At 42.6% G+C, this 59,366-nt stretch overlaps 3 protein-coding genes and 1 long non-coding RNA gene across 6 annotated transcripts; 3 read left to right on the top strand and 1 right to left on the bottom strand.

Annotated features, from left to right (window-relative positions):
• Positions 1-8,471: 8,471 nt before the first annotated feature.
• Positions 8,472-19,233, top strand: MED6 (mediator complex subunit 6). The gene is made up of 8 exons (XM_080595440.1): positions 8,472-8,611; positions 11,404-11,563; positions 12,598-12,689; positions 15,203-15,285; positions 15,959-16,067; positions 16,551-16,666; positions 17,448-17,475; positions 18,112-19,233. Exons 1-8 carry the CDS (start codon positions 8,590-8,592, stop codon positions 18,240-18,242), a joined length of 741 nt encoding a protein of 246 aa, XP_080451566.1. The 5' UTR covers positions 8,472-8,589; the 3' UTR covers positions 18,243-19,233.
• A 148-nt stretch (positions 19,234-19,381) lies between these two features.
• ADAM20 (ADAM metallopeptidase domain 20) lies at positions 19,382-28,521 on the top strand. 3 transcript variants are annotated; one of them, XM_080595425.1, is made up of 3 exons: positions 19,382-22,180; positions 22,255-22,327; positions 24,080-28,506. In XM_080595425.1, exon 3 carries the CDS (start codon positions 24,487-24,489, stop codon positions 26,632-26,634), a length of 2,148 nt encoding a protein of 715 aa, XP_080451551.1. In that variant the 5' UTR covers positions 19,382-22,180; positions 22,255-22,327; positions 24,080-24,486; the 3' UTR covers positions 26,635-28,506. The 3 variants fall into 3 exon arrangements, 2 of the variants coding, with proteins under 2 accessions (XP_080451551.1, XP_080451550.1); XR_013952222.1 differs by having other exon boundaries at positions 19,382-28,323; positions 28,428-28,521; XM_080595424.1 differs by lacking the exon at positions 22,255-22,327 and having other exon boundaries at positions 22,398-28,506.
• A 196-nt stretch (positions 28,522-28,717) lies between these two features.
• Positions 28,718-37,243, top strand: SYNJ2BP (synaptojanin 2 binding protein). The gene is made up of 4 exons (XM_080595465.1): positions 28,718-28,851; positions 33,064-33,200; positions 34,763-34,858; positions 35,732-37,243. The coding sequence occupies exons 1-4, from the start codon at positions 28,782-28,784 to the stop codon at positions 35,870-35,872; spliced, it is 444 nt and encodes a 147-aa protein (XP_080451591.1). The 5' UTR covers positions 28,718-28,781; the 3' UTR covers positions 35,873-37,243.
• Positions 36,645-56,994, bottom strand: LOC308196464. The gene is made up of 2 exons (XR_013952226.1): positions 56,877-56,994; positions 36,645-54,376 (listed from the first exon to the last, which is right to left on the bottom strand). It is a non-coding gene; the product is annotated as an uncharacterized lncRNA (long non-coding RNA).
• Positions 56,995-59,366: the final 2,372 nt, after the last annotated feature.

Here is a 59,366-nt window from a genome sequence, read left to right as displayed (position 1 = left end):
ACATACGAAGCTACCTTATAAATGTATAATGTGTTTTTAGCATTTTACTAGTGAGCGATGGAATAAAGAGATGACAGGCACAGACAAAGTACTTAGAAACTTGCCTCTAACTATTTACCGTATGCATTAAGAGTGCTTTATAGTTACGATGGATGCTGAAATGAGATATTTGATCTGCATTAAGGGTATAGGAATTGATACAATCACTTAGTGTCATGCTCACGTTACAAATCAGATCATTGTGAAACACAGTCTTCTACAGATAGAAAGCGAGCAGGCCACTTTTATATCGCAGCAAATATTTTATGAAATAGTTGATTTGTGTAGACTGGATAAGCAGCAATGACTGTGTAGCTTTGTAGATGATTTTTTTTTCTTTTATTTGATGGGTGATATTCTGACATGCCCTTGTACTAACAAATACGGTGCTTATCTTCCCACCTGACTGAGTTCTCAGGGTTATAGAAAAGAGAAACACAGCTCCCAGAAACGACTAGATTCTGGTTGTCACCGAGACAAAAGACAAACATTGAAAATCGTTATGGGAGATGATACAGTTATTGTCTGGAAAACAAGTGCCCTATGTAGTCACTTCCACTGAAGGTAGTCAGGCTTCAGAAAAGTAGTACTCACAAATGCGAAAGTCAACATTTCCTAGCTTGAAAAATCTGATATCTTTGGGGTGAAAAACAAGAATTTACATAATTTAACATATTCTCTATTTTTCCTGTAGACAAACTGAAAGAGGTTTTAAAATATGTTGATAAATCTGACAAACAATGACCATGAAGGATAGATAGACATGACTTTTAACAAGTAAGACTCACAGAGAGAGAGAAATGTGTGATGAATACAGCTTTCCATGTCTACTTTTGTAAATGTTCAAAGACAGAGGAGACATTTGATCTGCCATAAAAGCCACTGTGGATGAGAAAGTAAAAAACCCATGAGCAATACAAAAATTCAGTCTACAGCTTCTGTATCCTTGATTCTCGCCTGAGATACAGTTTGAAAATATTGGTTAGTCTACTGAGAACAGAGTCCAAAGTTTCATCTCAGAGGCTAGTAAGTCTTAAGCCACAAAATGTTTCTCTCTTCCCACAAAATGTTTCGCCCTTCCCTTTTAGGAAAGAACAACCATATTGAGTTGCATAGGTGGATAATGCACATAGAAAAGATACTCCAGTCAACCTGGAGCTTAAGTCCGATATTGCTTTCACCACAACTCTGATATGGATTTAAAAAGGGAAAGAAACTCATTTAGCTCAACCTTAAATCCAAATCCTGTTATAACATAGAATCAAAAAAGCCATATAACACAATTGAGAGATATGATAAAGAGGTGGAGAGCGGACAAGGATTAATTATATATTTTGGGAATGGGTGGAGAAGACAGTATGGCTTGGTAAGGTTCATAGTGCCATTTTTCAGAGCCCAGGTTGATTATGCTCAATATGTGAATGAAACACTTTGCTGCAGATTTATCCTATAATGGGGAAAGCTGTCCTGGAGAAACAGCCGTATTGATGGAGGGTGCTCATTGCCCTGCTCTACCATCTGTTCCCTCAGACAACAGTCTGCACTTCATGGCACTGAATCAAGCTATGAAGGTCAGTCATGTGCTGTATTTCTGATGGTAAATGTTAATTTTGGACAGATTTGTAGGATGTATAACATGTCTGCATTCGTCTCCTGATGTTCCTATTATTATTTATCACTGGATCATGATAGCTTTAGAGTCCCAGTGGAGCCCCACTGTGCTAAGTACTATAGAAACACATGCCCAGCTTTCTCGTTTTGGCTTCACTCCAGTAGATCAGCTCTATTTGTGTATCTCCTGCCTTGCTATCTTGTTTTTTTTTTTTTTTCTTCTTCAACAAAGAGGATATTTAAAACACTGGGGAGAGGGGAGCATGGGGAAACGATCACTTAAGATCTTTTTCTTGTTAATCTGTAAGCGCCCTAGCTCTATTCTCCGTTGCACTGACAGAAAAATGAGACTAGTTCTTTGCTAGATGTGCAAGTCTCACAGCATATTCTGTAAGTTGCCACATACCTACTGACGCTAATACGATGTGCAAGGCAGGGAGGTGCTGTGGTGCTTTCAATTATACAGGTGAAGCTCTGGTATAAAACAGGTTTGTCATTTGCTTGGAGCACATGGTGAATCTCTACAATGTGAGCTTAATTAATTTAACCCACTCTTTCCTATCAAAGTCTTATACAAAATACTCACAACTGGACCACTCTTGGCTGACCTGGTCAAGAAAATATCCCCAGATGGAGGTTTCTCTTATGTGCAGAATGTACTGGAAAGTGTCCTCTTGGCAAGCTAGATGATTTCCATCACTGAATATTGTGGGGGCAGGGTCACACCTACAGCCTCCTAAGGTGCTGTGACGTGGCAGAGCAAGGCTAATATCTCGTTCTCTGGTGATGGGGAGTGCAGCACCAGTATTTGATATTTTTCTGATTTTGAGGTTTGATATTTTTCTGATACCCAAGGGACCAACCTTGCTTCCGTGGGAACATACTGAAGCCAAGATGAAATTATCTGTATTTGAGAAGGAAAACCCATCATTTTTTAAACACAGCTGATGATAGGAAGTATGTTACTCGTGCAGGAGAAGGGATGGATGCTCCTGAGAATGCAATTCCTCTGCAAATTGCAGTGCAGAACATTTGAACTGACTTCTTGAGCATCTGTAATAGTTCCAAGAGCCCACGCTGAGCACTGATTCATCAGTAGTTCCCCACCACATCGAGGACTTCTAACTTAGAGCTCAGAGGGCAATAAGGCGAGTCTGACAGCGATGCTCTCTGCAGCACCTTCTGAATGGAAAGGACGAGGAATCCGCACTTTCTCAGACACACCTGTAGCAACCAGGTGAATCCCCTCTCTGAAACCACCTTGTACAAACTAAGCAGCCAAAGGTCCTGTTTTGCTGTCAAGCTGAAAGGCTCCCATAAACTCGTGCCCTGTTGTGCCACCTGTATACTGACCTGGAACTTTCCTCTGTGCAGAGCAGTATCCAGTTAGCTGACAAACAAATCTTTGATGATCCAGTATTACCTGACTGAGGGGAACACTTTGCTGTAGTGCCCTTGTGCAGAGACCTGCGGCCCGGGAGTTGGAGCTGACTGGGCGGTAGTGACCAGGTCAAGTCATCTGCTCAACCTGCTGTGCCAACCTTTGTTCATCCTCACAGAAAAGATCGTGGGCAAGGATCCTAATCCAACTCGGGCACTACAAAATTAGCCTGGGACCAACGTCTGGGCGACTTGTCCGTCTTCGGTATTGTGTGGTGTGAAAGCACCGATGAAGGAGCAACATACCGGTCAGGACAGAAATAATGTTTTTTATCGCTACCTGCAGGGGGAAATGTGTAAAAATACTGGGAAGGAAGCACAGGTGTTAGGGTTTCCAGGCAACCAACACCAGTAAAAAATAACGTGAAAGGAGAGCGGGGAAGAAGCGATCCAATCAAAGACCTGCCCGGCCAATTAGCTGCCCGAGACAGTGATGAAGTGAGCACATTAAGATTTCATAGCAGGTGAAGAAATCTGCTCTAGGTGGACAGAAGGTGCAGAAAAAATTGTATGTGACTAAACAGACACAGCGGAGATGAAAACCATATCGCTGGAATAAAATCCTTTATTTTAATTATTATAAAACCTGGAGTTGTTCAAGCAGATAGATTATTAGCGGTTTCATTTATATTCTGCCCCCGATGTTGCTTGTTTGCTTTTGCAGCTCTTTTGGAACAATGAAATTAAGCTTTTCTTTTTCGCTTCCTGATCTGGTCAGCCCCTCCGTGTTTTGCTTCCTCCCACCGGGCTGCAATAAGCGTTGCCACTGTGCAACCCAGGGCTCACTGCCAAACCAGAGCCCTGTTTTTAGCAGAAAATACAGTTAACCAGGAAAGCAAATCCTGATTTTGTTCATCAGACGAGAGAGACTCTATTTTTCTAAAAACCTTCTTTCAGATCAGCCAAATGCCTAAGGGCATAAAAATCGAGGACTTCACAATTTGGCCATATTATGTTTATAAACCACTGCAAAACATTGCTATTCAAGCCTCCTGAATGATATTCTGTGTCTGTGTCTGTCTCCAAACCCGTGCGTTTCTCAGGACGTGGGGCAACTTCTGTTTTGTACACCTGTCCCGTCTGCCCCGCGAGGTGACCCCACACCTGCAGATCGTGTCTGTTGCTTTCTTCTGTCATAGGCTCCCGTGCAGACAATCTCAGTGCAGCAGCAGAGACATACTGACATTCTAGATGTCTGCAGAAACAAGAGGGCCAGCATCCTGAGATTCAGTGATGCTTTAATAGGAGATCATGAGCTAGAGGACATTGCTGGTGCTTCTTTGCTTAGGATCTCATTTCCTCTCCTGCCTGCAGTTGTCGGCAGCCATGTGACATCCTGACATTTCTTCTTTATTAACTTCTTGACAGATAGCCTTCTGGGGTTTATTATGAGACTAATTGTTTTCAAGAAGCCTTCAGGATGTTAGCAAGGTTTTATCTTTATTTTTTTTTCCTGTGCCTTTGAACACGTGACTCTATAAAGCACTATGAGATGTGTTAAAATGCTCTGAGGATGCCAGCAGTAGTACTCGTACCATCCCTCCACTTCCATGCTGTTTGCAGCAAAGAGCTGATAGCGATGAGGGGGACCCAGTTTTGAAGAGGGCACCAGCTGCACCCATCATTGCAGACACTTCAATTAGATCTTCCCTGTGGCATTTTTCCAGTAGAAAAAAAAAAAAAGAGCACACAAGCCTGGCTATTTTTTTCTACAGTCAATGCATGTGATTAGCAGTATTTATAAAAACTGTTCATAAAACAGTAGCTCAGGAAAAGGAAAAGTACAGGCAGATGTGCTGAACAAAAGGAGAAATTAACAGACTTTGAAGTCAGCAGAAGTGCCTGATTAAGGATGTAAAGAACAGATTTTGCAGTTTGCCCATGTTATGTGTTTCTAAAGCATCATTCCACAATGCATTTTGAGGCCTGTGGAAAGCTATGCCATAAAGGACTACACGAGTAGTACCATCTAAAGATACTGTGGACATTGTCACTGTTTTCAGGGCGGAAGCAAGGAAGTCTCACCAGCAAAAACGTTAAAGCAAAATAAGGGGAACAAATTCAGTCACTTAAACCTTCCCCTTCTCCCTTTAAAATTTTGTGTTTTCAGCATTTTCTTTGCATTACCCATAATTTTCTAGTACAGTTTTTTTTTTTTCCCAAAACAAAGATAAAAGCATTTAAAATAATGTTTTCCTATTCCTATTTACTGTAAAATCGGTAGCAACTCACTCATTTCATATGTAATTCAAGCCCTGCAATTTTGCATTAGCATAGGAATTTAAATTTCCCTTGCAATTCACATGAGAGCTAGGTTTGCACAGAACAGTTAATGGGACTTGGAGCTTGTTACTATCAAACTGTGAATTCAAACATAGGCTGGCAGAATCCAAAATGCTGTGATGATCTCGCTGTTCAGCAGCCTCTAATATGTTTTGGAAACTACCCAGAGTATAATGACAAGGATACAGAGACAGTGCTTTTTACCTGATGGCATATAGCTAGTTTGTTTTTTCTGCCACTGCGGTCTGCTAGAGATGTGCAGAGAGACAGCTTTCCTTCCATTTGTAGATGCAGTTCTCTCAATTTAGCTGCGTTTATTTGTGACAATAAAGGGAGTCCTTGCTAGTGTCCCTGCTGTACCCATAATGTGATCGGAGCGTTCAGCACTACCAATCCTGCATCCACTGGAGATACAGCAAATTGTAAATTAGGAGCAGTCTCTTTTGTTGTATGTATTCTATGTATAGATATGCCTAGCAGAGAGGGTCACATTAGGACATGATTCCTCATTAGCTCTGATGGGAGAAGTACATAGAAATAATTCTGCTGGGGGGAGGATGATATTAAATGACATCCAAACAGTGGGGCATGAAAGGATGCCAATTTTTATCCAAGTATTTTATGCATTTTTAAAACACACAGATAAATCCCTTGTGATTACGTCTAGATATCCATTCCTTAAGGTGCCTTTCTTTGACATTAAAAGCAGCGTGCATAAATTCCTCATTTTACCCACAGCATTCATCAGATCTCCATCCGTAATCCACACCTCCTGCTAACAAAGACAGAACAGAAATACTCATTAGGAGTCCCGCTTCAAAGAAAGCTGAGAGAAAAAAAAATCCTAGACTTTTATCCTGCGGTAGAAGGTGAAAATGTTACCAGATGAACAATTCTTTCCAGCAGTGCTTCAGCTAGTCTCACCATGTAATGGAAGATTTATTGTAAGCCATCAAACACCATTATTTCCAATACAGGAGTCTTTGCTTTTCAGCCCCTCATGCATCCGAAGACATACTTGCTCAGGAGAGGTGCAGAGTCAGCAGGAAAGATGGACAACGTGAATAATTTAAGTGGAAGTCAAGTTCCCATTTTCTACTTCAGAGAAATGGTTTGCACAAAAATGTAACGAGTCAGGGCGCCACACACACTCCAGAAAGTTGGCTATTATTTGGCATTTATACTCTCAAGGAGGATTGGTCACAACAGGGATATTTAAGTATGCGGTTTAGAATGGCAACCTATCATAATATTGTTTGGAAACACTCTGCTGTGGATAACTTTGGAGGGAAGTGTTTGACCAAGACAAGAAACTGCTAACAATTAGCAGTTGACTGAGGAATGGGGGTCTGCAGTGCATGTGCACATGTGAATTACATGGTGGGAAAATATGTCTACAAAATATTATCTCAGTAACAAGGACTCAGAAATGACAAAGCTGAAAAGATTAGCTTTGATTTTTAATGCAATTAAAGACTATCATGTGCCATTAAAGACTGTATCATGTGCCAGGTTTTCATGGTTTCCTTCTGCATTCAGAGTTCAGGATAGATGGTGCTTTTCTGTTCAATACTTTGTTTTCTGCCACTGTTTAATCATGTTTATTTATGCACATTATTTTTTGCACATTAAGCAAATCCTGCTTTGAAGAGGGAATTATTAATTTCCTCGTGACGCTCGCCACCCCAGCATCATTATGTTTTTTTGAGACGTTAATACATTTATTTTCACAAACCACTCCGAGTTAAGGGACCTGATATCACCCCCCCATTTCAGACATGCAGCCTCGAGGCACAGAGATTACAAATATCTCATTTGGGGATTTAAAATGAGATGGATTTCAGAGAACTCAACTTCTCAGAGTACAGAGAATTATAAAACATGCAAAGTATGACAACTATAACTTTATTTGCAGTGGGTGCTCAGCACGTCTATAAGTCAGTTCCCTGGTGTGTGTCTCCAACAGATGATGAATGCGATTACTGGACAACTGTAAAAGTTAGAGCTTTGTTAATAGAAGGTAAGACTATATCACTGGTAAGAATAGAGTCTAGCTCTCTAAGGCAGCATTATTTTGCCTTACCTATTTATCTTGTCACTTTCTGTAATGTTCACTTAGTACTTTGACATCTTGCAACTTTGGAAATTGGTAAAACAAATGATCTGCAGGCAGCTCTCCTTCACAGAAAAGAATTTCAGTATATTTGCAAGTCATACATCAACTCCAACATATTGAACAAGACAGAAATCTTGAGGGGGGGAGGAATGTTTGTGTGATTCAGTCCATCTCATAATGCATCTGTACAAGAGGATCAGATAAAGAGCAAATAGGCAGCCTCAGTTCTGGTTTGTCCTAACTGTGTTCAGTTTTGGGCCCCTCAGTACAAAAAGGACATCGAGGCCCTGGAGCGTGGGCTACGAAGGGCTACAAAGCTGGTGAAGGGCCTGAAACACAAGTCCTGTGAGGAATGGCTGAGGGAACTGGCGGTGTTTAGTCTGGAGAAGAGGAGGCTCAGGGGAGACCTCATTGCTCTCTACAGCTACCAGAAAGGAAGCTGTGGGGAGCTGGGGGTCGGCCTCTTCTCGCAGATAACTACTGATAGGACTAGAGGGAATGGCCTCAAGCTGTGCCAGGGGAGGTTCAGGTTGGAAATGAGGAGACATTTCTTCTCAGAAGGAGCAGTCAGGCATTGGGATGGGTTGCCCAGGGAGGCGGTAGAGTCACCGTCCCTGGGGGTGTTCAAGGAAAGGTTGGACGTGGTGCTTAGGAACATGGTTTAGTGGGTGACATTGGGAGTAGGGGATGGTTGATGACCAGAGGATCTTGAAGGTCTTTTCCAACCTTTTCTATGATTCTATGATATTCTTCCACCCGCTGAATTTCGCTCTTCGCCCTGTAACCCCTCAGTAACAGCCCTTAGGGTGGAAATGCCAGGCACCAGAACGCAAGGCAGGAGCTATTCCAGTGCGGTCACCTCCAGACAACATCACCCTGACACCCTCAGCAGCGAACCCCGCCGGCAGTGCCGCGACACCCCTTGGGCAGCCGCGGGCCGCGTCCCCTCCCCGTGGCGGCCTCCAGCCCCACCCGGGGCCACGGCCGGGCCGCCCGCCGCCACCACCGCCATCACCGCCCGGCCTGGCGGGGCGCTCGTCCCGCGGCCGCTGCCCGGCGCCGCTCTGCGCCGCTTCCGGGCCTCGCTGGGGGGCGGCGCCATGGCGGCCGTGGATGTGCGAGGTGCGGAGGGGACGGGGGGATCGGGGGGAGGCCGGGGGGATCGGGGGGGAAAGCCGCGGAACCCTTGCGGAACGGGAAGGGTGTGGGTGGGGGTTCCGGCATGGGGACACAAAGAGAGCGCTCTGGAGAAGGGGAGGTTGAAATGTAAAAGAAGGGTTTCGTCCTAGGCAAAGCGCGGGTAAATTGCTGAGGAGTTGGGAATTTGGGGGGGGAAAAGGGGTGCGAGGGCATCGGAAAGGTGAAACGGGCTTCTCCGTAAGACCGTCACGTTCACCGCCACCATCTCCGTGAGACCATTTTGGAGTCACTCCAAAAGCCTGCGCGTGGTGAAGTTTGGAGAAGGACCAGGAGCAGACATCTAGGGAAAGCTTGTGAGAGGTTAAATTTGATAATGCTGCGGAGGTTTCCTGCTTTTTTTTTTTTTTTCCTTCAAATTCCTACTTAATAACTTGTGCGGACCTGTTTGCTGCTCTGACTGCCGCGTGTGAGAGCTGCTGGCAGCCGTGTAGGCAGTCAGCGGCTGGAGCTCTGCAGTGAGCCCCTGGCTGGTTTGAGGACCTGCTCTCACAGTTCCTGTGTTTTAAGGTCCCCCAAAGTCGTTTATTTTATATAAGTCAGTACATTTAATAGAGCCTGCAGCATACTTTTTCAAACTAGCAAGCTATTTTACCGTTCCTGTCAATTTGTCAAAGCCAATTGGTGGGCAGCCCAACCAAGACTGGTCTTGCTGGGTCTGAGAGCAGGTATGAGTTTTGGCATCGAGCAGGTGTGGTGTCGGAGCCTTAGAGCCCACCTGTATGTTCAGTTTTACAACACGTTGATTGGTCTGTATCTGTCATTGTGAGCTCAACTGAGATCCCCTTTGAGAGCAATCCACACAAGCAAGAAAAGTATTTGAAATGTAGTATGAGAATTTATCATGGCAGGAATGTAAGTGCTTAAGGTTTTGATTTTGTTCGGAAGGAGAGTTTGCCGTCTCGTTTTAAATTGTATTTAGGATAATCAGCACTACTGTGACTTAAGTGCTTAATAAAGGGCCTTAATGCTATGTACTGAGATTCCTTTTTTTTTTTTTTTTAAATAGTGAGGAGAGGTAATGGTGTACGTGAAAAAAAAAACATAAATGCCCCCTGTTCAATGAAGTAGTTAGACTGGCAGTTCAGAGATTGGCAAGGCAAAATGATGTATTAGTGATTATTTATATTGCGTTTTTTCCTGGTTCGCGGGGCAGGTAATGTTACTTTAATAGCTGCTCCTCAGAGGAGCTGCCAGTAGTATATGAGCTGACATTTTGGAACTGATCTGGCCGTCCTTGAATGTGCAGAGCTCTTGCAGAAGTAAAATATTCACAGTGGAGGGTTGAGTAGGGTGTTAGGATTGGCAGATAATGCATGAAAGTGAAGGAGTGGTTCCTGTGAGAAGGGGGTTTCCATTCGTTATTCAGTCTGTGGTGGCCTCTCATCGCCTCTCATCACTTGTTTTGTTGTTTTTTAATTCTAAGCAATGCATGCCATTGTTGCCTGCTTTCTCATGTCTTGTGAATTGCTTGCTGTTACCAGAATTTAAATAGCTGAATTTCAGGGTGTCTCTCAGGGTGCCTTTCAGGGTGCCTCGTGGATCTTCAGTGTTAGCAAATTTGTTGACTATAGAACCAGTTGTTGACTCTGGTTTCTTTGGTCTGTCTTTAACTTTGCCAATTCAAGTGCTGAGGAACATAACTCTGCTGCAGTGTGATCGTAAAATTCAAGGACTTAAATTCAGATGTCCCCGCATGTGTAGAAACTTACCTGGCATGTAACGATTTCCATGTTACAGAGTATATTTCATTTATAAAGCTTGCTTTTTCTAAATGATTGTGAATACCTGCATAGTTAGATTTCTGTAAACCCCACTGAGATATGGAGTAAGTAATTTGACACGGCGTATTTGGCAAATTACTGTAGAATCTGTTGTTTGTGAATGCTGGGAAACATGGGACCAAAGTTAGCATCTTTTTTTCTGTTGCGTTGTTTCTTTGGTTTATTATAGATTCCACCAGCATCAAATATAATCATTCTTGAAACATAATGGTATCAGATGCTGTGATATCGCAGAGATTTATTTTAATAGCATAACATTGTAGAAATGTTAACAACACCACTATTTTGTTTCATTATATAGATCTCTGTAATGTTTTACTTTTCGGTACCATGGTTTAGGGCTTGGAAACTATTTTTTCTCAGAAATAAACTGTTTTAAATGTTACCAGGCTCAGATTTAGTGTAATGTTTCTCACTTTTTTCCCACAGTAACAGATTCTAGCTGAGTTCAGTAAATTCAGCTTACCAAAGATTTAGGTTTCATCACTGCCTTTATTATTCTCTTTACTCAGCAAATGCTGTGGTTCCTAAAATAAACTTATGTGACACTACTAAGTAGGTTTAGTGTGATATTATATGCAATATATGTTAACCAACTCCTACCAACATATGCATGCACGTGTTCACATGGATGTGTGCACACACCTTGCTCCCATTTTTGAGACATCAAAGGCATACCAGCAGCTAGTAGTGAAGGAAAGCAAAATGCAATAATTAAACGACTATATTTCTGTTGTATACGTAGAGCAGAACTGCAGAAGGCATAAAGGATACCAGTTGTGATTTGAACTCTGAAATGTATTTTTAATTAGAAGTGGCTTGTGTGGGGCTGTGTTCCACCTGCTGTAATCATCAGCTGGTGGCAATTTACTCTTGGAGATGTTTGCTGTGTTCCTGGCTGCTTTGGTACTCATTGTAGGTTTCTCTTTCCAGATAACCTCTTGGGAATTTCCTGGGTGGACAGTTCCTGGATTCCAATCCTAAACAATGGGAGCGTGTTGGACTACTTCTCGGAGCGAAGTAACCCATTCTACGACCGAACGTGTAATAATGAAGTTGTCAAAATGCAGCGAATGACCTTGGACCATCTGAAGTAAGTTGCAGTTTGGAACTGCTTCCCACTAGTGTCCTTTGTCCCTCCATCCAGAGGCTTTGATAGTTGAATGGAAGCATGCTGGAAACCTCCTGTTCTGTGCTTTGTAGTCCCACTGCTTGCCAGGGAGCCCAGCTTCTTTTTTAATTAGAGTACTTAGATGCCTTCTACTTCCTCTCATGCCATCATGCCATTTCAAGGAGTATTGGGTGTGAAGGATTCTAGCTATATCCTGAGATTCTAGTAAATCACCTTTTAGAAATTTCTAATTAGGAAAGCTGTCTTCTTTCATTGTCCCAGCTCAACAGAAACTGGGCAATGGTAATGTCTTTAAGCGTTTTTTCTACGGTCAATAGGGTTTATGTTAGGGGATACTTTGCATTCATAAGTAGTTTGTGATTCCATGTCCCACTGGCTCCGTGCCATACTTAGTACAGAATTCCTCCAAGGAGCTGGCTTTTTAGTACGGATAATAAAAGTATTGAGCGTTGTAAATAAACTGATCACAGATGGTTGTGTAATGGGATTGCAGCATGTGCAAGTTAACTTTCTTTGCAGTTTCCCATCTGCTACGCTGAGCACAAGTGAGATATTTGCGAACTATTTAAAGACTACAATGTGATAAGGAGTGTGCAAGCTGAGCTAAAAGTTCATTGGTAAAGCTACTTGTGTTTGGATGTGCTTGCAGAGAGGCTTTCAAGTGAGAGACACAGATGGTCACATCAAACACTGGTCCTTCGTTTCTGTGTTTTAAATGACATCTTTGTGTTAATAGATTGTGTCATCTTTCTTGCTCGTTATTTGTCTGCTAATGTGTTCAGCTCGGATGTGTCAGGTGTTGCAATTCCCTTTTTATATGCAGGTAGGTTTTAATAGCTAGCTCAGGAAATCCTGTGCCTTTATTTACCGAGCATTATCAATAAGCTTCCAAAGCATGACAGCTTTATCCCTGTACTGCCAGGCCCTTGATAGCTCTTCACATCCCACAGATTTTGCTTTGAGAAAGATTTTTATTCTGGTTGTTTCTATTTCAGCCAGATGGTTGGAGTGGAGTACATTCTTCTTCATGCTCAAGAGCCTATTCTCTTCATTATCCGAAAGCAGCAAAGGCAATCTCCAACGCAAGGTAAGGTCACTCGCTTCTTGCCACCCTTGAGAAGGCCAGTCAGTTAATCCCTTTTATCTGTTTCTAATTTGTTTGAGCACTTCTGGCTCCTCTTTTCTGTCGTTATCTTAAATCTAAGTAGAAGGTTAGGAAGCTTTGTATCGGAGGTGGGGTAGAGGTATTGTGTCTGGCAGGGTGACCTCTGGTGTGTTCAGAGCAGGGATTGCCATCTTGTGGTGAAATCTGAAGAGTGCACTGAGAAGGGCTGCCCTGCGGTGTATGTGTTCATACCATGTCTTATTTACATATTTGGCTAGCCAGGATTTTTTTGTTTTATTTAAATATAAGGCTAATTATATTATTAGTTTAATTAGAGCTAATCATCTGAAGTGGCTAGTATGTGGTTTTTTAATTTATTTTTTATTTTTGCGGGGGAAGAGCTGTGATTTCCATTGGTTAGGAAGAGGGATCATTAATGCTTCTGTTTGTGTCATTTTTTCATTCTGCACTATTTCCGCCTTCAGCTGTAGTTTGGGCAGGCTGCCGAGTAGGATCTTGTCAGTGGAAGATGACCTTTCTGAAAAATGACCATGAGATGCTCCAGATACTTGTTGTTGTGATTGTGCTTCTGAGGCCTGAGTATTTTTGAAATCATTAGACCTTCCCAAGTTCTGAATGAAATACCTTTGGTTTTTCTCCCCTTTGCAGGCAGCTGGATTCAGTATTTCTTTTTAACCTTAAATTTGTTAGTTGTGCATGTGCAATTAATTAAAGAAGCAAACACATTTCAATGGTTTTTGAAATGTCTTCTCTGTTTACTCCATATACATGTGAAATACTTCAGGTTATTTCAGAGTAAACCTTACAGAAAAGAAGAGCAGGGTTAATGCTAGTTATTTTCTAACTTTCTTTTTAGTGACTAAACTTGCATTTTGTTCTTGTATAGGACTTTGAGTTATCTAGCAATGCTTCTTATTTGCGTGTATCAGATAACGACTTCTTAACATTGTAATTCTGTACTGAAAAAGAACATACGTGTCCTCCTGCAGTGGATTTTCCCGTTGTTTCTTTAATAAAGGTTTTGAATCTAGCTTTCAAAAGGTGCATATGGAAATGTCACGCACCGCTTAATTTCCTGTTTAGACACTTCTTAAATCGAGAGTAGATTTGTGGCTTCCACAACAGGGGTGTTCAGACTTCTGCTGTAGTACTAATGTGCATATGGTGGAACTTAACTGGGACTTCAGTAATGTTTTTCCCATTGTGATTGTACAGTTTGTGCTAGACACCTTGTTTGAATCGCATAGTTCCCTGGCTCAAATGTTACCCATATGTTTTATCGTGGTAGAAATAGTAGTGGATTTGAGACATGGGAAACTAAATTGTAATGAGTTCACAGCTAGTGTTGAGTAATCAGGGAGGACTAGTGCAGGTCTGTCTTAGGATTTCTCCGTGTTTAAATAAAATACTTTTTTCAAATTCTTTGAGCCAAGACTTTGCCCATTTGAAGTGGTTAAAGTTTTTTGGAAAAAAAATTTTAGACCCAGTGATTAGGGAGAGTTGTCTGTCCAGGAAAGTAGGCTGTTTGGGTACAGAGCTGTGAGATGGAAAAGCTGCTGTTGTGTGTCTTTCACCACTTCTAAGGAAACGCTGAGAAGGAACTCCTCTTTCTTTTTAGAAGTGGGTACTGGCTGAAATATGCACCCAGTTGTCTCGGTCTGTTAATTAGGGCAGGTGTCCAAGTTTCGTAAAATGCAAGTACTGGAGGAATTGGGTCCTGTCAGTAAAAAGGTTGCAACAGAATGAGTGAAAGCAGATGGAGGGACCAGAACAGACATGTGCACAGGCAAGAGTCTTGGGAATGGGAAGCGGGCAGCATCATGATAGCTTCTCAACTAAAGAATGCTTGGCAGAACGTTATGGAGACAATTGAGATGTTTCTCTGCACTGCAGCTGTAATGAACAAGAGTTTTTGGTCCGTTAATAGAGGTTGTCCCAAGCCTGATTTAGCAAATGTCTGCTTTGGAAGGTTGTGGGTTTCTTTTTTTTTTTTTTTTTTTGGCAGAATGCTACTAACTTAGAAAGGCGTACTGTGTACATGCTTAGCTGCCACTGGGCTTGGGAAATTTAGCTAACAAGATTGCATAGGTTGTAGAAAGCTGACCCCAGAAGAATGAGATTTTTCGTTGTTGTGGGTTTCTGCCAGTAGCAGAGACTGATGGAACTACTTCCAGTGCAATTCCAGTGCATTAGCTCTGAAAATCCCAATTCTTGCAAGATTAATTATTTGCTTGCAATAGGAGAGGACTTAAATCTGATGCTTTTCTCTCTGTAAAGCAGACTTTGGGTTTTTCCCCTTAGCCCCTTTGGGAAGGGTTCAAATAAAGCACCTTTGAGGAAAGACTTAGAAGACGAAACTTGTTGGTGAAATGGATATTGCAATTTCAACTGTTACTACTGAAATCCAACAAATACACGGTCTTCAGCCAGAGCTTTAAACTGATCCTGCGTATCTTTTTTTTTTCTCCCCACAGTTATTCCATTGGCTGACTACTACATTATTGCTGGAGTGATTTATCAGGCACCTGATCTAGGGTCTGTCATTAATTCCAGAGTTGTAAGTGTTCTGTACATTTGATATATCAGTTTTTATCTGCTTTTATTTTTGATCATTCCTTAGGCTTTTTCAATCCTTCCTTCACTGTACTACAGTATTCTCTCCCCCCTCTCCTCCCCCCTAAATAGTATGCAATAAGTTAAAGCAAATGCCACTGGGTAATATAGTGTGTATTCTGCGCGGAAATGTAAGATCTTGGAATAGTGCAGTGTGGTCCAGAAGGCAGGATACATCCCTTAAGGACTAAGGGATTAGAATAACTGAAGGTAGACAATTGGCAGAACATGAGGTTCAAACAATCAAAAGAAAAATTAAGTGACAAATAAATTTGAAACAGTAATTAAACATGTTGAACTTCAGATATTCATGTTAAAGTAATGTGAAATTTCTCTTTAAATTTCACTCAAGTTTGTTTTAAGTTCTTCTTTTGTCCTGGTAAACTGCTGGTTTTGCCAGTTTTTATCTGTAAGTTAAGAAAAAAAGACACCAACCTCAGTCGTACAAGATCCTGTTACAAGGATTACATTCTTGGTCCGAAACTAGCTGTCCCAAGTTTCTTTCTCAGAACAGAAATGAATATAGAATACTGATTTTAAAATCTATACATAAAAAAATCATGCTGTATTTTCTTCCTAAATTTTGAAGACTGCCTTATATTGTCTTGTTCTGAAAGCTCACTGCAGTGCATGGAATTCAGTCTGCTTTTGAAGAAGCAATGTCCTACTGTCGCTATCACCCATCAAAAGGCTATTGGTGGCACTTCAAAGATCAAGAGGAACGAGGTATGATTCCTGGTTGCTCCTGTGTGCCTTGGGAGAGAGGGAGGATAATACAGGGAAGGTGAGAAGGAAGAGTTTGAGGCAATGCATGGTGGTGGCGTAGGGACGAGGTTAAGTGCGTGTTCTGTATGAAGGGTAAGTTGGTGCTCGCTGCCAGGTGGAAGGAATCTTGCTATTCTGTGCTGGTGTGGATAGACATTGAGGCATGGGTGGGAGGTGACAATGGTGAGCTATCTGTCAAGAAAATGGACCTGACTTCAACCCACTGGGAGCCGTAATATGCTTTCAGAAGCCAAACCATTTTGTTTTGAGGTAAAAAATCATTCTTAACCCGTCTTCCACAAAAAAAAAAAGGCAGCATATGTCAAAGAGAAAAATGGAGATGAAGTTCAGAGGAGAGACACATACCGACTTGTCGTACAACAGAGAGTTGCTCGGAGAAGAGAACTTCTAATGTAGCTTCCTCTTATATCTTTATACTTGCAGAGAAAGCTAAACCAAAAGCCAAGAAGAAAGAAGAACCAAGTTCTATTTTCCAAAGGCAACGGGTAGATGCTTTGCTTGTAGACCTAAGACAAAAGTTTCCACCCAGATTTGTTCAGGTATGACACTTAAAAGCCGCGGTATTACTGTAACTTACTCTGAACTTAATGTAGTCATAAGTACTTGAACAGCTGAAAGTGACAGCGGGAATCTTCTTGGCTTTCTGTGACGGTAACGCAAGCTAGGTAATAAATTTGACAAGAAAGCCTTTGATTTGTGTGTGGGATTCCCCTCTGTAATTACAGGAGTTACCAAGACCTTGGCAAAACTGCGAGGGCAAATTTTATTGTACACATTCCTTATCTATTTATAGAAGGTCTGTTTTTGTCAGCTATCAGATTTCGCTGCTGCTTCCAGTTTCCTGCTTTGTGAGCTGAATCAATCCACCACAGCTATTGTGTTTTAGTTACTCCATTGTTCTGGATGCCCATTAATCAGCATGGAAATTCTCAGCATTCTGTAAGGCTGTTGTGATTACCTCTGGTAATCTCTAATAGCCCTTTGTTCTATCAAGTCTTCTGGTTGGGAGCAATGAAAATGATTATTACAACAACTTGGAAAACTGTTTGCTCTTCAGATATCGGGAAGGACGGGCTAACTGAGCATATTTTGATTTAGTTCTTTTCAGCTGTCGGGAAAAACAATGTTAAAAAAATGAATATTGATGTTAAAAATAATTTTGTTTAAAGTGTATTTAGTGATGTGTTCAACAGCCCTCCCTTCTACCCTCAACTCGTGTAACAGGACATTGCTTGGTGTGTATTCTTAAGCGAATACTAGGAAGGGTCAAGAACTATGACTTTGATTCCACTGATCTGTTGTTTTTTTCTTCCTCCACAGCAAAAGCCTGGAGAAAAACCTATCCCAGGTAAACTTCTAATATTACCACAAGATTATTTAAAAAAAAAAAAAAAAAGGCTATATGTAGCAGTGTTTTTCAGTTGCTCAATGAGCTCCTCACGATTTCTACTGAGGTGCTTAGGGATTCTGGCATTGCCCCGCTGTGCAAAGTACTAGGTAAGAGCAGAGCTCTCTGCGGCAGCCGGAGTGAAATTGAAGAAATGAGTATTCTGCTCCCTGTCTTGAAAATGTCTTGCCCTTTTCATCTGTACAAACTATTGCCTACCAGTCCAAACGCAGGAAATGGTCTTTGAAAGCAGCAGGTAGGGTAAGGGTAAAAAGGGTAGAAAGGGTAAAAGAGGGAAGGAATAGTTTGGTCAGTCTGGCATCCTAGTGATTTTAGCAAAGTGCTACAAGCTTAGGAAAGCATGTGAAGGCTTTTAGGTGATCTTAAGCAACCTCAAAACAGGAAAAGCATGAGCTAGATCTCTTCAATACATTCCACTTTTAAAAATCTTTATAGGTATGAGTTTAGTCCATGGTTGTTCTTAAGCCTTTGTAATTAATTTTGTCCCTTTGAAATCAACAATATTTTCTAAGTACTCTGAAGAATATTTTAGGAATGGAAATTGGAGGTTTAACACTTTTGCTGTTACTTCTTAAGTGGATCAAATCAAGAAGGAACCAGAACCAGCCCCTGAAGCTGTCAAGCAAGAGGAAAAAGAGACTGTGAAGAATGCTCAGCAGAGTGCTAGCGCTAAAGGACCACCTGAAAAACGGATGAGACTCCAGTGAAGGGAGAAGTTGTTACACGTCTGGATTAGTAGCTGGAAAACAGCAGATTCCTGCTCCCCTTTCTTCATATTTAAGCTCTTCAACTAAGACTGACAATTCAGGGATTGAAGTCCCTGTAACAGCTTTTTCTGTAGAAGCCTGTCACAAAAATGTTAATGGCAGGATGCGAGTTGCCTCAAAGAAGGTGTTTTCAGTTTTTGTCTTATTCTGAATGTTGACTCCTGGGAATGGGTCTTACAGGGATGTATTTTGCGGTCTCCTGAAAGCTACAAACCCCTTCATCCCGTGTGTCTTGGTTTCCTATGTAAAAAGAAAAACTTTTATTAAAAAAATCTGAATTCTCAGCAAATAAAATCTTGGCTGCTACAATGCCTTTCTTAAATACTTTGTTAGTAGCAAATATGCCATATGTGCTGGCATTATTTTTTTTTTCGTGGATATCAGAATATATCATTCTATTTTGAGGAAGGCAAGTTCAACTAAAAGATTTAGGCTGTCTGCTATAAATTGCTGTGCCTTTAGTGTGCTTGGGATAAAGATTAGAAATTTGATAGCTGGAGACTCAAGTCCATGTTATTAGATACCAAACTGCTCTAAGCCTCTGATACATTCTTGGGCGCTTATTTTACTTGAAGGCTTAGCTACTGTTTTATAATAAAACCTAGACTTCTGAGGGAGACTTATGACGGCATAAAACAGGGTAAATTGTCCTGCAGTTGCAAGCTCAGAGTGAGGCTGTTTACATTTCTCCTTTTTACCACACTGTCACTCAAATATCAATTACATACCTCTTCATCTGTGCTTCTAGCACCTTCTTGCTGCATCTTACCACCTTGATTAGTCATCTGCCTTTTAGACCTGAGGAGTTAGGGCAGTGGAGGAGAAGGATTGCTAACAGTAACGCACTTTGCTACTTAGGTATGCTGCTTACAGAAATCATTTTTTTGGCTTGCAGAAGGAAAAAAAAATAAAGCAATTCATTGCAAAGAAATGACTGTTGGTTTGTTTTTGTTTTTTGTCAAAGTAGTGGAGCAATCCTTGTTTTCTTTTCCCAAATCTGCTTTCTTGCAGTAAACGACAAAAAGGGCTGTACATAGCATATAGAATGTACATAGGAAGGGAGACTAAGATATGCTTAGATTGTTGCCTCAGATTTATTTTGAGGTTATGAGAGAGACTTTATTTCTGTTTCAGTAACTAACGAAGAGTTCTGACTGGATAGCTATTGAATGATGGAAAGACCCATGTAATTTTGGTCCTGTAATCCACAGCTGTAACAGCAATTACAAGTAAGCTGATAGGTGTTCACTGTTGGTGCAGATATTAGACCTAGAATTGATACATCAGCATACTTAAGAGTGTATTAGGTTAATTATGTATCACGTCGGTGAAGTTTGAACAGCTATTTCTCGAAACATTGATGGAAGTAGATAATAAGGTAGTGTGAACTATTAAATCAATATAGATACAGAGAGAGCAGTTATTCTGGAATGCTCAAAACAAGATGGAACTAATTATTTAGGCTTGAATAATTACCAGACAGCATGAATACACTAAGAAAAGGGTGTTGCTTCTTTCTTGTATTAATTACCTGAAAGGAAGGAGCTCAAGAAGTGCCAAAACCAATACCTTGTCTACCCACATGGTGGAAAAGGGGACATCTCCAGAAGTGAGGCATGAGTGGTGAGGAAATTCAAGAGTCCCTACTGAGTTTTTGATATTCAGGTAAAATTCTTGGAAAGGGCTGTTAAGGCAGTTGAAGTTCTACATGGTTATTCATGTAAGTAAGAACCTGTAAGCTATTTGGAAAAACCTTAAGTTGAGAAGATGACTAGATTGCACTGTAATGAAGATCTAGCTTGTTTTTTTTTTTTTTTAAAGGAGAAAAGTTAACTACTTGCACATCAAAGAAAGATTTGAAATTACCAGCAGAGGAAAGATATCTTGCCTATTGCTAAAGGCATGCCAAAATGGTCAAAAATAGATGCTGGAACACATGGTACAAGTAAAGAATTCTATTAGTAACTGGGCTTCCCTGAAATGAAGTGTATTGTTGTACAGCTCAAATTCCAGAAAAGGAATTCTGCCAAAGTACAGGGTTTTGAAGAAGGGCAATAATATGAGTAGGAGAAAAAATTCTTCTATGAAATCACTGGTAGGACCAAGACTTTAGTTTCTTAGGAAAGAAAAGACAAATAATGAGTCTGTAAAATTAAATGAGTGCTGCGAAGCAAGTAGGAAAGTAGAGAGACCTTGTTCTGTCTTGCATTACAAGTATAAAGGGACAAGCTAATGAAGCTGAAGGGAATTACATTTGAAATAAATCATTATACTTCATGCTCAGAGTTTATGATTATTTAGAGATGAGGGTGAAACTTGAGGGGGCAGTCTGTCCTCATGTTTGCCTCCTGTAACAGTGTTTTTGCTTTCTGCAGGTGGCCAGGTATTGGCCAGTGTCAGACAGAAGGCATTAAAAAGGATGGACTTCTGGTCGATCAAGTCTGAGTTAGTGCCAACATCTAAGCTATCGAGAGGGTAGAAAACGGCTTCCATACATGAAAAAGTGAATTAGAATGTGATAAGCCTCTTTGAGGGGAATGATCTCTTCCTGAGAAACAAACAAAATTCAAGAGCTGTAAAAAACACAAATTATATTATAAAGCAATGGGGAGTAGTATCAATGAATATGTCGATTTCTTAGCTGTCTTTCAGTGCTGGAGGCTTACTGTATTTGGGAGTGAGGAGTTGAAATCTTTTCTGATCCTGTTATTTGCTGACAAGATATTCTCAATTTTATCAGTTATATGAGCTTTGATATTAACTTGCTCAAGTGACATATCAATTATTACTGCTAAACTCCAAGTAATTTACTGCCAAAAAGCTGTTAAACTGTTATCATCTAGTCAATTACATTTCTTAGTGTATGAGAATCTAAGTCTCTTCTTCTCTCTGGTGTTTTTACAATGTCTCTCGGTTGGAACCTGAGCACTGAAGTCCAAAGTCCTTCAGAGGACATTCAGTATTTGTAAAGCTTATGGATAAAAGGGAAATAAGGAAGCAGTTCCAAAATTTGTACTGTGTGTCACTTTCTTTTGCATAATTATCTTTTTTTATCTTTTTTTAAAATCTTTTTTTATCTTTTAGGTAGTGTCTGTTGAAACTTTAAAGGGTCTTTTCTTGGTTTCAATCAGGTGGTTGCAGGAACTAAAAATGACCTAAAAGTATAATATGAACGTTCTCCTGAGAGCCTGAAGGTACATATAAATGTCTGCATACATATCCATATAAACAGATAGGCATACAAATGAGTGTATACATATACATACACATTTGCAAAAATCTGGCCACATTATAGGAAGAGAGGGAGTCTTGCTATCTCAGTTCATTAAGTAAAGCTAATGGTATCTGAAATGTGACATAAATACTGTCCTTTCTGCTCTTCACCAAGTAAAGTGTGACCAGGTGATACATTTTGCTCATTCATTCCTCTTTGCCACCCTGCCTCCATACTTCATATTTTGGTAACCTTTTGACAGTCAAAAAAGTTACATGACATTTGGACAGTATGTACATGTTGTTTGCCAAAGACAACTGTAGTTGGAGCAAGGTTAGAGGGAGATAGGCAATAGGAAGGACAAGACAAAGGGTAGATAAAGATATTAGCTTTATTTTGAGATGGGGCATTCCCTGTGAAGAAAATGAAGATATGTTATGCAAATAGGTTGTGGCTTCACTGAGCAGACAGATGGCTTCTGAACAAAGCTGATGTGACACATTTCTTATTTTTTTTCCCCAATATTTTTAATGGTTGATAATCAGGCATTCAAGACAGTTTTTCTTGGAGAAAGTGGTGAATTTTTGATCAAGTGTTGTTTTGGTCCTGTATTCATGCTTGCTTGATGCGTGTTCTTCTGCAGCCTAATGTGGATCATGAATGGGTGAGTGGTGGGGACAGGTTTTGATGTGGTACTATTGACCTCAACAATCAGGAGGTTTCATTTCTTACTGCCAGGACAGTGGATTTCAATGTGTGGTCTGCAAGACTACTGGGTGTCTGTACCCTGTTCCTAAAGACCCAACAGCAGGTAAGTGAGAAAAGTAAACCTCTTGCTAAGATTGTTTCATAGTAGCTTGCACCTTCACTGAAACTTTTAGGGGACTACAAGATGGAAAAAAAAAGAAAACTGCAGAATACTAAGAATGCCAGTTACACCTTCTCAGCAAAAAACATTTGCTCTTGAAGAAGCTATGGACTGATGCAATCTTTCTTCCATTCTCTCTACTATAAGGTCAGTCACTTTTTTTTTCTTCCAACCTGTTCATTATCATATAATGGGAATCTTTCTCTCTCTCCCATTTACTGTTCATTTAATAAGAGTACAGAAGTGCAAGGTTCTGCTAATCTGAATGCAAATGTCATCGCTTTTTATGTGCTCTTGATGCCAAAGGGTTTGCTTTAGATGCTCAACACAGTGTCAAATTGTTGACTTGTTCCTGCCCCCAAAATAACTTGCTTATGAGTTCAACAGTTGAACCCAGATACTTTCAAGTCCTAACTGTGTAGTTATGCGTACATTAAAAGAGGAAAAAATGTAGTAAGTACCTTCTGGGGGTAGGACATACATCTAGCAAGTTGGGAGACTGATTTAATAGGGGCTGTCCTATAATTTAAGGAATGGTCACAAAGCAGAAGTATGAATTTAAAAATAGCACTGCACACAGATTATGTAATAGGATTTTCCATTACAGCTGCTGTGATCTGAATTACGTTTATTTCAAGAGGCATAAGGTGACATAGTTCACAGCCCTGGAATGCAAACCCAGTGTGAAAAGTAGTGGACAATTATTCAACAGCTAACTGCACATAAAAGACTTCACAGAAAATAATTTCTATAGTTTTAGATGTAACTCTAATAAGAAAATTAATCTAAGGTTAATTTAGGCCATGAGTTTGGTTGCTTTTAGGCAAAGCAGTAATAAACAATTTCAAACAATGTACAATAATGGTTATCTATAGGTATCTAGAAAGATTCTGATAGAAGCAGACATCCTCCTGTTTTCATTCCTTTAATCCAGTGTTTTACTACTGGGTGTGCACTACCAATGCTGGCCACACTCAAAATGAATGCCTGGAAATGTGTCTGGTGCTGAAAAGAAAGTTGTGAAGAGTTCCTAAAAGATAACAGGTGTTGGTACGTTGAATCCCAGCACCACATGCCAAAGAGCGTGCATAGCTGTGCTGTACTTAACCTGCCTTACCACAGTCCAGGTCGCTGTCTTAGAGCTGTATCGTGATGGAGCGGTTCCCTAACACTGAGATGGCAGCCAGGTGGTAGACGTACATGCAAGCAGCCTCTTCCCTGTGCTCAACAAGCAAAAACACCTGAAAAGGTCGTGATGTAAAAAAACCACAGTTGCACTGGTGGCATTTGTAATTGAGGCACGTTGCTGTTATGTACATAGCAACTGGGAGGCTTTATGGGTTTATACCTGGAGCTGTGAGTTTGCTTCTCTGCTATCAAACCTAGTGGAATCAGGTTCATCCCTTGTTCTGTTTTTCATGTGTGTGTGGGTAGGTGTGTCACTAGCTATAGTAAGACAGGCTATGAAAAGGCACCAAGGAGTGTTATGTCCTGCTACCCAGCGTTTCTTTATTTTTCCATTTGAGGCCCTAAGCTCTTTTCACACTCTGTTGAGTCGCAATTGACTGTTCCTGATCTTCACTCACAAACGATCTTTTAATAAAAAAGCGAACAAAGCCAAAGCCAACCTTTGAGCTATTTCAACAGATTTTTTCCCCTTATGGTCTAACCAAATGATTTATTTGCTCTCTGCAGACATAAATGACTAGGAGTGTGAAACTCAGCTGGGTCTCCTCCTTATGCAGAGCTCTTACACTTGCACAGGAGAAATACCCATCCATTTGAAAATGAGGATTATAAAAAGCTGGAAGCGTGCCTGCATTGGACTAATTCTATTTATTCCTCCACAAAAGCCTCCATACGTGCTGGCAGAGTAGCACGCCGGCTGTCTCGAGGCACACTCACAGCCCTCTGAGGTGTACCCCGAGTGGTGGGGCGCCATTTCCCGATGTGGGAGGCGAAGGAGGCCGCCATGCTGCTGCTCTGCCTCAGTTCTTCACAGGGGGAGGGCAGGCGCTGAGGGGCAGTTGGGGACTTGGGGGTGGCATTCCAGGCTTGGGCCCCTCACAAAGTGGGGCGTGGGACAGTGCCAGGCGGTGGCCATGGGGACACTGCAGGTGCTGGTGCTGCTGCTGGGCCTGGTGGGGTGCCCCACTGCCCAGGGGGGCGAGCCCGGGACGCTGCACATCACCGGCATGTGGGTGACGGTGCCGCGGCAGTTGAGCCCCCGCGCCGACACCAACCCCCTGACCGTCTCCTACTGGCTGGAGGTGGACGGGCGGCCGCGGATCCTGCGCCTGCGGCCCAGGAGGGGCCTGGTCTCCCGGCCCTTCACCTTGGTCACCTATGGCGAGGATGGGGCACGCCGGGAGGAGCACCCCTTCGTGCAGGACGACTGCTTCTACCAGGGAGAGGTGCAGGGAAGCCCCGGCTCCCTGGTGGCCCTCGGCACCTGTGGCAGGGGCCTCCGTGGGGTGCTGTGGGTGGAAGGTGGCACCTACGAGATCGAGCCCATCCCCGACGATCCGTCTTTTCGGCACGTCCTCTACCGCATGGAGGCAGCTGACAACCCCATGGGCCCCACATGTGGGCTGACCCCAGAGGAACTGCAGCACCAAAAGGCTTTGCTGCCATGGCTCCAGGCCCCCTTGGTGGAAGAGGAGTACATGCTGAAGGAATGGTGGACGCACATCAGGTATGCGAAGATAGTAGTGGTCGTGGACAACGTGCGGTTTGTGAGGTCGGGCAGGAATGAATCCGAAGTCTTGAGGCAAGTCATAGAAGTCATCAATATCGGGGACTCCCTGTATGAACAGCTTTCCGTTCAACTGTTCCTCGTGGGACTGGAGATCTGGACCAAAAGTAATTTTATAAACATTACTAACTCTGTAAACAAGGCACTTGGAGACTTTAACAAATGGCGAAAATCAGACCTGTATCCACGGTTGCGCCACGATACCGCTCACTTATTTGCATACCAGAGCTTTGGAAAAAGCCTGGGGTTGGCATTTCTGGCGTCCATGTGTGATAGCCAGTGGTCAGCAGCAGTTGATTCCTTCACCAACAGGAAGTTGTCCTCGTTTATTATCACGTTTGTCCATGAGCTGGGCCATAATCTTGGGATGCGCCATGACGAACCGTTCTGCAAATGCAGGCGGAAGAAATGCATTATGTATGAAAGCGAAGTTGACACCGATGCGTTCAGTGACTGCAGTTACAAAAACTACTTTGACTTTCTTGGGAGTGGTGCTGGCTGCCTGCGTCAACCACCGGCACCTGGCAGCTACTACACCTTGAAGCGTGAATACTGTGGGAATAAGATAGTAGAAAGCGGAGAGCAGTGTGACTGTGGTTCACGGTCAAACTGCAGAAAGGATCCTTGCTGTCACCCTAACTGTACATTTACTGCAGGTTCAGTTTGTGCTTCTGGAAAATGTTGCAAGGGCTGTCAGGTCCGTCCAGCAGGAACACTGTGCAGAGCAAGTACTGGCGTCTGCGACCTGCCAGAGTACTGCAACGGGACTTCCCCGTGGTGCCAGCCAGACTTATACGTACAAGATGGAACCCCTTGCAAAGATGGTTCCTATTGCTATCGAGGAAAATGTTCTTCCCACGGTGAACAATGCAAGCATCTCTTTGGCAAACAAGCCAGGGTTGCTCCTTTAGATTGTTTCAAAGTGAATACTCTAGGTGACCGGTTTGGAAATTGTGGTATTCGTAACAATATTCATTTTATAAAATGCAGTGTTGAGAATATGTTATGTGGTAGGATACAGTGTGAAAACATACACAGGTTGCCTTTTTTGCAAAACCACATAACAGTAGTCCAAACCCCTGCTGAAGGTAAAAAGTGTTGGGGTCTTGACTACCACATAGGGATGGCTACAGCTGACCTAGGGGCTGTGGAAGATGGCACGCCATGTGGTAGTGACATGCTTTGTATCAAAAGGACATGTACCAATATGTCCGTGCTGAACTATGACTGTAACACAACAAAGTGCCATAACAGAGGAGTGTGTAACAATCGTAAGAACTGTCACTGCAGGTATGGATGGGCTCCTCCAGATTGCGAGTGGGAAGGATTTGGAGGCAGCATTGACAGTGGACCTGCTCCATCCGAGGAGATTTTTCAGAGAGCAAAAATAGGAGTAACAGTATTTAGCTTTCTTTTTCTCTTTGTCCTTGGAGTTGCCCTTACCATATATTATAAACAGGAAATAGGGGAATGGCTTAGGAGCGAAAAAGTCTGATTCTATGGAAGAAGATAGCAGTTCTTCCAAAGCTGTAGCTGTGGATGCTCCTGGGAAAATCTCCAATTGCCCTTGAGCAGAGCCAGCTGATAACTCATCAAAGTAATTCAACACATTCTGAATAGTTATAATCTAATATAATTTTATTAAATACAGAGTAAATGTTATCTTTGTTTATTTTAAGTTAATAAATACTGGCATTAATGTGTGCTAGTTTTTTGATTTGCACCTTGAGCTCTCAAAGTAGTTAGGCAAACAGTAGGTATAGATATTATGCTCCATATCAGCTGTTTACGAATGTAAACTTTTTAAAACAGGTGTAAATAAATGGTTTGTTCTACTTTACTCCTTCATCTAATGCTTTCTTCAATTCAGGGAGAGGTGTTTGTGAACACCTTGCTTCTGTCAGTCAGTAATAGCCAAAGCGAAAAAAAAATGCTCTTGCCGTTTCTTCATTGAAGATGCACCTGAAATGCGCAGGCAGGCTAGAAACGGATATTCTGGTGAGATGCAGGTATATACCTGGCATAAAACCTTCCAGCTGTTTCCAGGGAGGAACCTTTCAGGAGGAAGGTAGACTGTAGGGAGTGGGTTCTTTGTTTTGTGAGACGGTAGAGAAGTATTATCCAGATCACGCCAGTAAATGTTACACTTCTGAACCATCAGATATATGTCAAAAATACAGTGACACCAGACCTGACATTTCACAAGGACAAGTCTGTTTTTTCTGGACACTTCATAATACCTTGACTGTAGGTTCTTCTAATAAGTGCTATGTATTTTATAGTTGCAAAAAAAAGAAAAAAAAAGCTGTCTGTGAGACTGTGCAAATTAACTGAATTTCTAAAATACTTGAAACTATTCTGCAAGCCCCCCACACCCAGAATTCCCGCAATATTTGATAGGTATTTTATCTAACTAGCTCAGGAGCTTTCTCTTGCTTTACTATGTGATTGCTTTGTAAGCAGTTACTGAATGTCATAGCTCTACAGCATGCTACACAGAAGCATATTTTCCATTTTTTAACAAGATATAAAAATTGTCAAATTTATGAAAAAGCATGGAAAAAGGATCTGAAAATACCAATCGATGATTTTATTATTGTTATTATTGTGTATATTATAGCAATGTCTAGATTTTTCCACCAGATCAGCATAAAGAGGAATCTGTAGTCCAGATTTACAGTGAGAATTTTATTCTAAAGGACTGGCATTTTTGGATTAAGGGCTATAATGCACTTGTCTGCTACCAGAATGATTATATGTATTTGGAAAGCAAAACCCATATTGTTAGCAAATGTTCTGTAAAGGCAGGATAAGTAACACAATACTCGCAACGTTTGGGAAGAAAGATGTGGTTACTCTACAAATAACAATGGAGAACTCTTGCAGGCTCCCAGGTGCGACACACGCTTTTCGAATATGCTTTTCCCTACACATTTTTAAACAATTGTGCTTCTCATCCAAAAAGACCTGGTTACATTATGGTTAGGTGTGAAATACAAAGATGTGATTCAGAGCTTGTTGTGGCTCTTTGTCTAAAGCAAAGGGGTCCCTAAATTGTTATCGATATTTGCCTGGTGACCTGAGGTAATGCATTGTTGGTCCAGCATGCTACATCTTATCTTGGTACAACATGGATGGTTTGGGGTGGATGAAGAAAACTTAGTCCCTGCATTTATGCCAAGAGGTGAGATAACTCCACTTTGACTAACCCACTGTTTTATTCCTTACAATCAGACCCCTTTCTTTTATTATTATTATTATTATTATTGTTTTGTTTTGTTTTCCCAGAGAACTAACGAGCACAATTCAGGTGCAAGAAGCAAGGTGGATGTGACAAACGAGGGGCTGGGGATCGGGTGAGAGAAGTAACGCAAGCGCTGAGGGCTGGCTGTGCGCTACTCGGAGCCCCGGCTGACTCTCTTAATTTCACTTTTTGAACCCGAAAGCATCGGTGGCAGAGGTCTGGGGGCTGCAGCCCGACGCCGTGCCGCTGCTGCCCTCCAGCACAGCACCGAGGGCGCGCTCCAGCGCCTTTCCCCGGCGGAAAAACTACAACTCCCAGCGCTCCGCCGCGCGGCCCCGCGGCGGCCGAGGAAACGAAAGCGGCCGCCCCGGGAGCCGACTTCACCTTGGGGCTGCAGCATGAACGGCAGCGTGGCGGGCGGCGGCGGCCTTACCGAGGAGGTGATCAGGCTCACCCGGAGACCCTCGGGTACGGCCGGGGCGGCGGCCGCCCCTCGCCGGGCCCCGGCTCCTCCCGGGCCGGGGCAGCCGCGCCGAGGCCTGCGCTGCCCGGCGGGGAGCGGGCGGGCGGGGGGGGGGGGCAGCGGCGAGGTGGGGACCCGGCCCCGGGTTTTGATCTTGTCGTCGGGAGGTGGCGAGGAAGCCCCGGGGTGCCCGGAGGGAGCAGCCCCGCAGCCGGGACCCGTCTCCCGAGTGCCGCCGGCGGGCGGGTGGGCGATGCTCCGGCTGCTGGCGCTGCCGTGGCGAGTGCTCTGCTCCGGGAAGAGGCTGCGGGCTGTGTAAGCGAGAGGTAACTCCGCCAGACTTTGTCTTCTGCCATAACAGCGCTCTGAGGTGCCGGCTGCTGGCGGTCTCCCCCCGGGAAACGGCTCAAAGCGGGTTTTTGGGAAGCCCGGAGCTCTTGCTGCCGTCTCCTGCCTGGCTCCTGTCGCTTTGGAGTGAAGCGGCAGGTGTGCGGCGCTCCGGCGTTGTTGGACGCCCAAAACTGGGGGCATTTCTGAAAGTTTTAGTCGAAGTGACAGTACCCATCCGGCCAGCTTTGCACTAGATACTCAGCGAGGCGTCAGAGGGGGCTTCTGGGTGTCAAATGGAAGCGGTGCTGACTGAAGGGAAGGGGAGCAGGGGCGTCTGCGGGGCAATTTTTTTGGCTTTTGTTTCTTCCATCACAGCAGTGTCCACTCTGATGGCAGCGACCAGGCCTTCAGACCCACGTTGGCTGAGGTACTTCTGTAGGATTTATGCTGTGATTACAAAACACTGTCAGAGTTGCAGCAAGTTAGCAACACACACACAGATCTGAAGGAGAATCCTGGATCTGAAGAGCTGCAAGGTCAGGGGAAGTTTTGAAGCCAGAGCTGCGCTTTGATGTGTGAGGCCTTTTCTTTAATTAAAACAGAGGCGAATGAGACCAGCCCTCCCCTCTGCACAGCTGCTGCGTGTGGCCGTGGGCTGGCTTTGCCTCCCCGCGCCTTGCTGTGAGCTCCGTGGCGGTGAGCACTGCTGGGCCGACAGCCGTGGCAGCACGCGTCCCCTGGCTGTTCCCGGGGAGGCCGTGCAGATGACACGGTTTTGGCAGGTTCCCCCGTCCTCATCCTCCTTTTCTGCCTCCACGAGCGCGTGATTGAGCAGCCTAGGCAGTGGTTTTGTATGTGCAGGTGGCTAGGCTAGCATCGCGGGCCTTCAGCAAGCAGTCTGGCTGCCTGCTTTGGGCAAGGTGCGATGCTGCGTTTCTCTGCTGCTTCTGATCTCTGGGCAGTGATTTGCAGGGTCAGTCCTGGCCCCGACGCCAGGTGAGCCTGCAGACCATCGCAGGCAGGCACCTCTCTGCCTCGCGGCCACAGGAAGCCTGCACAGCCGTGTTTTGAGCCTCAGCTGATGGAACCGTGCTTGTCGGCAGAAGTTATTTGTAAAATGAAGCCCGTTTTGGCTCCAAGCTCTTTCCGTGTGTTTGGGAACACCTCGACCTGAAATCTTGAGGGGGAGGAAGGAGGCGTTGAAGGGCAGAGTTGGGAGGTCTTCACCATGGCTACTGGAATTTAAAGCTGATTCCTGAGAGTGGCGTCTGTCTGGCCATTAAGATGGGCTGGCTGTTTTCTGCTGTTAGGCTTCCAGCTACAGCAGTTGATTTGAAGGGCCTACGGCCCTTATGATCTCTAATGACTTATTGCTATATTATTATTCATTTCAGTTGAAGGAACAAACTGCTGTTCCCTGTGAATCTGAGTGCAGTCCCAACTCTAATGTGAGTTGTGGCTGCACAACTTTCTAAAATAGGATTGATGCCAAACATCTCTGGCAGAAGTTTGCTGAGGGTGTGATTGTATTTAAGTAGCAGAACTGTTTGTGTAAGTCTCTTGTCTTTTTCAAATTCCCTTCTGATTTATTAGGCTGAAATTAGGCAGAAAAATGTGGTTGTATGAAAAACTAAATAACCTTGTAGATTAAACTTGGGGTTTGTATTATTCAGTATCTCTTTTGCTAATTCTGTAAATCCTATTTTTTTTTTGAATGTTCTTAGAGGGACTTTTTACGTTTCAGGTGGGTAAAGGAGGCGAGGCATGGGAGGGCCAGAAGCTAGGCCTGGGCATGCTTTTACAGCTCTCTCCTTGCACTTCTGTCCCCTGTGGACAAGGGACTTAATGCCCTGTGCTCTCTCCTTCCCCTTCATCTCTGTCTCCTGGTTATGCTCTGTCCCTTACTGCGGCTCTATGAGTTGGAGGGAGGAGAATAGCAGAAGAGTTGAAGGAATGATGGGGAAGATATTTTTAGCCAGACTGGAAGCTTAAGTGCTGGAAAGGAAAGACAGGGTGAAAAAGCCCAGCGGCAAGTCCTGCAGGTACTTAACTCGGTCTAGCGTGAGCTCCTGTCTCGCAAAGATCTGTTCCTGCTTCACAGGGCTTCTGCTGATGATAACTTTAGGTTATTTTTCTAATCATAGGTGAAAACTTGCAAAATGTATACTTGTTCATCTTATATTGTGTTTATATATATAAGTATATACACACACAAAAACAGATAGACAGTCAATGTACCCTGAAACTTGGATTCCTTCTTTCTGGCTTTGTAATAAATATTGATTAAAACTAATTTTCTGTAGTATTGCTTCCCCCGAAGGTTTATGGCAAATCATTTTTAGGTTTGTGGATGTTTTGAATTTTTTTTAATTCCTATCAAAGGTGGGTTATTGTGCACAAGCGTTCCTTGGAATAGGTATTAGTCCAGCTGAAAAGCCAGCGTTTCTTCAGTCTGCTGCTCCTCCCATCGTCTTCCTCATTAATCTGAAGCTGCCAGGAAGGGGAGGGAAGAGAAGAGGAGAGGAGAGGAAAAAAAAAAAATAAGTCAGGTGTGGCAAGAATGCTGTTAATATTTCTCCACTTCCCAACTGTAGATGCACACTCAAAATACCATGACTCATCTCCTATATCCTTTGGTCCCCAGTAATAATTAAAAATGCTGCTTCCCAGCAGGCACAAGGTGTTTATACTCTTTCCTTTGTAGCTCTGCTTCCCAGAGTTTCTAGTCCCAACTTTGTGAGAGTGAGGGGGAGAGAGAGGAAAAATAAATCAGCCTGGCTGACAATAGGTTTTGTGTGACTGGTATATGTCAATTATTTTCTCTCTGTCGATTTACTTTATTTATATACCTGATTTTTTTTTCTTGACTTTTCTTTTTTTTTTTTTCACTGCCAGCCTCTTCTTGGGGAATCCTTCCCATCGCATATTACTGACAGAGAAGCTTAGCGGCATGTGCAGTACGCAACGTACTCTTGTAACCTGTGGTTTTCCAGGGTTTGCATTCAGATTGTTCTTCTGGATTTTGATGGAACCACAAGTATTAATCCTTAACTGTGCTTTAATCCAGCTGCTGGTTCCAGCTAGAGGTCTGTAATCAAGGGTTACTTTAAAGAACAATACAAAACATAACAAAAATGTGGACATCAGTTCTATTTAATGCATATGTATTTCTTTTTGTTTTGTATGAAATCCAGGAACTTTGTCTTCATTTTCTGTCGTGTTTTGAATTCCTGAAAGAGAACAAAGTGCATAAAATTTGAACTAGCTGTGTTTGACTGATCTTACTTTACTCTTGGAGGCAAAGGTTGCCAGTTCCAGCTCCTCACGGGTAGACACGGAGCCTCCGGAGCAGTAGGTGGCCCTGAGCTCCTCTTGCCTGTTTCCTCACCTCTAGACAGGGCCTAATGCTCCTTGCCTTTCCTAGCTGTGATTCTCAGCTCGTGAAACTCGTGAGGCACGATTCCTTTTTTTCTCAAAGGTAATGGTTTACCGTAGCCTCCTGTGAAATGCAGAGTGCTTTCGTTTACTTTCATCCTGTGCTGAAGAGGCGTATTCCTGCTGTGGGTTGTGTTGGCATCTTGGAAATGATGGCATGCTTCTCAGTACTTCCGAACACTCACCTAAAAACAGCTCCCAGAAGCTTTATGGAGTGAAGCATCTGCCCCCTCAGGCACTCAGGGTCTCTCCTCTGCTTTAAAGACTAGTTCCCTGAGAAATTTTACTTTTTAGGCAGTGATGGTTGGGAAGGGTGATGCAGATTTGTGTGCTGTGAGCTTCAGCATGGTGGAGCAAACAGGAGAGCATGGGAGGGTGCAGTCCCCAACAGCAGCACGAATGTTTGAAGCTCTGAGCATTTTCTCATCAGCTTTCTCTTTGGCTTACCCTAGGGCTTGGCTTCAACATTGTTGGTGGGACAGATCAGCAGTACGTTTCCAATGACAGCAGCATCTATGTCAGCCGGATCAAAAAGGATGGGGCAGCTTACCTTGATGGCCGATTACAAGAAGGAGATAAAATTTTAGCGGTAAGCCCTTTCTTCTGTCACCCCGTGCGATCTTGAAGTGCTGTGTTCAGTGATGCGATATGAGATGCAGGTTTGCCATCAGAGTGCACAGAGAAGGATGTGGTGAATGCAATTACTTGATGCTGAGCTATGGAGGAGCTCTCTTGGGAATTTGGGGAGAGCTTTGAGCACCAGGGAGATGAGTGCCTCTACTCATGGGCCCATCTCTTCTGCCTTCTCGAGGTGTTCTCAGAAGTGCTTCTTGGTGCAGCACTTGCATTTCCTCCGTGACTTGCCTCCCTGAGGTTTTCGAATTCATCAGGCCTTCTCTTGCTCACAGTGGATCATCATTTACCCACATGTAAATACAGGAATTGATCTTCCACCTCCAAGCTTCCCTTTTTTGACCGGTAGTCAGTGATTACCGATCCTTTTGCTCAGGAGGATTTTTAGGCTGTAACACTTCTGCTCCATAAAACTCTTCATTGCAACTCATCAGGAATAATGCAGACTGCTTCTCCTTTTAGAAAAAATGTTTTAAAGTGACTGAGATTCAGTTCCCCTGGTTCTTCAGACTTTTGACAATCATACAAGACAAGATGCTTTAACAAGTGATGAGTGAAGAAGTAGCCTCTCCTAGTGTGATACATGCTACTTTAATATTCTTTAATTTTATTTTATACTTGCTTATTACATTCCACATGTAATCTTTTTAGCCTCTATAAAGAAATCGAGTGCCTTATGCTATCAAAGCCTATTACTGCGTAAAATTATATTAAATTCAACTGCCGAATATTATACTATCTTTTCTTGACAGTTTAATAGTTACATACATGTGTTCAGGAAGTCTGAGTGTCACAAGACAGGAGGAACTGGATATGATCTCAGGGGATACAATTAGGGGTAATGGTGATGAAACAGTAAGAAAAATTAGGTTGAGTATCATTAGTTAGTGAATGAAATCAAGGAGGCCGTAAAACCTTCTGCCATGAGAAATTATTATTTGAAATGAAGAAAAATTCTAACACTTCAAAGTGGATGCAAATATGCATGTAAGTCTTTTTTATTTTTTTAACATCAATATGCTTTTAAATTTATGTTTACAACACTCTTTCAAAGAGAAGGAAGATTTCAAAGGTACGCCAATAGAGGATACAGTGTGGGAAATATACTCATTTAACTGTAATAATAATTTTGCCATAGCTGCTCCTATATTTTCATTACCTGTCACAGTTACACCTTTGATTTGTTTCCAGTAAGGCATCAACATAAAAAGCTGCTGTTGACACAACTGTCTTCTTACAGTCTGTTTTTGCTCCTAGGTAGTGTTTTTTTTTTCAATACCTCTGTTTTTTGATTTGAAGTTTCTCCTGTTACCTCTCAACATAAAAACTCATCTATAATATGAATGGATGGATATGGATGTTGCTAACCGTGGTGTCATGCCCCAAGGCAGAATTTTGTTAAAGAGATTTTTATCTCCTATCCTTCCTATATTAGCCTGCATCACTGAAAATTTGCTTTTGCCCTTCAGCAACTGGTTCTCCTTTTCCTTTTTTTTTTTTTTTTTTTTTTTTTGCTAGATCAATGGCAGAGACTTGAAGGATTTGCGGCACATGGATGCTGTGGAACTGTTCAGAAATGCAGGCTATGATGTGTCTCTGAAAATTCAGCGCAGGGTACGTTTAACCTGTTTCTTAGGGTTATTCCTGGCTCAGTTTAGACTGGTTTCCATGATTGATAGCTCTCTATTTTATGAGGCAGAAAAAATACAATGTCCAGGTGCTCAGTGTAAATTATGTATGTAAAGGATTTGAACAATGGCCTCTTCTAGTTGATGACGGCTGTGTTCGTGCCTTGCATTACTTGATTATAAGAGTACCAGTGAATTGGTGAGGTTGGAGGAGTCCCTGGGTCTTTGTTTGCTGGAGTGTAGTGTGTTTTCTCACGGATCTCCTCTCTCAGAGGCAGAGGTTTGTCTGCAAAGGCAAAATCTCAAGTTCTCCAGTTTTCTTTCAGATGCCAAAATCTTCCTAGAGTCAAAACTCCCCTGTTGTGTTAGAGGTCATCGCTCCCGTTAGTGCTGAGATGTGTATGTAGCCCAGCAAAAAGGAACGTTTGCTGCTGCAGTTTAAATATCTTGGCACTGTTTTGTATACAGAAAGAGAGGAATCCTTAATCCCCTGTTGTAAGTTCAACATCCCTGGCTAGCACTGAAGCTGACAAAGGAAATGCTGATCAGCCTGGAGCCTGCTGGTCGAGAGAGGTGGGCTGAGGCCCCTTTTCTACTCCGTTAATAAAGGAGAAATTAATAAAATTAATAAATTAATAAAATTCTGGACCCTTGCACAGGGCAGGTGAGAAAAACAGGGAATCACTGACATCCCTGTAGTGAAGCTCAGTCTACCCAAAGCTGTTCTGCCCCTCCTGTGGGTGAGCGCTCAGGGAGCTGGGGGAACCATCTTGCATGTCCTTACAGAACCCCTTGGTCCTGACACACAGCCGGGGCTGCAGTGGGCTCTCTGACACAAATACTTTTTTCTTCCTTGTAGTTGCAGCCACAGAATGGCCCCGTGGGTCATCGAGGTGATGGAGACTCAGGTGGGCTTCCTCTAGCAGCCGTTCTGGTGCCAGGCCTGGCGCTCGCTGCGGCAGCAGTCTGGATCTTGCTGAGGTATCGACAGCGGATGTGAAGAGTTCACGCTTTGGATATCACTGCGTATTTTACACAGCTATGATGTAATTTAAAGATAGAGAATTAACGATCTTATCACAGACTGATGCCAAAAAGGATCATTGTCTATCATAAAGCTGCTGCTGGTGTTCTTTATATACTGATTTTGTTGCAGGGTGGATGGAAGCAGAGACGAACAGGGAAAGGGAGATGGCTGTGTTCACGTATAGAGTGGGATGGCTGGTGTTTTGTTTCTTTTTAAACTAGTCTGAGAAGTTTTTAGCCATCCCACTCTTTTTTGCACCATGAACTTTCAAACATGCTCATCTATTCCATGTTTTAAGATGTGACTCTTTATAAAGAGGTTAGGGGGGTGGGTTGGGTGGTTTTAAATCACAAACTTTTACTAAAGGCTTTGCCTTGTTCCCACTGAATTTTTCTTGAAAGTAATGATCCCTACCTAAACCACGAATAAAGAGAAGCAATGAAGAGGGTATATTATTTTTCTTTGTTGATTTTTTTTGGTTGTACTAAATAAATGCCTTAAGAACAATGTATAAAATCTAATCTGTGGTTTCACAGGTAAAATCATCACTGTAGCTGCTGATTTAACACTACTATGCAGTATTGGTGAGGTATCCTACCAGTTCTAGAAAGGTAGAAGATAGCCCGCTGCTAGAAAAAGACTCTGATTGTCAGAATGGCTGCTCATTCTTGAGTAAGAGTTATAAGAGGATGATTTCCACGAAATGCCAGCATAGCAGAGAGAAATGGGCAGACAACTGCATCACAGGGATAAGTAATGGCAAGAGATTTGGTCACGCTGAAGCTGCAGAAGAGTCTTTAAAGTAGTAATGAAGCACTAGCCCTTCCATCCATCAAGCTGGGTGAAGTCTGCATCTTTCAGGTGAAAGGTCTCTGTTACGGGTTGTTTTTTGTGGGGGAAATGTTTTAGAAAGTCTTCTGTAGCTAACTTGCTTTCTGCAGTCAGAAAATCTTATGAAGATTAAAAGAGGGAGAGCTGAGAGCAGTCTGGGATTGTCCTGGCTATTGCTTGTTTGTGAAGACTGATGCGATGTTCAGGAGATAGGCTGGCAGGCGTTAAGGCAGGGTAGGGCTTAGAGAATGCATGGTCTGAAGGGGCAGATCCTTACTCTGGAAAGCGTGTTGCTGGATTTATGTGCAGGGCCTCATCTCCTCACTGTGATTCGAATGGCTTCAAATACCCCAGCTGACCCGAACTCTGTGGGGTAAGACCTGTTTCTCTTGTCTCCAAGAAAGAATGTATTTTTTGTTGTTTTTGTAAAAGAAAAGCACATTGCATGGTCTGGTCTGTAAGATGCCAAAAAAAAAAATCACATATGCAATATATGTATTCAAACAAAGAAAATCTGGTGTCTCAGTGCTTTACTTTTCTCTGTTCTTTGTTATTTTAGCAGGACATTGTTGATGCATTTGAAGTTGTGTGTTTGCTCAGGGCTGTATTCCTGCCATCCGCAGGAGATAGAAGTGTTAGGCTGTTACACGTGGTGTTCGTAAATCACAGCGTTTCAGAGCACTCAGGCCACCCGAAATCTTGCTTTGGCTTATCAGCTGCTCTGGTGTAAAGAGAGGAGAAAACAGGAGGAACTTCAGGGACAGACTTGAGGTTTGGTGATCATATTTTGGCATTGGATGGCCTGTGCCGATGCGTGCAGTGACTTGCTTTGGCCTGCAAACCAGCTACGTCTGATCGCATAAGGGCGGCTGTTCAGGCTGAATTTTGCAGGTGCAACATGAAGCAGCTCGCTTGTCTGTGGCCTGCTCTGAACCTTTGGCTGGGGTGTCCATGTAGAGCACGCACCTGTAGTAAGGTGGATGGCTACAGCTTGATGCTGCTGTGTTGCAGCCATCAGAATAAAGATACAGCAAGAAAAGGTCTGTCTGGTACAAATCTTCTCTTGTTAGCCCTTGACTGAGTCTAGGTTCTCTGCAAGAGTGGAGTGTGTGGAACAGGCTAGGGAAGATGAGGAATTATAGAAAGAGGTAGTTATTTTTACTCTTTTCCCATTGAAGTAAGCAGAGAAAACTTTTTTTCCAGCTTTGGGATTTTGATGCTGTTCAGGCATGATTGCCATCTGTTTTGCAGGCAGTTTATTAAATGATGGGGGGAGGATTATATCCAATGCCCAGACACTTCATTTGGCTTACTGAGCAGGAAAAGGCCTTTGTGGTGCATGCTATTCCTTTGGATTTCTTTTTCACAGTTATTTGAATAACTTTAATACCATGGCATTAACTTGGTGACTTTTCAGGAAATCAGCATAGTTGTTCTTATGCAGAATTTAAACCAACCAGTGTAACCCTCAGGAGGTTACAACCCCACGCACTCCTGTGAGCTGAGGGTTGCATTTCTTTCTCTTAGCAGCTGGGCTGAGTCACCTAAACTTTCTCTGTTTTCCAAAGTCATCTCCTCCACTCAGTTTCTGTAGCATTGAGTTGTATCTTTAGCCTGAACACTGTATATGAATCTTCTGTCATTATCAAAAAAGTGAATTAAAAAAAAAAAGGTAATGAGGACAGTGAGTACGTGTAAATATTTAGAGAGAATTTTAGCTTTTGTTACAAGATAATCCTGTGGGTTTGGGGAAAAAAAAGTTGAAATCTTGAAGCCAAACATAAAAGCATCCTAACTGTATAATTTGTAAGGTTTCTTTTAAGAACTTATTTGCCATTAGTGCTTACGACAGCTGAAACTGCTAAATCCCCATGTTTCCCTCTCATTCTCATCCATTCCCGCAACTTATTGTGAACTTATTGACCTGCTGAGGCCTGCATTTTCATATCCACGGTTTAAAGACAAATCCATCTAACTTGACTTCCTGTATGTTCCAGGCATTTCTGTCTCAGCAAGTTTCCTGAACTGTACGTGCTAGGAACGTGTGTTTGATTTAGGCGTAACAGTGAGAAAGAGCAGCCAGACGTGATTTGAAGATAGGGAGATGCACAACTTCTGGCGCTTTTTAATTAAAATAAACTAAAAGGAAGTGTGTGGGAGGGAAAGGTGCCTTAGTTTCAGTTTGCCTTTAGGTTCCAGCAACTGGTTTGTTAGGTTGGTCTGTGCTAGATTAAAGAGGCCTCTAACAAGTGATGGGTTCTCCCTGTGAGGGGATCTGTGTGTTGTAATTGCCTTACCTCTCACATACGATTTTTAAGAAGTGAAGCCAAGTGAGCTCTTTAAGATTCTCACTATATTTTCTCTCTTGGACTGCTTGCTGAGGCTTTCTGCACCCTTTCTAGAGCAAGTAACTTAGTAGTGGAATTGTGTCCCACAGGCTGTGGTCTCAAGGGAACATTTACATGGAGAGATCTGAAGGAGGACCTGAACTGTGCCCTTGTCCCTTGTCCTTTCCCCAGGACTAGCTTTAGGCAGAAGGATGCTGCACCCATGCTGCCTTCTCAGTATGCTTCCCCTTAGGAGCTCTGTTCTGCCACCCCGCATGCAGCTGAGGGAGCCTCCCTGCCTTTCAAAGCTTCCTCGAAGACAGACCCATGAGAGTGTGCACTGGTTTAAATGAAGAGCAGTGCTGTGTGGACTTGAAACTTGGCTTTCCTTCTCAAATTCGAGAGCTTTTGTCCTTGCTGCTGCAGTTGTAACTGATTGTAGTGAACTTCACTGCAGAGAGAGCTGTGTCTATCTGCTGGCTGCTAAAACCAACTTTCCTAGGCCAGTGCTTTTCCTTTAGGAGACTAAATTTCCTAAGTAAGCAGGATAATTATTCAAGTTGCCACGTGGTGATTGGCACCAAGCTTTTGTGCTCTTGTTTGTGTGCAAAGTAAAACCTCTGTCGATGGGTGTTGTTTCTGCTTTCTCACTCCATGCGCAGGTCTTCCAGCCACGCTTCCCTTTGGTAAAGTTCTCTTCCCTCTCGTCCCTCTCCATCACCTCTCAGCAGCCTAACATTTGTGCCTGTCTTGCATCTTTTGCCATGACACAAAAGCAATTGTCTTAGAAAAATTGCTGCTTTTGCTTTGTGTCAGCAAATACCGGTACTTGTTAATTCAGCGATGTCCCTTTAGGTGGGTAGAAGCTCTGTCAGATGCACTAGCAGATTTTGACTTGTGCTCTGAACTAACTGTCAGACTTGCTGTTACTCACTCCTTTCCTTTTCTCTCCCTTTTGGAAATGGCTGGTGGCACTTAGAACGAGGGCTGTCACACAGCTGACTGGTGTGTCAGGTGTTGGAGGACAGATCCCCAGAACGCTGGGCGTGAGCAGGCTCTCGTCTGATGTAGCTGAGGCTGTACAGTGAGAGCAGTAACAGCCTCTGAGCAGCTCGGGACTGAGCCCTGGGCTTCTGTGGATGCTACAAGTTCTTGCAGAGTATCAGTATTTTAAGCAGGGTACTCCACTCTCTGCAGCAATAATGGCTGGATTCGAGTTTTGGGAATGTCACTGAGGACCTGTGGTGATGCCACGACAACACCATCTCTTGGAAGAGTGTTTGGGAGAGGCTTTGAGCAGACTGAGAAAAGAAGGGCCGAAGAAAACCTGTTTATTCTTATTCATAGTGAGTGTGGGAGGGAAGAGTTCTCTTAAAGAAAAGGAAATGGGATTTAAAAGAAGTGACGGCTGAACCTGGCTCAAGAGGACTCCTTGGGGTGGGGGAAGTTGGGGACCAGTCAGAGCTGTTTAATTTAAACAGTGTTTTCTGGGAATGGAGAAGTGGCAGTGTAAGCTATAAGCCATGCAGCTTTTTCATCTTTGACACAGCTGCTTGCTTCACCTACTTTAATTCTAACTAGTAACAAGCACTTGATGAACCACTAGAAGTACTCTGGATGTTAATAACACCAATGCAAATAGACTGGACGCTCTGTCTCTTTGAAACACTTAAAATTTAGGGTTGATAGATGGTTTCCAAGGTATATTGCTGACATTAATTGAAGGACATTGAACTGTTAAATTGGAAATAATCTAAATTAGGTGATTCTGTGGTTATTACACATTATTAGTGTAGGAGTAAACTTCTTACTTTGTATTTTTAATCTGTTTTTTAATTTAGAATGATTAAGATACTGGCAGTCTGATGTTAAATGTTGTTAGCATGAGGATTCCCAGGTGGAACTGAAGACTGTATGAAAGAAATCACTCAGTTAACAGGTAAAATATTTGCTAAGTGTCTCACTTAAATACTTAGACTGTATAGAAGTCTAAATGCAACACCATGAAATAGTGGGTTCACAGTTACCCAGATGGGTGTTTTGCATCTGTTGCTTCTCAGCATGTTTTAATAAAGGTCAAAATCACTGAAATGATGAAACATGGAAGGAAAGGGGATAAGAGTTGTAGCTTTTAGGGCTTCTTTCACTTCTCCCTTTTTTCTAAATACAGCAAGTGTGATACAGAGTTTGGGAATATTGTTCAAAGATTTAATTACAAAAGGTGAGTAGTAATCCATGATTACATGGATATTTTTCTCCTCCTACCGTGTAAATAATAGACTTTGGAAAGGTTTCTGCTTTATGCAGCTCTGCTTGTGCTCTGCCCCAGACTCCTGTGCACTGATCCACAGAAGGCGCGCTGGTCACACACTAATGGCAAAGATAATCCTGTGGGCTGCAAAGTGCTCTTATGCAAGGGAAGTATTCACCTGATCCTGGCTCTGTCGGGGCAGTACGGGCAGGGAGCAGAAATCAGTAGAAAGTAAGGCCAGAAAGGGCGCAGAGGTCTCGCAGAAAGAAGCAGGGAGGGCATCGGCATGACACGGGGCTTCTGAGGCCCAGCCAAGCTGTCCCCTGCCACGTGGCTGAACGGCAGCAGAAGTGCCACAAAAAGCCGGTTTGTCTGCCAGCCTGGCGCTTGCAGAGCACAGCTCTGCAAACAAACTTCGGTCTTGAGCCCTCGTTTTTCTTGTTTGATGTTGTCTTTTTTCCTAGCAGTGATACCAGCTTTGCCAGTTAGTTGTAAAATGCCGAGGAAGTGTTGCGCAGACAGTTTCAAGGAATCTGATCAATCTGTTAACTTTCTTCTAGTTGTAATTAAAAGGGAGTGTTTGAATCTCTACTGAAATTATACAGTGTGGTGGATTATGGGCTCCGCTGCATTTCACTCAGAGGTTGACACAGGTCTTGAGACATTCTTGCGTGAACGTTTAGATGTGCTGGGATGAGGAAGAAAAAAACCTTCCCATTCCATATGCAAGTTCTGCCTGCTCGGCAAGCCTTAATTAATCTCTCCTTGAAGTGCTAGTCTGTCCTATTTTGGCTACTGAATTTGTTTGTGGTGTATAAATACTTCTAAAAATCCCAAACAGAGGATGTAAAAGCACTGATCAGCTGAATGAGAGCACACGGTTCTGAAGTTGTTGTATGAAGCTGAAAATAAAAACAAACACAACCAGCACAGGGACTTCTGTGGCTGTGGTAAAAAAGAAAAAAAAAGTCAAAATGCTCCCTTCGGGGACACCACTTTTCTTTGATACTTCTCTCTCTCTAATTGCTATTTTAAATGCAGGCATCAGAATAGGTATTCACGTTGCTCAAGGTGAACGCTGCAGTATGGAGATGTGGCCTAGATGTGAAAGGCACCAATGACAAATGATCGGCTGGAGAGGGAGAGAGGCATCCAACCCTGAGGACTCAACCACTACTGCTAAGGGGCCAGGTTTGGGCCACCTTGTTGCACTGTTCGCCTGTGGCTGGGTCAGTGCCTTGTAACTAGCTGTGCTGCTTCTTTGAGAAGCAGGTCCTGCTTTCCCAACGTGCGGGTTTAGTTTTTGCATAAAGTCAATGTGCCCTTGATTTTGAAGTGGTTAAAGTTAAAGGGATTTGCTCTCAGCTGCTTGAACTGACTGAAATTGGTTCTGACGTTAGTGATATTTAGCATTTTAGAGGTGAGATTGTACGCTGCCCTTTAGTAGGGGCAGCCATTTCTGATGCAGAGCTTAACAACAGGGGATGCTTCGTCAAAAGAAAAGCGTCATTAAGTCTCTGTTCCTGCCACACTTCTGCTGGGAGTGGGGGGAGCTGGAAGGAGGAAGGTGGCAGAGAGTTGTATCTCGTGCTTGTCAAACACAGATCTATTTTAGGGCACCAAAGTGGAAACTGTTCTCTAAAACTTTTCTTTGCTATGGCCTTCTAGCGTGTTTTCAGTGCCTAAAATACTTTGCTTTTTTGCTGGGCCTTTAGCAAAACAGATGCCACATTTCTTTGCCTAATTCTGAAAGTTTTCTGCCTGTCATCAGCTCCTCCATACGCTGGGGAGACACAAGAACTTTTTCAAGCATGAATTGGAAACTTGAGGCTAAATACAGGCTGATGCATCTTCTCTGAGTTTAGCTTTATTGTGTTAACCAGTTAGACAACTTGAGAGAGAAAAGTGGTTTTCCCCTGTGGAGAAGAGATCTCTATTTGCCCTTGCTGCAAGGCAGAGAGGTAATTATCACCAATGGGACAGGGATGGGTTAGCAGGGGGAAAGTCCTATCGTGTCCCAAAGCTGTCTCCTTGAGAGTCTGATTCAGAGAGGGATTTGAATTGCTTGATTCGCCATTTAAAGTTATTCTGTACTTCTCCCTTATGGATTAAAACTCAGGTGTTTGAAACAGGAAGCTTGTTCTGCAAAACCACCAGTAATGGCATATTTCTGTCATTTAACAATTGCCCTGATGAATTATTTCAAATGTAAAGTATTTGTTTGGTTTAGCCCACAGAGTTTTCACGATGGCACTGGATACACCTTCATCTGAATCTACTTAGAAGCATGTAGTAGAGTAGGGCTGAAAAACTGACGTAATACTGTGTACCTGCAGCAGTTTCCCATCCATACAATCACTGCCTGCCTGTTAAGATATCTAATTACTGAGTGTTAGTGATTCATTAGCCATTCCCATTTCCTTGCGACCCAAGATGGCAGTATCAAATCAGTGCAGTGTTCCTGGTTATGACCAGTGGCTAATCTAAATGCATTTGATAGGTTGTGGTTTTTGTTTGTTTGTTTGTGATGTGAAATGGAGAAGAGTTAGAAAAATGTTCCTCCAAGTTAGGAAGCATGAATGCTAAGACCGTGGAGCAAGGAAGAATGAGGGATTAATGCAAATGAGATGTTGTCGCAGATGGTGAAAGAGATGAGTCAGACTCAGATGTGCTAATAGCTGTTATTGATGAAGGAACTCCTCAAGCAGTTGTTAGTATGGTTTAGGCTTATCATTTAGGGGCCTGTGTGTTTATCCCCAGACTTTAACAACACAGACTGTTCAAGAGCTCAGGGCTCATAGCTACTTGTTCACAGCTGCTTGTACACAGGACTATGGAGAGGGTGTCCAGCAAGATGTTCTCTGCCAGAATTAGTGACTGGCTGCATTGTTTTCCCCTGGCTAAGAGGGTACATGTTGATTGTTGAAATAGCCTAAAAGAGCAGGAAGAGAAGGATGGAGAGCTTTAATATGTTACCAGCATATCTTCAGCTTTGCAAACTGGCATAAAGGACTGGTTATACATTCATAGCAGGAGGAAACTCCACCTGGCAGTGAAGTAATCTGTATTGAAGAGAGAGGATGTTCTTCCTGCCTTTCACTTCTTTCATTGTCTAAGCTGCAGTTCACCTCTGTTTAGAAGAGGCTGCATTGATTGTGCTTCTTTCAGGACGATAATGAACTTTGTCATTGGAGGGACAAGCTCAGACTAGGGAACTAGGTCCAAATGTCATACAAATTCAAATAAACATGGCCAGACCAAGTGTTTGTTCAGAGTGGAGACTTTGAAAAGCTTATCTAAGTGGACAATGCCACAGCTGTCTAAGCAATAATTCATAGACACCAGCTATATTCTATGGCTCTGGTCTTTATTCGACTCCTTGCTCTTTTTTGACTTCCAGAGCTTCTGTTGAAGCCCTGCCCCAATACTGAATGGAAGGGACCTGCACAGAGATAACTTTGCCTCTGGTCAGCTGTTGCAAAAGGTACATCAGATGCTTATGGGAGCTCAGGGGAAGGCACAACTGTCACACAGAAGTCCACACAAATCCGGCTACAATAGCACTCCTTAAATACTGAATCCTCAGAAGAGTCATCAATGTCAAGTATATTTAGGTGCTCTTTTGCCCATTGGTAGCACAGGCTATAAAAACCTACCTTGAAGATCTAGAGCTTTTGATGTCTTCTGAAGCCAAATTCCTACTCTGAAGACAAGACAAACAACCTTAATTGCCCCTTTCATGAAACTCTGCTTTTACGACCTTAGAGGAGTAAATTTTTGTCTGGAATGGAAAAAAAAACTTAGCTAGTAGAAAAGCTGCAGAAGGAATATACCCAGCTTTGCAAATGGCTCTCGATTATAACCCTTGCTATTATCAACACAAAGCTTTTTTGTGCATTCTGAAAGTTAATGGGGAAGTTTATTCAAACCTCTTGGATATTTGAACAACAATTTCCCGACAGGGAGACCTAGCGGTTGAACTAGCTAAGTGATACTTTCTGCTAGACTAGAGGCTTAACAGAAGGGAAAATTAAGCCATTAACTAGAAAACCTGCTAAGTGATTTTTGTATTTTGAGCTTGCATGCAGTAACAGCTGAGTGTATTTTTAAGTCCCAATTATCACTTCTTGCTGTGCTTTTCTTTACTGAATTGCAACTTGACTGGTTGCTTAATAAAGAAATGAACTGAATTACTGAGCTGCGGGAATTCATCTCGCAGTGAGGTACATCAGCGGAGAATTTGTTTTTCTGCTAAGGGGTGAATTCCTGTTTTGAACCCTGAATATTTCTTCTATTACTGCCAAAACAAATGTGGTAGTTGAGGCACTTCTTGGGTAAAGTCTTCTTGTTACAAAGTGCTATTAAAAAGCCTATGTGAGAAGAGTCAGCAATCATCCAGGTAGAGTGCATATCATGCAAGTAACGAGGGGTAGAGTTGCTGCTGCTCTGGGTTGCTTTAGAGATCTTTCCAGTCCCAAGTTCTAGTTCCAGACAGACTGGAACCAGTATTGGCTATTTCAGATGGACTCCACAGGAGGTGTTGAGGAGATGGTCTTCTTTATAAAAGTCTATGGTAGAGCTTAGTGATATGGTTTAGTGGAGGACTTACTAGTGCTAGGTCAGAGGTTGGACTAGATGATCTTGGAGGTCTCTTCCAACCTAGATGATTGTGTGATTACCTTGTGTTCTGAAACATCAACATGCCTCTGGAAATCCTTCTCCTAAATACTGATGTTGTTAGTACTGTCATAACCATGTTTATATACAAATACCAGTACGGCAAGTTTTGTAGGGAAATGTTAGTATCCTTTTATTTGGTTGGCTAATGGAATTAAGAACAGACAGGTGGGTCTGAGGATAGTTAGCATGCTGAGCTGCTGACTGTTTTCTACCATCTGTATCCATTAGTCAAATAAAAGATATCATCTTTCCGTATAAAATCTGCTTTTCTATGTAGTGGTATCACTTGAAATACTGATATCGTATCACTTTGTCTTCTCTACCAGTTCACTAGCATGTATTTTAAACAAAATACATCCAAGTACTGGAATTTGATGTATCCTGCTGTTGACCTTTCCTTACTGAGAGGAATTATTTTTTAATTGTTATTTTCCTGCTCTTAATCATAGGTCAGAATGGTCAAGTTTTAATTCTTAAAGCTTAAACAATAATTATTACTTAACCATAAGGAGCCTTCCAAAAATAGAAGCTGGTCACTAGTTCTCTACTGTTTACTGTTTTGTTTGATACAATCAAGGAATTGTAATAGAGGTTGTTTTTAAGTTTGCACTGTAATCCTGCAGGGGTGTCTTTGGAGTTCTGCTTTCCAGTAGCTATTCAGCTGATTTATGAAGAAGGTGAGCAAGGTCTAACTTGCTCAGATTACTATCTGAGCCTTTTAAAATTAGGTAAAACAAACTTGTTTTCTAATTCCTGAAAGAGAAGCTGGTCTTAATAAGGCTGCATGTTTCTCCTGTGTATTTCATCACCTGGAAGTTCAACATCCAGGCTTCATCCTCTGATGCTTGCAGTCCAACCCCCTTTGGGTAGTTTATAGTAATGAACTTTGTGGAAAAAATAGGAATCTTTGATGTTACCTTCCAATTCGCAAAAATACTCAGTTCTTTTCTGCTACAGCAAGCAGTGTCTGTGTTGTCTCTTTCAAAGAGATGCCCCGATCTCACCCCTAGTGGTCCCTTGGCGAATTGTTCCCTGAGCCATGTCTCTGCTTGTTCTGTGAGGTTTTCTTCTACTCTGTGCTGGTTTCCATGTTGTTTTTCCTGACTCCTCTCTCGCTCTCCTGCAACTGTGTACATACAGCCCTCTAACAAAAGCAATGTACACCTTACTCCCTTTTTTTAAAGTCCCTGAGCAGCCCCAGAAATGCATTTTTTTTGGAGGGGCAATAATGTGTGCTCAAGAAAGGAGTGGAGGCTGCTGAATTCTTTGAGATAGCTGCCTTAAATAGTAAGTCCTAGATTTTCTACTAGTTTCGGTATGTGTTATGTTGATTGGGATAGGCTCTTACCTTTGCTATCAAGCTTCATGTCAGCTAAACTCCTGATGAGCTTCGATGCATGGAGCTATCTTCAGGTGCTGATGTGCCTGGAAATGTGCTACTGAATGTAAAAGTTGTTCTAAAGTGAGACTTCTGGCCTGCCTTATGTAGGTGAGCTCTGCTAGAGAATCTTTCTTGTTCCACTCCACCATGGACTTCACTTGTAACTGGGTTTATGTGAATCTAACAAACTCTGAAATTGTATAGCAATTCAGAGATAGCCACAGTCAAAAGGATTCAGGAATTAGTGGTCTAATAACGTTTTAGTGAAAAAAGGGGAAGAGCTCCCAAAATTACAGGTAGTGCTTTGCCCTTGTGGACAATGTAATAAAGCAATAGCAACCCTGTAGTGTTGGGGAAATAATACGTGCATCCTTCAGAGGTAGTTATTTCTTTACAGAGCCAAGTAATTAGGGTTGTTCTAACAGTACCTTTCAATTCCAGGTTGTTCCACTCATATGTCTTGTTCAGAGTTGGAGATCACTTAAGAAAATTGGCAGATAAAAGTTTTTATTGACAAAATGCCCTCTCCTTTCCTTGTCGTTTTCTTCTCCTCATTCAAAATCAACAGTTATGGCAACAGGGAGGTTGGAGGCAAATAAGCAGCAGGCAGTCTTCCTAACGGGCAGAAACACAGGCTGGAGTCTCTCCTGAATTGCGTGGCGCAGTGGTAGAATCACAGTAGAATTGCTGGCAGTGGCACAGAGTGCATGTGGGCTTGCAGGGTAGCTGGATTTAATGAGGTGAGATATTGCTCATGCTAAACCTTCTACTGGCGCTGAACAATGTGATGCATACAAATGCAGAAAACATGGTCTACGGTTTTAAAATGGCTTTCCTTTTTATTTATTAATTTTATTTCCAGAACAAAATGAAGTTTTGTTGGACCGTCAGTCTGCAAACTCTGTATGTGATGTACCCATATTATGCTTCAGTGCATTCTTTCTTTGTCTACTTAGAGTTTCCTTAGCCCAGACTGTTCCCAGTTACAGGACAAAAAAGTATTTTACAATCAATATACCAATAAGGTGAGAATATTTGGTAACTGTTATCTTTATGCAGACCCAGATTTAGATTATACAGAAAGGTTTTACCAGGTCTAATGGGACAAATTAATTTTTCGTGTGATTGAAAGGCAGTGAAAGGCTGAATATGTCCTTAGTATCTTTGAATGAACGTGAAAACTCCTGATCTCAGATCTCAGTCCTACTCTTTCTCCTGAACTTTAAAGATGTTTTGATTGGAATTTCAGTCCAAACTTCGTTGCTTGGCTTTAACCACCTACTGGTTTGAAATTAACACCAAGTTGAAACACCCTCCACGCTTCGGGGAAGTTCAAATTTGAATTTCAAGGATGGGGAGGATCAGGAAGAACGGAGAAGGGGAACCAGCGGGGTTCCCTAATTACCAGCAATGTTTTAATTAAGTGGAACAGAACTGCATTAATTTGATAATCTGAGTTCCTCTTTAGAATATTTCTGTCTACAAGGAGATACCTGTACTGGAAGAGGATCCTTCTCAGAGCATCACAGTTGTATGAGAGCCATTTTATCCTGTCACTTTTAATGAAAGTTAAAACAGGAGTGATAGTATTTGAAGTCTGTCACTTCTGGCTGACAACTACTGCGTCTCCATTTTCATGCATACAGCTCTATATGTAGAAGTTTACCCTGCAAGGGTACAGCTTAAGTATAAGGGCTTCTGCATGCCTGTACTGTGTATGGACAACTTGCAAAACCCATTTGTCTGAGAACTATTCAAAAGTCAATGTTTAGGTATGCAAGATACAATAGTGTGTGTCTGTGTCTATGTTTGGTGACAGACTTTGGATTTAATGCAAGAATACCTTCTGGGCCAAAGCTATAAACACGATTACTGTAAGCAGTCGTGGGTAAGGCCAGCTCAGCATGTGTCAAATTATGTGGTGGTATGTGTCAACAAAACAGCTCTTCTACGGTCACAACCTGTAGCACTGTTCTTGGCACTGAGGCATCCCTGAATACTGCAGCTGCTGCTGTCTGCACTATGTTCAGGGCTTCACTTTGGCCCCTGCTAGATTCTGCTCCTGGCATCTCTTATCTCTAAAGCCTGTTCTGCTCCATGTGTCTTTTGCATCTGCTCTTGCTTCCTGAAGTCAGCAGGGCTTCTGTCTGTAGTTTCAATGTATTAGGAGAATGACGTTGCCCTTAAAAAGCTAAGCAAAGAGTGAGAATTCTGAGCAGGAAAACACTTCTAAGGTGTGATTTGTTTTATGGCAAGGTGCTTTAGAGCTGAATGTAAAATTAAAAAAAAAAAATCCTAAAAGAAACTTTTCAACTATGAAAGGCAAAACAAACTTGGCACATTAAATAACGTGTTAATAAGCATCTATAAAATGGATGGTGGTTTCAATCTGATATGACATTTATTTTTCAGTCCTGTGGAGACAGCTGATGAATCATACATGGTTATGGCACTTGTGAATCGTAAGTCTCCTCACGACTGAAGGTAAATGTCAAAGATACCATGTGTTAGAACAGGATATTTTGCTTGGCAGGTATGGCTTATTCAGGAAATAGGCTTCTGTGTTATACGTATACACTGTATGTTGCTCAATTGAGTGTATCAGTTCCTTGAGCACCATCCTGCAGCTGTCTCGTGTGGTTGAATACCTCCCCCTCATTTAGGTAAACAGCATTTTCTTTGGTACTGGGGAATTGAGAGGGTATGATCAGTAAATCCGTTCTCTTTGGCTCTCTTGTAGTAAGCAATAAGCAGAACACATCTGTCACCTATGCAGATTGGAGGCACAGCGTGAGCTGGGTTAGAACTGAGTTGCCAGAAGGCAAAACCTTTGTGGCTGTGTCCTCTGTTCTTGCTGACTGCGACTTCCTACCTGAGTGGGAGTGGGTTTGTCCTGTCAGGGCTCAGAGCTCCAGCCTGGCCTTTTTCCAGCAAACAGAAGAGGTTTCATCATTCAGGCTGAGCAAAGCTTTTATCCCCTGACCTTCCAGGGCTTTTCTGAGAGAGGTGAAAGCTTTCCTAGAGGACCTGGCTCTGATATGGTTTCCTGGAGAGTTTTCACATCTCTTGGTCTCTTTTAGCCTCTCACTGCTACCAACACAGAGCTTATTCCTGGGATAAATCCAGCAGCCATGACACTGATATTTGAGAGAGGAGCAGAGATGAACGGTGTCCCATCTTACCTGGGGCAGGGACAGTTACAGCCTGCAAGCTCGAAAGTGAATGCTGTTCATGCCAGGTAGTGTCCATGTGAATGTTGGCCAGTCAAAGGGAAAATGGGAAGATGATGGAAAATAGCATCACCTCTATCAAGCTTCCAGCATTTCTAGATGAACACTCTCCAGATAATACACTATATGCACCAGAAACAGGGCACAGAATTGTTCCTGGTGAGCCTCTGCTTCTTGTCCCTTCACATGAGCATCTAGCGTAACTCAATAAGAGTGTGGACTCAAGGTGCGTATCAAACGGACTGCTATAACACTAAGACCTGTGTAACTCTGGTGTCTGAGTCTGTATGAAGGAAAAAGTATGCTTTGGGCCAGGCACGGTGGAAGGATGGGATTGATGGGAATGAGCGTGAATGTACTGGTTTCATTGTAGCTTGGCCTTAGCAAGTCAGGCACTGGGTAGGGTGTGACCCTTGTTGAGTACGTCTAAAGGTTAGATTATCAAAGTATTTTGTCTGTTCCAGTAAAACACATATCAAGGAAAAGTGGAGCTTCAAGATGTGGCAGGTGTCTGCAGAAAGATGTCCCTAGTAGTCCTTAGTGGATGGAGGTAGATCTGCTGTGGATTCATTAGTTCCCCTGGGAATCACTGATCCCCTCGTCCATTGTAGTCCCAGGGGAAGCGATCTGTTCTTTGGCCAGTGGTGAGTAATGCAGCAAGTATAAGGGGAGATGGGGATGCAGCCCAAATGAAAACTTAGTTGGAATGGAAGGTGGGGTTATTCCTGTGCTGGAGCACAGTGCACCCTGTGCATATCTAAAAGGCCTCATGTGGAAGTCTCCTTATTGCCAGCAAGGAGTTTCATAGATTCAAAATTCAGGTGTTCTGATTGTTCTGAGTTGTTATAGGTGTATGTGGGCAGATACAGCTGAACTGATGCGAAGGATATTGTTGGCTGTCTCCCGGCTGCTGGGATCAGGATGTATTTCAGGGCTGAATGAGTTTGATTGAGTGGCAGAGGCAGGAGATACCACTAAGCAGATTTTAAGAAATTTCCTTTAAACCAACATTTTTTCAGAATCTGGCATCTGAATCTCTCTTGTCATATCATGTACAAGAGATATGATTAGCACAGAGATTTCGAAAGCAATGTAGTTCAAGATAATGGAAAACACCTGACCTGTATCTGATTCCATTTGGGATCTCAGTAACAGCTGCAAACAAGGCCAAGCTGAATTCCATCAGCATAGCAAGATCTCAAGAGCCCCTTTGCAGTATGCCTGGAATACAAAATGCAGCTAACCCCCTTGTATTTATTAGCATGTCAGCTCTCTGAGTGAGAGAGATAGGGTGTGTATGTGTGGACTTGGCAGAGAAAGGTGGAGTTATGCTGCTTAAATTTGTAAGGATAGATTTGTTGAGGCCTCGCTGCTTGATGAGGCTGGGATGCTTTTAAGCTGGGAAAGGGGAAAGGTTGAGTGCCTGCTGGGATTCCATTTTGCAAGCAGTTCCTTCCTTTATAATGACAGGACTTGTTCTGCTGCAACGTATTTTTAGTAAAAGCTATTTTTTTCATTCAAAAGGCAGTTTTCTTTCTTAAGGAAACATTGATTTCTCTCTCTTTCTCAGTGTCTTCTCAAAAGAAGCAAATTCCCTTCTTCTCCATTCTCCCTGGGGAGACTTCTGGGGTATAGAGTAAGGGGATTGTAGCACAGTGAGAAGAAAAATAATGCACTGAACTCCTGTCTAGAGTTGATTTTTTTTTTAATATGTATGTGAATCTGTATGTACATATGATTATATGCACCCCTTTATACTTAATATTATATATATATATAAATATAATGAAACTTCTTTAAGGAAAAATTGCGGAAAAATTTCAATTTCATCAGAATTCCCTTTTCAGGATGTACTCTAGTGATCCTGGTTCCTTTAGGGACGGTCAAAATCTGCACCTGTGACTTCACTCTTCATTTGGCTTCAGGCTTTATGTTGGAACCAACGCATCATGTAGCCCTCCGCTCCCTAATTTTTGAAGTGTTGGGCCTATAACCTTTGGATCCTAGTGTGCTAAAATTGGTGGTCTCGTGCATCTCAGAGGAACCTCCAAGCATTACAAATTCCAGAGTAGACTGGGAAGGCCTGAGGAATTCAAGCCATGTGCTTCTGCTTCATTACTCTCCACCCATCTAGTTCAGCCCAGCACACCTTCCCACTGTATCTTTTTTTCTTCTGCCTGCCTATTTAGGCTGTACCCTTGGCTTAGTCGCTCCGTAGGCTTTCATTGTCAGGAGTGTGCCTTTGTGTCACAGCAGAGCCTTGCATGGATGAGCTCAGCTGGTTTGGCGCCGGGAAGAAGTGTCTCTGCTTTCTCATCCAGCTAGCAACATTTCTCCTTGGTGTAAATGCATTAATTGCAGGTTCCATTGTTTCCCACTTACAGAGGTGTGTCCCAGGCACTAGCTGGCTGGTGCGTCTGCGAGCCAAGGCTTTTTGCTAGTAGTGCTAAGGTGGCATAGCTATCATCTGTCACTTTGGCACATTTCAGCCAACAAAAGGTTTGCGCTGGTCTGTTACTGCCTGCCAGCCTATTTCATCTGTCTTATTTAATGGTGAGCCGTAAATGATATAGGACTTACCATTTAGGTCTTGGTATCCCATAAGGTTTTATTTTCATGAAGAATACAGGTGGTGTTGCTGCAGTGCTATAACTACACTTTTATCTGTTGCAGAGGAAAGCTAGAAGCAGAAGATTTCCACTGATTCTTTGACATGTTTTAGTTTCTAGATCAGTAAGGACTACCCATTCAACTTGGTTGGTTTACAACCCAATCGATTTATCTTCCAGTCATTTGTTTTATCACATCTAAAAATAAAAAGAAATTTTGCCAGCAACCAGATCATTTCCCTGCCCGTCATCAAATAATAGGTGTGACATGCTACAAGAATCACAGGTTTTTCCTGCTGGAGCAGATGAAAGAGCAGGTGATTGCATAATTTTAGTACCCAGCTTCTTTAGACAAGATCTACTGCAGACTGAAGGGTAGTACCCTCATACCATTGTAAAGCATGTCATAATCTTGGATTCAACACATGACAACCAAAATGTAAATCATAAAGCATGGAAGAAAAATTACACTATACAAGTAGCCATGTCAGATTTGAGAAGCTGGAGGATTTAGTTAGCTCAGTCTATTGTTGTCTTTCCAAATGCTCTCTTGTACTTACCCTGCCTCGGTCAGAATAAGGATGTATATTGCTTTTCAATATGGAGTCATTTTCTAAGTAATGATCGTGTGGTAGCTTTAATTCTAGAAAGTCCTGTCCTTCAAAGTCACACCTTCGCCCTAACTCAGAGCTGGGGATCCTTCCTTGCAGTTATTCTATACATGAGAGTTATTATCTTAGAAGGTGACCGTGATTACTGCCGTGCAAAGATACAAGTAAGGGCAAAGCAGACACCATGTATTCTTCTTCTGAGACACGTAGAAAGATAAATGAAACCTCTTTGAGAGATACAATAACTGGAGACAGTAGGGGTGAGCACCAGGCAGTATACAAGACCTCATGTATGTTTCTGTGGGCCGGCAGGACTGTGCCTGCAGAACTCTTTTACTGATACCATCATTTTTTCCTAATAGAAACAGAGCTTGCTAGTATCGGAGTCCTATCTGCTCAGGCAGAGTGAGCCACAGGAAGAAGAAAGATGATATTTTGTATATTTATCTATTTATTTTATTTTGTTTCAGGGCTTTTACCAGAGACAAGTTGATATCGCTGTCTTGGTTAGGTTATGGCTGTAGGTGTGGATGTGTGTGCCTCAGTGTTCACGGCTCCTACAGGAAGGAACAGGCAGAACAGGCAAACTGTGATAGATGTGCAAAGCAACACTGCCATTTTTATGTACTTATTCCGTTACTTCAAGCAAAGGTATGAGGTTGATCAGTAATTCAAAAAAGTGGGCTCCTATCGACTATTAATTCCAGGCCTGACCTTGCAAAATTATATGCTTAGGCCTGTTGCCTGGAGTTTTTCAGTGACTGAGGGCTGGAGGAATCTATGCTAGCCATGGATCCAGGTGCTAAGAACACCAAATTCACTTCATTAGTTCCTATAATAATGAGCTAGTCCATTAGCCTGCACTGCCACCTAGCCTCCTCATCCTTTGGAGAGCAGAAAGTATAGTGTGACTAGAGCAAGATAACTAGGAAAATGTTCCTGTAATGATCCCTTTTCTCCTTTGTTTAAAGATATAATTTCATCTAATCAGAAGATTTTCATCAGCATTCTGAAAACTGTTGCCCCAGTATTAGCCAGTGGGGGGAAGGAGCAGGGAGAAATGGAGATGGTTTTCTTCAAAATGTTAGTTCCTTGCTCAGTGCAAGTATTACTCATAATTTGGTAAGGTCTGAGCTTGGTGAGGAAGCAGCCAAGCTGGTGCATGACTATTAAATATTTTAACAGTCTGATTCATCTCAAAGTGATTCAGAGACTATTGATAGTCGTCCTGTCAGGAGCTGCCATCTCTGTGGGGAGGTTGGAGCGGTTACTGACACACCAGTAGTGCTTTGCGGTGTTTCACAGCATTCATGAGATAAGGATATGGGGGAAAATGAAGGTGGCAAATGCAGCTCTGCTGGGACACTGATATTAGTGTTTCTGTTACCAGAAGAAGTCATGTAACTTCCGACTCCCGCTGAGGGGAAAAATGACCCCAGGAAAGGGGAACCAAGGCTCTGCTGCTGAACCAGGGCTGCTGCTGTCCCTTTCCTTCTTCTTCTCCAATTCTTCACTGGGTGGGAGGAAGTCAGGGTACTTGTGTGTGGAGAGTAGCTACCACAAGATAACCATTTGGCTGTGTTTAGTGGGGAGCTGTGCCCCTGGAACTGGAGAAGACTGAGCCATTAGCAAGGATGCAGGATGGGAACAGCAACTCAAAATCAGGTTGGATGCAGGAGGTTAGTGAAAGGTAAGAAACATGTCCTTACAGCGGTGAATTCCATCAACTTCGGAAGAGGCCTCTGTGCCTCTCCCAGCCTCTCTCTCCTACCTGTCAGCTGAACCTCTTTCATCCCTGTTGCTAGACAGAATTGTTTTCTCCCCACTATTTGGGTGGCTGGGTTCGCATATTTTTACTTGCTATTCAGATGTTGATCTGACTTCCATCTTACAGGACTGTTAGTAGGTAATGGGAAAAATACATTCAAATAATCAATTTCTGACCAATACAATTCCAGAACATCTGTGGTAGCTTCAGCCTTCCTAATAACAAATGTATTTAATCTGAAGCTTTGGTTATCTGCAGCACTGTGGAAACAAACACAGCTTTTTGCTTTGGCACTGTTAACCTGTATTTAGAGTTGAAGGAGATTAGCACATCCGTCCTTTGTGAAAGACTGAAAATGGTGACTGGAGCTGGGGCTGCACTCATGATGCAAACAGAAATAGGCAGAAAGTGGAAATTGTGCACTGGCACAGTGTGCCTGTGTGCCGTGGACTCTTTCCATTACTTTGTTATTGCCAAGTAAGACCTCAAACTGAGCTCAATGAATATGGGTGGAATGGGACACTACTGCTGATTTTCTTTGATACAGATTTCAGCATATGTTATAGCAGTATTCAAAAACATTGGTAGCCAGATAATGTCAGGTGTGCCACATCAGGCTTCTTCAAATTTGTGTGTGTGAAGAGCGAGAAACAAATTTACTTAGTTCCATCTCCAAGTCCTTCTAGATTTTCCTCTAACAGCAAATCTTCCTTCAGTGTTTGATGCTCTTATTAAATGTGAACAGTTTTGTCTGAGAAGGTACTGCAGTGGTTTTTGGCTTGACTAAATAAAGGATCAGCTGAGTAGGGCACCCATGCCTAATGGTTAGCCATGGAACAAATCTGTATGTTTGTTCATACAGATAATGTGCAACAGTTTGTTAGAATGCCCAGGATATGTCTTACAGAGTATATTGGATTAAACAAAACCCATCGCTGAGCCTCGTAGATCAGTAAAATGCCATACATGTTAAGAAACCCTATGAATGAACTTAAGGATCTAGCAATGAGGCCATAGTCTTCTTTTGCTCTGAGGGAATGAGCTGCCCACTCTCTGTATTTAACTGAACAAGGGATGAGGTACTCCTGGGGTGATGGAGACCTAGCATCTCTGCTTAGGCTTACATCTATATCTCATTCTTTAAAATTAGCAGAGGATTTCGAGTGGTAGGGGTTAAAACTAGGAAAGAAATGAGGCGATTAAAGTTGGCATGGAGGTACCTATAGGTGGTGCTGGTCAGTAGAGCTTAGCAGTCAAACGTATCAGAAGGCACTTCTAGATGCACTCACCATTCATTGGATGTGGGTTTTGGTGTATAATTCTGAAAGCTAGAAGGTTGCTGGTGTTGTTTGGATGCTATGATAGCTCCAGAGAATTCCAGCATGCTATTTTATCAGCTGGCTAATCATCCAACATGAGGCTATGGAAAGTAAAATAAGAAAAGGGAATTAAGTATTAATATTCTGAATAATAACCCACAAAACAACAACAACAAAACAAACACAACCCAAGCAATAACAACAACAAAACCCACAGCAACCGACAATAATTTGTAACGAAATTAATGCAATCCAAATAAAGGCACTGGAGCAGTTATAGTTACTAACCACTGTTACCAAGCTGTAAGATTAGCTTACAAGTTGCATTTTATCCTACTTTGCACATAAAATAATAAAACAAAAATCATTGGAAAAGTTGCAAATTAGGACTAGTTTTGATACACCTTTCAGTTTTGTTGTGATTTTTTTTTCACTTTCTTTATGTTCAGGTTCTGAAAGGACTGCAGAAAGAGGCTTAGATATAGAAAAAGGAATACCTAAATTCTATGAATAAGTTGTGATGCTTATATGCATCTTTTTAATCAATATCCTGTACCTCTACCTTTGGTAGCTTTACTAGGATGACCAACTGCAGCTATGATGCAGTTGCAGAATATGATACTCAGTCAGACAGAAAAAGAGACCTAATACCTGTGTATCTAATGCCTGGACACTAACCAATAGGCAGTCTGAAGGTGCTGTAACAACTTCGCTTAATGGCTGGTGAAAAGTCTAGGAGCAGGTGCCCAAGCATCCCCAGAATGGTGCAAGGTGCCTACCCCAGCTCCGTAATCTGAAGCTTTGGGTGCTCTCCTCGTTGGAGTGAGCTTTAAATCTGCAGGAGCAAGAGCACCCCTATTTCCTGCTCTCTGTAATCTGACTGGTGATATATGAAAAGTAGTCAGCGTCCCCAGCAGTGTGTTTTTTGAAGGAGCTTATCCTTTTCTTCTGAATTCTGTGTTCAGCTGACAACATGTGGTAGATCAGAGCACGTCAGGCAGACCTCAGGTCAGTTCTCTTTGGTCCTGACTGTATGTACTGCAGATTTTCTGTCTGACTGAATTCTGGTCACTTTGATTCCCTGTACCTCTGTGATGTGGGGTTGATGGTGTATCTTTTCTCTTGCCATTTACCTGTGCCATCTCTTTAAACTGCCACCTTTCCTTGGGTAGGTGCAGTGTCTTCTTGTCTGTTCACATAGTTTTCAATAATCTGGGACCCTTCTCCCCCCCTGCAGCTTCTAAACATTATGCAGATAAATGATCTGAAGATGTGGTTGGTGAAAAACTCTGAAACTAAACCTGTTTAGCTCCCTAGGTATATTACACAGGTTACTGTTACTAATATTACTCTTCACTGCATGCATTGGCTGCTCTTGAACTATTACTCAGTGCCATGAACTTGTATTAATAATATTCATAACTACTTGCCTAATCTTTAATATCAGAATGAACATGGATGTTCAGCATTTCCATCCTGGTTTCCGGGTTGAGTCTCTGTGTATATTGATTTGTCTATCAGCTGACAGCGGTGCTTTATGTAAACAGAAGTGATAGAGTCCAAACTGCCAGGGACCAGAGGCAGGAGTATGCCCTAAAGACTCTGCCTCTCCGCCCCTGGGGCCTCCCCTGACCATGTCCGTGGCCCAGAAGCCCCATTTCAGCCCAGCCCAGAGTCATCAGCCTCTGCCCCAGCAATGCCTGCCCCTGTAGCTCAGGGGGAGGCTGTAACTCAGCTCCCTGTCCCTTCAGCAGAAGCCAGCCTTCAGCCCTGACAAACAACCTAATATTCAGCAGTTGAGAAGTGTAGCTGCAATGAGATAGGAGACAAAATACAAAATCAAGAGTGGCTCAATGAGGAAATGAATGCAAATACTAACTTTGCTTCTTCCAGCTACTAACACACACCTAGCTTTCAGCTATGGATCCCCACAGGCTTGGATAACTCCTTTAAATCCTTGACTTGACAGCTTATCCTGCCCTTTGTGGTGTAATATGAAGTTAGTTATTTCACATATTGCTTTACAGAGGGCAAAGCACAGGCCCTTTGCCATTGCTGGAATCCTGTGCTGATTTCCTCTCTCTATTTTTTCCTCATATCCCATATTCAACAGCCAGACCAAAATCAGTCAGCTCTGTCTTACATGCAAGTGTTTTGGGTGGAAGAGAGATAAAACATTTTCAATCAAAATGCCTCCTGTGGCACTCCTGGAACAAGGCTACCCACCCAGGAGGTGATTTATTGTAGACGGAGGAAGGGCAATGCAACTCTCTTTACATTCTAGAATATCCTCCACCATCCTTAGGGACTTGATAAAAACTATCTCCAGTTTGTAAAAAGGCCTTTTTATACTTCCTTTAAAAAGGATGGTCTTGGCTAATGTACTCAAAATGGGATAAAAATGACAACTTGACGTGGGCAAAAGCACTATATACAATCCAAAATGACAAGTTGTCGAAA

This window comes from Anser brachyrhynchus (genome assembly GCF_964034855.1).
Source record: "Anser brachyrhynchus genome assembly, chromosome: 5".
In the NCBI taxonomy this organism is placed as follows: Eukaryota; Metazoa; Chordata; class Aves; order Anseriformes; family Anatidae; genus Anser; species Anser brachyrhynchus.
Note: the sequence above shows the minus strand (reverse complement) of the source record. Positions and strands in the feature narration are given on the sequence as shown.

Coding starts and splice junctions, on each gene's coding strand:
- ADAM20 (XM_080595424.1), top strand. CDS start 24,487: ATGGGGACACTGCAGGTGCTGGTGCTGCTGCTGGGCCTGGTGGGGTGC.
- SYNJ2BP (XM_080595465.1), top strand. CDS start 28,782: ATGAACGGCAGCGTGGCGGGCGGCGGCGGCCTTACCGAGGAGGTGATC. Junction 28,852..33,063: donor GCTCACCCGGAGACCCTCGG/GTACGGCCGGGG, acceptor GGCTTACCCTAG/GGCTTGGCTTCAACATTGTT. Junction 33,201..34,762: donor AAGGAGATAAAATTTTAGCG/GTAAGCCCTTTC, acceptor TTTTTTTGCTAG/ATCAATGGCAGAGACTTGAA.
- MED6 (XM_080595440.1), top strand. CDS start 8,590: ATGGCGGCCGTGGATGTGCGAG. Junction 15,286..15,958: donor CTGTCATTAATTCCAGAGTT/GTAAGTGTTCTG, acceptor TTGTTCTGAAAG/CTCACTGCAGTGCATGGAAT. Junction 17,476..18,111: donor TGGAGAAAAACCTATCCCAG/GTAAACTTCTAA, acceptor TTACTTCTTAAG/TGGATCAAATCAAGAAGGAA.